At 45.1% G+C, this 60948-nt stretch overlaps 3 protein-coding genes and 1 pseudogene across 7 annotated transcripts; 2 read left to right on the top strand and 2 right to left on the bottom strand.

Annotated features, from left to right (window-relative positions):
- Positions 1 to 2637: 2637 nt before the first annotated feature.
- NDRG2 (NDRG family member 2) lies at positions 2638 to 11516 on the top strand. Of its 3 annotated transcripts, none has more exons than XM_010600994.3 (16): positions 2638 to 2659; positions 4226 to 4281; positions 4925 to 5005; positions 6121 to 6226; positions 6466 to 6586; positions 6771 to 6833; positions 7725 to 7785; positions 7976 to 8062; positions 8300 to 8356; positions 8532 to 8635; positions 9095 to 9139; positions 9436 to 9487; positions 9747 to 9794; positions 10040 to 10075; positions 10256 to 10307; positions 10550 to 11516. In XM_010600994.3, exons 3-16 carry the CDS (start codon positions 4931 to 4933, stop codon positions 10714 to 10716), a joined length of 1074 nt encoding a protein of 357 aa, XP_010599296.1. In that variant the 5' UTR covers positions 2638 to 2659; positions 4226 to 4281; positions 4925 to 4930; the 3' UTR covers positions 10717 to 11516. The 3 variants fall into 3 exon arrangements, with proteins under 3 accessions (XP_010599296.1, XP_023396415.1, XP_003421688.1); XM_023540647.2 differs by lacking the exon at positions 2638 to 2659 and adding an exon at positions 2786 to 2937; XM_003421640.3 differs by lacking the exon at positions 2638 to 2659 and adding an exon at positions 3227 to 3292.
- A 9442-nt stretch (positions 11517 to 20958) lies between these two features.
- SLC39A2 (solute carrier family 39 member 2) lies at positions 20959 to 25165 on the bottom strand. 3 transcript variants are annotated; one of them, XM_003421641.4, is made up of 4 exons: positions 23957 to 25165; positions 23653 to 23783; positions 23359 to 23409; positions 20959 to 22916 (listed from the first exon to the last, which is right to left on the bottom strand). In XM_003421641.4, the coding sequence occupies exons 1-4, from the start codon at positions 24069 to 24071 to the stop codon at positions 22284 to 22286; spliced, it is 930 nt and encodes a 309-aa protein (XP_003421689.1). In that variant the 5' UTR covers positions 24072 to 25165; the 3' UTR covers positions 20959 to 22283. The 3 variants fall into 3 exon arrangements, with proteins under 3 accessions (XP_003421689.1, XP_023396416.1, XP_023396417.1); XM_023540648.2 differs by having other exon boundaries at positions 24885 to 25165; XM_023540649.2 differs by having other exon boundaries at positions 24891 to 25165.
- Positions 25166 to 25292: 127 nt separating this feature from the next.
- METTL17 (methyltransferase like 17) lies at positions 25293 to 31374 on the bottom strand. Its single transcript, XM_010600995.3, has 14 exons — positions 31257 to 31374; positions 30960 to 31113; positions 30740 to 30874; positions 29452 to 29533; positions 29108 to 29189; positions 28699 to 28772; positions 28160 to 28254; positions 27715 to 27785; positions 27393 to 27500; positions 27066 to 27134; positions 26341 to 26391; positions 26017 to 26112; positions 25614 to 25798; positions 25293 to 25539 (listed from the first exon to the last, which is right to left on the bottom strand). The coding sequence occupies exons 1-14, from the start codon at positions 31335 to 31337 to the stop codon at positions 25434 to 25436; spliced, it is 1389 nt and encodes a 462-aa protein (XP_010599297.1). The 5' UTR covers positions 31338 to 31374; the 3' UTR covers positions 25293 to 25433.
- A 9595-nt stretch (positions 31375 to 40969) lies between these two features.
- On the top strand, positions 40970 to 42839 carry LOC100672385 (large ribosomal subunit protein uL18-like; annotated as a pseudogene).
- The last annotated feature ends 18109 nt before the right edge of the window (positions 42840 to 60948 follow it).

Below are 60948 nucleotides of genomic sequence, written 5' to 3'. Positions count from 1 at the left end.
AAAACTGTTTTTTTCTACGCATTACTCCTGCTTGGGAATGTTCTATGGCTCTTCATTGCCAAACCTTTTTGCCTGGCATTCAAGGACCTACACAATTTAGCCCAAATCTACCTTACCAAATATCACCCACCTCTCACCAAAGTATTCTTCAGCTCTCCGTGGGCCATAATGGCATAATCATCATACTCTTGAGAGGCTACCTGCTAGTGGAAAGAGCATAGTTCTTGGAGTGGAATGGATCTGGGTGGGGATTTGAATCTTTTGTCATTTGCTAGCTGAGTGGTCTTGGGAAAGTCACTAAATATCTCGGAGCTTCAGTTTCCTCATCCGTACAACAGGGACAATACTTTTACAGAATTGGGGGATGATACACGGGAAGCATTTTACACATAGTAGTATTTTTTTTTTTTTTAGTATTTTTTTTTAGCTAGTATTCAGTTCTTCACAGTAATTTGTGTATTTGTGTATTTCTACCTTCAAACTTTCCCTCATGCTCTCTCTCAGCCTGGATAGAAAGCCCCTTCCTCTACTCAAATATTCCATGGGTGCACTCCTCATAGGGTGATTCACTCTATGAACAGAGCCCTTTCCTCCTCTGAATTATAGTCAGATAATGGTTCCCAACCTGTGGTCTGAGGCCTCCTAGGGGAAGGTTTCTGAATTATTGATGGGGTCCTGGAATCCATATGTACACGGAGCATTAATCATCAACTGAGTAAAGAACATGTCTTGCACAAGTAGCTCTTACTATATATACAGTTGTGATTCTCAGAGTACTGTACAAACTTGTTTCAAAGTATGGCTGAATTCATCATTTGTCTTTAGGTGTTTTCTCAGTCAGGAAATACTAATGCCATCACATAGGCAGAGAAATCACTGATCTCCCACTTGAAAAGGGTGAGAAACTACTGCTATAGTAAGACTTATTGTCTAAACGATTGATCTTTTATATATATATATATATACACATAATTTTTCTTGATTTTCTCTGTGTTTATACCTCCCCTCAACAGTGTGATTCATAATTTCCAGAGAGGGTATAGCTAGACTTTAACACTTCCTTAAATTCCTCATATCATCTACACAGTGACTTGCACACAGCAGGTACTTAACAGTGCTGCTTAATTGAAGGTATAGTTTGACTCTGCTTCTGGCCCATGGGAAGTTGGGCCATTTACACCAGGGCCAGGACCAGGAGCTCCCCTGAGAAGGAGGAACCATATCTTAGACAGAATCAGCCTCACTTCTGCCTGCAGAGGCCCGGGGCCCTTAGGCCTAGGAAGCAAACAGATCCCAGTGGAAATTTCCCACCTCCTCCCTGCCCCAGGCCCCTGCTCAGGCCCCTTATCAGGTTCCCCCTGAGTCATCCTGACCCAGAGACTAATTTAGATGCTGGAACCTCCAGGTCTCCCTCCCTCCACCACTCCAAGTAAGACTACTTTAGACACTTCAGAGAAAGTTGCAGGCAAAAGTTCTCTAGACTCTCTTTCTTCCCCAGTTCTACTAGAGCTTTTGAAATCTCTCTCTTTTTCTGTGGATCTGTACTACGTTCCTAATGCCAGCAGGCTTTTCCCTGTCCAGGAGAGTGTTAAACAGGGATCCAGAGGCATGAAGGAGCTAGAGGAGCCAAGACGCCCGCTTCTGTGCCAGTTTATAAGGGAAATAGTTATGGAGGAAGTGGGGGAAAGCAATAGAGGAAAATTGAGGAATGTAAGAGGCCCTTCAGATTTGGGGGAGTTGAAGGCTGAGTTTGATCTGACCAGTTCTCCTACTCTGGGTCACCGCCTCCCTCTTGGCCCCTCCTTCTTTCCAATAGACTCTGCCAAGTGGGGATGAAAGGGGCATTGATGTTCCTTGGACGGGGGGAGTGTTGCGGGTGGCGGTTCCCAGGCAGGGGGGGAGGGCAATTTGGGGGTCTTGGGGGGGCAGTCTGTGCAGGCGTTGCAGTTGGCAGCCCCAGTTCCATTGGCCATTGTTCCGAACTGGCTAGATGCCCAGCCCCCAAAATGGCAACTTAGGAACCAGGCTGAAGAGGGACGGGGGGGGGGGAGGGGGGCTGGGATCCTGTCGGGGGCGGGAGCGCGGAGGCAGAAGGGGGCAGGTGGGAAGGAATTCAATCTGATTTCGTTTTGCCTAAGACAACTTTGAATGCCCGTAGTCACCTCAGCCATCCCATTCCAGGTGGTCTTTCTCTGAGGGGCACAGGGCCAGTGAGGAGACTGGGATGGCAAACCACCCAGGCAGGCACGGAGAGACACGGCGGTCCCTAAGGCACGATCGTCTGGGCATTGCAATTCAGCCAGGCCAAGCTGGTCTCGCCCTCCTTCTCTGCGCCGGATTGGGAGGGGTTAGCGCCAAAGCCACAGGGTCTCTTGGGTCCCAGCCCGGGACACTGCGTCCTCCCCAAACCCCCACTCCACCCCCTCATGGCTAACCCCGCCCCTGCGCCTGTTTACCCAGGAGTCAGAGTCCTTGGGGGTCCCCGGCCCCTCCTCCACCCCCCCTTGGGGCCTTGACCCGGGAGTCCCCGTTGGCCATCCTCCCCCCCCCACCCCGCCTGAGATCTCCCTCTATTTATAGCGGCCCCCCGCGCTCCTCGCCCCCCCGCCTTGTTTTCCAACTTCTCTCGGAGCAGGCGTCGAGACGCAGCAGAGAGGAGGTACCAGGACCCTGGGCGCCCCGGAGTCGGAGCACCCGCGTCGTCGACGCCCCTGCACCCGCCGCTGGCACACCTGCCCCTCCCAGCGGGCGAGACCCCCGCCTCCTCTGCCGAGATTCCCGTCCACCTCCTCTTTCCTTAACCAAGTTCTCTGTTTCCGGGCGGGCGGAGTCGAAATCTTTGGGTGTTAGCACCCTGGGTTTGTCTGCCCACCTCTCCGCCTCTACCCCTGAGTCTGGGGGCGAGGGAAAGAGCCAGAGTGCGACAGGCAGATCCAGGTCACGGCTGGGGGCTGTGTTGAGGGGTGGGCGTGGGGGGATTCTCCGCAGGGCTGAGGGATTCCTCCACAGCGCCCACCGTCCCCTTGGGGCGGATGTTGTGGGGAAGCGCGAGCGCAGGCTGCAAGCTTTCCTGAGTTCCCTCGCGCCCCAGCACCGCCCCACCCGGAGCCGCAGGCCGCCCGAGGCGGAGTAAAGGGGGGCGTGTTTACAGGGGTCCGGGGCGGGTCTGCCGGGAGCTGTGGGCGGGTGGGCGGGCCGGGGCGGGCCGGGGGCGGGTCTATGGGGAGTCCGAGCCGGGGCGGGCCGGAGAGTCAAAGGCAAGTGAAGGTGGAAGCGGCCGCGGCGGCAGCAGGTAGGGGGAGGGGCAGCGAGGGGCCGTGGGGCCTGCGCGGCGCAGGCCCGGCCCGGGGGCCCTTTGATCCTGATAGCCCGGGCTGACGGCTCGGGGGCAGGGGCCAGCAGGGAGCCTGCGCTCGGCCGCTGCGCACAAAGGCGGAGGCTCGGCGAGCCGTGGAGCGTGTTTGGGGCGGGCGCGAGGCTGGGTCGAGCGTCCAGGTCACTCGGCGCCAGGCGCGCGAGGCTGTCGGCCGGTCCCCACGCAGACTGGCAGCGTGTGCAGATTCATACCGGCCCGTTTGGTCCCATCCCTTCCACCCATCCCTTCCCAGCTGGCGCTCGGCCACCGCGGGCCGTCGGGGGAGGTTGGAAGGAGCTTGTGGGACTGTTCTCCCCCTTCCCGTCCCCGTTTCTCCACTTGCAGAACCTACACGGAGACTAGATTAGGTGGAGGACTGAAGCGACACGAGGCTTTTTTGTTTGTTATTAAATGGTGGAGGGAAACAGCCATGCTTTGCTACCTCATCTCACCCGAGAACTGTCAAAAATCCTGGGGATCTCCTCGCCCCCCCTTCTAGTTTGCAGATAGGAAACTGAGGCAAGAGTCGTTACTGACTGGGCCAAGGTCACACTGGTGGCGACAGAGTTGGGAATCCAGAGGTTCTGACAAGCCACGCTCTTCCCTCCACATCAGCACTTCCTTCTCTCCACCCCCAGCCGGGACTGATAAACCTGCTCTCTGCCTGCAGGCCCCTCTGGCCTGTATTGATTCTCGTTGAAGCTTAGGGATGAGTGTTCTCTGGACCCCTGTGGCAGAGATTGGGGAGGGTTAGTGACCCGGGGGAGGGTTAGTGACCCCGGGAGTCTGGGTTAGGGCTGAGGCGCTCTGTCCCTAAAAGACCCAGGCTCTGGCTTCCATGTCGTTTACCTTATTGCTGTGTTTTCACAGACCCCAGAGCCAGAAGAACCCTGACCCCTAACCGCACTGCATCCAGCCAATAGGAGGTCAGTAAGTGACCCCACCCCTGGGCTTCTGTCTTCTCCCTCTGAGGGTCTGCACAGGTGTTCTGCTCCTCACCAGCCCCACTAATGTGGAATGTCTGCTTGTTTATTCACAGTTAGGGGGGAGTGCCTTGAGAGGAAGAGAGACAGGGTAGGCTGGACAGAGATGCCTCCCACCCTTGGTCATATATTCTGGCCTTTTTTGGCCCCTTCCCCTTTGAGCTGCTGACCCTGGGGCTTTAGCTGAAGGTGACAGTCAATACCCTGTCCTTTGGTATCTTTGGAATACTCAGTCCCTGAGCCATGAGTTTTACCCCCTATCTAACTGGTAGTGTGGGGTGGCCCCTAAATATAGCCTGGGAAACCTGAGCTGTGTGGTTGCCCCACCCTGGTATTTCTATGCAGGATGAGGGTGTTGAGGGGGCAGCAGTGGGGGTGGCCAGTCTGGAGAGAAGTGGTGTCCAGACTCCTTTTCCACAGCCCCTCTTCCACTTGGCCTGGAAATGGAGCTGGAGGCAGGAATGTTTGCGTGTGTGCAGTAGGGTGCCTCCTGGGCCCCTCTGCACCCTGCATTGTGCTGAGAGGCGTGAGGGTGGTGGGGGTGAAGGCAGCCTTCGCCAGTCTTCTTGTTGTCTCAACCTGCCAGGCCACCATGGCGGAGCTGCAGGAGGTGCAGATCACAGAGGAGAAGCCGCTATTGCCAGGACAGGTGCCCAAGGCTGCCAAGGTTAGTAGAGACCCTTCGACTCCTCATGCTTAATTCCAGACCGCCAAGCATCTCCTTTATCTCCTGCCTTCCCACGTCCACTGACCTCATTCTAACCCACTCCGCTACTTTCTCCAGCTCTACCTATGTCTCTCTCCCCATCCACTGCAATTGGGAGTCCAGGCCCTTTCCTGTCACTACACTAACCTTCATCCTTTCCATGTCTCTTTTTGTCAATCTCTTTCTGTCTTTGGCCTCTCTTTGTCTGTCTCTCCATCTGTGACTCTCTGTGGTTGTGTGTTTCTGCGTGTGTCTATCTGTGTGTGTCTCTCCAGGAGGCTGAGTTAGCTGCCCGAATCCTCCTGGACCAGGGACAGGTAACAGCTTGGAGTGGTCCCAGGGTGGGAAGAGGGGCTCTCTCCTCTCCCCCAGTCCAGAGAGGGCCCCTACGTGTCTCTTTCTCTTCTCTTTGCTTCCTTTCCTTCTATTCCAGTCCTTTCCCTTCCCCATCTCTCCCCTCTTGTTCCTTTCTTTTCCTTTTCAGAGTTCCCTGGTTCTCTCCACTCTTTCATTACTGTTTTGCACCCACAAACTCATTCCATGGTCATATTTTGCTAAACTAAATTCTTGATGACCCTATTTTTAACTGTTTCCTTTCCTCTTTCTCTCCCCCAAGCCCCCGAACTCCATGACTTTTGCAGGGCTCTGAACCTGGTTGGGTCCTGTTTGTATCCCTGTTGAGAATTTGCGTTTTTAACAAGTATTCCCAGGAAGTTATACATAAGAATCAGCGGCTGAACCAAAAAAATCCATTGCTGTCGAGGCTATTCCGACTCAGAGCGACCCTATAGGACAGAGTAGAACTGCCCCATATGGTTTCCAAGGAGCACCTTATGGATTCAAACTGCTGACCTTTTGGTTAGCAGCTGTAGCTCTTAACCACTACACCACCAAGAATCAGCTGGGGGTCTTGTTAAACCCTAGATTCTGATTCAGGATATCTGGGGTAGAAATGCAAATTTTCTGCAGGGAACTTGTTAGAAGTGCAAATTCTCAGGAGGGAGTTAGCAGCCAAGCTCTTAACCACTGCACTACCAGGCTTTCCTCCTACCTGATGGTGACCTGTTTTCCTGCAGACTCACTCAGTGGAGACCCCTTACGGCTCCGTCACTTTTACTGTCTACGGCACCCCCAAACCCAAGCGTCCAGCGATACTCACCTACCATGATGTGGGACTCAACTGTAAGGACCTTCACTCCCCCTCCCACTCCTTTCTCTGAAGAGGCTGGGGGGAAGGGGAAGGGTAAGAACCCAGTGTGAGGGTGAGGGGTCAGTGTGGGCAGGAAGGCAGCCATTTGGCTTAGCAAGGAGAAGCTCTCTCCTTGCCTGACTGCGGCGTGACAGAAAAAGGGTAGGTTCTGACCCAGGGGACACTTTTCCCTGTCTGACTCTCCTGTTGGGGTGATGTGGGTTCTCTTTAGATAAGACCTGCTTCCAGCCCCTGTTTCAGTTTGGGGATATGCAGGAAATCATTCAGAACTTTGTGCGGGTTCATGTGGATGCCCCTGGAATGGAAGAAGGGGCTCCGGTGTTCCCTTTGGGGTAAGAATTAGGTCCTTATCCTGTGACCAGCCTGGGGCACAGGGCCGGTGTGGGGAAGGTTGAGCCGGGAAAGAAGGGAAGCATGGAGGGCAGTGGTGACTGGGGAGAAGATGAGTGGGGTGTTTTGAGGTGGGGGGAAGTGGGGACAGGTTGGTATCTTTCTTAACATTCTCATCTTCCCCAGATATCAGTACCCGTCCCTGGATCAGCTTGCAGACATGATCCCTTGTATCCTGCAGTACTTAAAGTGAGAAGCCTGGGGACCCCTCCAAACCAGACTTCCCCTTTCCCACACAAGGAGACCCTTGGAACTCCTGAACCCACCATAGTTCCTGGGCTAGTTCTCGTCTCTGGCCTAGATATAGCCTTCCTCCTCTCTGCTCCCACCTTGAATGCTGCTGAGAGGAGGGGGAGTAGGTTTAGAAAATTGGCTGGAGTCAGCAGAGTAGCCTTAGTGCTTGGCCTTGCTTCAGGCTAAGGAGGGGCTTCTCTGATCAGGAAGCAAAGGAGGAAGAGGATGGGGTAATACAATCCCTGAGGAACCAGGTAGACCTGTCTCATCCTTCCCCTTTCCCCCACACACCTGGGGGAACTGGGAGCCCGGTGTGTGTGTGTGTGTGTTAGTGACTCTTGGGTCCTACTTTTGACTTGGCTTTTTTCCTAGGAACCACAGCCCTGTGCCGTTCTGGTTCACCTCTTTGCCATTTCTCCCATTCTCCCTGTTGTTCACTAAAGCTGTGTCCTCTTTCACGTCTTGCTTAAAGTTCCCTTTTTCCCATTCCTCTAGAGGAACCAGGAACTAAAACAAAACAAGTTGAACTAGCTCCTGAAAAATGAGAATGGCAAAGAGCTATGTAGGAAAACAGTGTGCCTTGTGTTGGGTGGGTGGATGGGTGTTTCTTTTCCAGATACTAGCTCTCAAAGAGGGAGCTGAGGATAGACTCCAGGGATCTACATTGATTACCAATGCCAGTCTTTAGCTCCTTGGAATCTTCCTTTTTCACCATTCCCCAAAGGAAGGTCACTTTCTATCCTTTGTGCCCACAGCCTTGGGAAGGAGGGTGAGAAGTTTGGTGAGGCTGGACTGTAGCGGGTCTTGGACATCAGGGCCCATTAGGCATGCATTTCCCTCTCACAGTTTCTCTACCATAATTGGAATTGGTGTTGGAGCTGGAGCCTACGTCCTGTCGCGATATGCTGTAAGAAATAAAAACTCCCAGAAGAGGGAAAGGAGGGTTCAGGGCCTGTGGCAGACTGATAAGGACAGTATCGTTTACTACTGTGTGTTTGGGGAGGGGAAGCAAGTGTGAGGGAGGGGAGGTAGGCCCTAGGGGAGTCCAAGACGGAGTGGAGCTCATGCCCTGTCTCTGTTTCCCCTCCTGCCCGCAGCTTAACCACCCAGACACAGTTGAGGGCCTTGTCCTCATCAACATTGATCCCAATGCCAAGGGTTGGATGGACTGGGCAGCCCACAAGGTTTGGAGGGACTTGTGTGCTGAGATCCAGGGTGGGGATTCCCCTTGTATGGGTCCACCTAAGCTTCATCAACATACCTGAATAGCCTCTGAACTTAAAGGAAGAAAAGGAGGTGGTGATGGGGCAGAGAAGTGAGGCTGTGTCATTGGACCCACCAAGACGAGGCTGGTCACTCTGCCTGGGTTTCTTCTTCCCATAATGCCCTGAGTCATATCTCATCTGCCCCTTTCCTCACAGCTAACTGGCCTCACCTCTTCCATTCCGGAGATGATCCTTGGACATCTCTTCAGCCAGGTAAGTAGTTGTGGAAGCTGGAGGGAGTAGAGGGGACCAGGAGGGACTTGAATGCTTGGAGTGACTGCCCTAGGTGGGACAGGATCTGAACAAGGAAGAAGGCTTGCCTCCTCTCATCTGGTATCTCTGGGTTTCTCTTCCGATCCCTAATTTTCCTCCCTCTTCTCTGCTTCAGGAAGATCTGTCTGGAAATTCTGAGTTGGTACAAAAGTATAGAAATATTGTTACGCATGCACCCAACCTGGAGAACATTGAACTGTACTGGAACAGCTACAACAAGTGAGTGGGCAGTGTGTGTGGGCGCACATGATAGTGCTGTAGAACCGGTGACTGGGGCCACAGGGAGGCACAGAGGAAGAGAGGAAAACCTGGGAAGCACGCGATGTACAAGGAGGGTAGAATTTAGTGTGCAGCTGGGGCAGCTCCAGGGTAGACCTCATTTACCTCCTTTAGACTTTTGGATTCTCAGAAGTAAGATGATCTCCTGTCTTTCTACTCCTCCAGCCCCTTCACTGCCCTTTGATCAGGATCTGGGGCACTACCCAGGTCGTGCTTGGGGCCTGCTTGCCACCTTCCCCTTTGGTTCCCACTTTTTTTTTTTTTTGGTTCCCACTTTTAATCACTAATATTGGACCACTATTTTTGGGAGGAAGAGACTTTCATGGGGAAGATAGTTTGCATCTCGATGGGTAGCATTGCCTGCCTAAAATTTCCACTCCTCTTTTAACCCCTCTCTAGCCGCCGAGATCTGAACTTTGAGCGTGGAAGTGATATCACCCTCAAGTAAGACTTTAAGAGATAAAACTATGCCCCATTCCCTGAATCTTCCCTAGGTATTTATACCCTTACAAGAAAGAGGGTCTCTTGCCAGGGAATTTCCTTGTCATCTCCCACCCAATCCTATTTAGCATATCATCACCCCTAGGCCTCCCCCCTTTAAATCTTCTTGGTGAGGTCAGTAGGATTCAGAAGACTGTTTCCTCTTTGGAGCCAGACATTTTTCCAGCTGCTGTTTTGGGAAGAGGTAGGTGAGTGAGTGCCAGGGGTTCACCACCTCCTCCCCGACACTGTGCCCTCAGGTGCCCTGTGATGCTGGTGGTAGGAGACCAAGCACCTCATGAAGATGCAGTGGTCAGTAGGGAAGTTTGGGGTGGGTGAGGGAGGGCTGGAATCCCTAGTGTGGTGGTCAGAGGGGTATCTTGCCAGGGGCCAAGCTCCGTTTGGAACAAGAAGAGTAACTTTGGGTAATGAAGAGTTTGATTACTGGCGGGGGGAGGGGGGTGCAGAGCAGTGGGGAGCAGGGAATGGTAGGGGGCTGGTAGGAAAGGGACTGGAGGGGAGGGGCCAGAGGGAGTATGACCTCATTCATTCAGCTCCCTACTTACTCTAGGTGGAATGTAACTCAAAACTGGACCCCACCCAGACCTCTTTCCTCAAGGTCAGTAATCCTACTCAGTGCCCAGCTTGACTCCTGCCCCAGGTCCTCACCCTTATATTCTTTCTACATTCAGCTTCTAGGCTTCTAGGGCCCTGCATGGGAACAAATGGGATAAAAAAAAAAATAAATAAAAAACCAAGGGGCTGGAGTGAGGAAGCTAGGGAAGAGAGACCTTGTCCTACCCTGTGTGTGGTTCATTTCTTTACATGTGTGTCATTCTTTCTGGGTGTCTCTCTTCTGAACAGATGGCTGACTCCGGAGGTCAGCCCCAGTTGACTCAGGTGAGTATCCCTGCCTTCCATGGGATTGGGGGGGGGGGCAGTGGGGAGGTGGGATAGGATATTAGTGGCACTGAACTCTTCCCTTTGCCTTATACCTCATGCCCACATGTGCCATGACCTTGGGCTCCAGCTTAGCTTCTAACCTCACCCCACTGAATCCCTCTCATCATATTTCCACAGCCAGGCAAGCTGACTGAAGCCTTCAAGTACTTCCTGCAAGGCATGGGCTACAGTGAGTATGGGGTCAGAGGCCATCATGAGGACAAGGGATTGCTGCACAGGAGGAGGGATGGGAACCAAGGGGTTGGACCATTTTAGACTGATTCCTGGACTCATCACCATCTGCCAAGTCAAGCTCATTGTCCCCCTGGCCCTAGTCAGAACCCTCATCTCTACCCATGCACCCTACTCTGAGTTGCCAGCCTCCTTCCCCATCTCCTTTCTGACTGCCTGGTTATCCTTCTTTCTCCACAGTGGCCTCTTCCTGTATGACTCGCCTCTCCCGGTCTCGCACTGCCTCCCTGACCAGTGCAGCATCCACTGATGGCAACCGCTCCCGTTCTCGAACCCTGTCCCAGAGCAGCGAGTCTGGGACTCTCCCTTCAGGGCTTCCGGGCCACACCATGGAGGTCTCCTGTTGAATGGCTCTTGCTGCCCTGGTGTGGGACCCAGCCCTCACCTCCCTTAGCGCTAACCTGGGAGGTGCATCAGGGCACTGGGCCAGAGTGAGCAAGGGAAGATGGGCAGATCACATGTGGAGACAACCTTGATCTTTGATTGCTACCCTAACCTTGACCTCTAACCTGTGATTCCCTCCAGGTCCTGGGAGAGATGCCCTAATATCTGTTACAGACCCGGACCCCTAAATTACTCTACCTCCCCCCATTTTGGTATAGGGTGGAGAGGGCACTCATCCCCGCTCCCTGTTCTAGGTGTCCTTAGGTGAGGGATAAGAGGCTGTTATTGTCCATGGTGCCTCCATCAGACTCTTCCTACTTATCTCATATTTGCAAGGGGGAGGGAGCTTAGGTCTGAGGCTCTATTCACCAAAGCTGTTACGGCTTCTCATTATGGGCCCAAATGAATGTGTCTCAGGGGGAGGCTTGCTGGTGGATTAGTGGCCCTCAGGATGTGATAGGAACATCCAGTGTATGAAAAGGAAGTTGGAATAGGAGGTGGTGGGTAAAGAATGAGTATGGGGAAGGACTGGAGCTAGGGCAATACAAGGGGGCCTGGGGCCATTTGGCTGCACTAACTTTGGTAGCTGTCAGTGTACATCTAGCATGGGATGGGGGAAGGAGTCAAGCTTGGGCCGGCCTGCTTGGGGCTTGGCATAGGGGTGGGAAGGGTTGCCCTGGGGCTCTGACCACACGGAAATGTGTGGAGGGTGCCCTCCTGTCTCCCACAACTCCCGCTGTAACAATAAACTAGAGGAATCTGAGCACCGTTATTCTTTGTCTGGGTATGCCTGCATCATGCCTCTTTCCCTCTCTGCCCACTTCTCCCACTCGCTTCTCAAAATGACATAAGCCACGAGAGAAGGCTGATGTAGCATAGACACGTTGTAAAATGTGACCATGTAAGTCACTGACCCCTGTTCCAATAGAAAGGTATTGTTCTTGGGTCTGATAGCCAACATTTTCAAGCTCAGGAGAGAGGGGCCACTTAGATGAGTTCCTTATTGGTTATGGATCTCTGAGAAATGCCACAGGATTTCAGAGATGCCACCAACATCATGATTTTAGAGAAGGAAATATAGACAAGCAACTAAAGTGCCAAACAACATCTTGCGGCCCACCTTGCAGGATCCTTCCTAGGGGTCACCTAAACTCTGTTTAGATAGATTCAGCATAATCCATGGATCAGGGCTCATGCAGTTACTATAGGGTTGGGCTGCTCCTAGTTCACTCCATGCTAAAGACTTTCAGGAGGGAGGGTCACAGCAAAAAGGATTTCCTCTTGGGAATTCCTGCTCCCCCAGGGGATCCAAGAGATCTGGAGCACATTAGACTTTGTGGTTCTCTTGAGAAGTTTTTAAAAAAATATGAACAATTACCATCCAGAGGACTTCAGGTATGTTGCAACTTTGCAGGCTGATCCTTGGGCTCTTGAAGCCCAACAGTAAAAATGAGAAGGCACTTCGTAGCATCATTGGCAAGGGTACTGTGGATGGAATATTACTAAGGTCATTTGCCAGATTGCTTTATAGAAACCCCACAGGCAGCTTGATGTCTAGAGCTGACACACTGACTGGTACAGAAGTGGGGCATGGAATACATTCTTGAGTCTTGAGCATTTCACCACTCTATCCCATAGGACCAAGACTATTTTAAATGTAATAGGCCAGGAAGCCTAGTGGCGCAGTGGTTAAACATTCAGCTGCTAACCAAAAAGGTCACCAATTGAAAGCTGCTCCTTGGAAACCCTTTGAGGCAGTTGTACTCTGTCCTATAGGGTCACTAAGAGTCGGAATCGACTCCAAGGCAGTGGGTTTTGTTTTTGTTTTTTTTTTTTAGGCTGGAGTCATAATGGGTGCAGGGTGATGGGTGACCACAGGGTTGTGGAGCTATTGGATGGTTGCCTAAACCAGAGTGGCCACATACAGGGCACACAGCAAAGAGTGCTTAAATACCACAGTAAGGAAAACAAGGCGTAATTGGAATCATTGGGGTCAACTAGCCCCTAGGAAAAACAGAAAAGGCAAAGAGCTACAATATTTACAGGCAATAACAGCTGTTGTGCATTATGAGAGGGAAGGCACGTCTTGTCTGCACATTTGCCTAAAGAGAGAGCAAGGTAATCTTCAGAAATGGGAGCGCATTACATATGTGCGTGTGGTGTTAGTATCTATCTCCCCTATAGATTTCTCTGCATAAGAAAGCCAAGACAGAGAGAGAGCGATGCCCTCTGCTGGGAAGAAGGGTGAGGGGGCTTACTGTCCTTGACTGACCTCCCTTTGTTGGTCCTAGACACTCTAGCCCATGGGGACACAGTGCCTCCCTGTGGTTGCCATGGAGGAACTTTCTCCAGTTCCTAATTCCCTGTTTGTCCTGTTCTACAGCCTGTTTTTTGTGGTTCTGTGCAGTAGCTGTATGGCGAAGTCACAATGTCATGGCCAGCAGCCCCTTCCCTTTCTCAGGATCAGAGCTCAGAGGCTCCGAGGAGGGAGTTTGTGGTTGACTTTATAGAAGCTGAACCACAAACTATTTTTTGTCTCTGCTTAAGACTTAGGACTCCTGTTTCTCTCTTCTCCTCATTCTTAAGGAATGTAGGTGCTTCCCAGACTTTAGGGACAAAAGTCCTAAAGAGGACTAAATGGGTTGGAGAATTAAACTAGAAGAATGCAGTGAGAAGAATCTGTGGTTCAGCTCAAAAACTCTAGATTGGTGAAGAGATTTTAAAGGGCGATTCTCTGAAGGTACATGCAAAAAAGTGGAACTGCAGCAGGAGGGATCGATGTTAAACATTAGAGAGGACTCCTCTCATGGTTAGGAGTCCCTGGGTGGTGCACATGGTTAACATGCTTGCCTACTAACAGGAAGGTTGGAGATTCGAGTCTATCCAGAGGTACCGCAGAAGAAAGGCCATCGGAAACCCTAGGGTGCACAGTTGTACTCTGACATGCACGAGGTTGCCGGGAATTGGAATTGATTCCACGGCAATTGGTTTATTTCTAATGGTTAGGGGAAGTGCAGGAGTGGGAGACACCACCTTTCTAGAGCTATCTTAGAACTAACTGGGAAGTGAGTCAATTCTGACAAGAGGCCTGGTGTCCAAACCAAAAAAAAACCTGTTGCTGTCAAGTCAATTCCAATTCATGGTGACCCTATAGGACGGAATAGAACTGCCCCGTAGAGTTTCCAAGGAACAGTTGGCGGATTCGAACTGTCAACCTTTTGGTTAGCAGCTGTAACTCTCTATGTAATTTGTTTGCAGCCTCTCTCCTCACTAACGTCAGAATTTTCTCAAAATTGCATATGTAGTAAAAGTAGAATGCATTCTGTATTTAACATTCAACAAATCTAAAGCTAGTAACTGAGAACAAACTTAAAATAAAAAAAAATTCTACACCTGGCATGTTTAAGCATCTGTACACCTGGGCCTGGGGGTATGTCTTAGTCATCTAGCGCTGCTATAACAGAAATATCACAAGTGCATGGCCTTAATGAAGAGAAATTTATTCTCTCACAGCCTAGCAGGTTACAAGTCCAAATTCAGGGTGTCATCTCCAGGGGAAGGCTTTCTCTGTCTGTCGGCTCTGGAGGAAGGTCCTTGTCCTCAGTATTCCCCTGCTCGAGTTGCTCCTCAGGCACAGGGACCCTGGCTCCAAAGGATGTGCTCTGCTCCCAGAGCTGCTTTTTTGGTGTTATGAGGTCCCCAACTTTCTGCTGGCGTCCCTTTCCTTTTTACCTCTGAAAGATAAAAGGTGGTGTAGGCCACACCCCAGGGAAACTCCCTTTACAGTGGATCAAGAATGTGCTTGGGTAAGGTTGTTACAATCCCACCCTAATTCTCTTTAACATAAAGTTACAATCACAAAGTGGAGGACAATGGCACAATACTGGAAATCATGGCCCACCAAATTGATATACACATTTTTTGGGGGACGTAATTCAATTCATGACAGGGCACATTACCTGTCTGTACGCTTTTTGCTTCAGCTTTGCTAATGGCAACGGGTGCCTGACCCAGACAGGGGGGGAATGAGCTCGTGTCTGGCTGGTTGTCACACTCACACATACGTGCCCACTCAAATTCTGGCAGCCTTTCCTTGTACTCTATCAGACCTCAGCCAGGAGCAAGGGACTTTTTCCTTCAGTGAGGGCGGCAAGACACTCCAAAATTTCCCTTTAGGAGATGGGCGAAGTGGCAGGAATTCTCTCACAAGAGTTAGTCTGGAGCACCTTGATTTTCTTCCTGCCTCTATCTTGTCCTCAGGTGTTGCTCTCTGGCTCATTTCCCACCGTGCTCTGGGATATTCCCTAAACTCTGGTTTGTCTTTGATTCTATCCTCCACCATTCCATCCCATTTCTTCACGAATTGTCATCCTACCACTGCAATATCCAGATCAAACCCTCAGCTTGTAAGCAAAGGAAAGGTGGAGGGATTCCCAAAGGTTTACTTTAGAGAAAAATTTCTTTTTTTGATTATTGTACTTTAGATGAAGGTTTACAGAACTAGCTTCTCATTAAATGATTAGTACACACGTTGTTTTGTAACATTGGTTAACAGCCCCATGACATGTCAACATTGTCCCTTCTTGACCTTGGGTTCCCTATTACCAGCTTTCCTGTCCCCTCCTGCCTTCTAGTTCTTGCCCCTGGAATGATGTGCCCCTTTAGTCTTGTTTTGTTTTATGGGCCTATCTAATCTTTGGCTGAAGGGTGAACCTCAGGAGCGACTTCATTACTGAGCTAAAATGGTATCTGGGGCCATACTCTTGGGGTTTCTTCAGTCTCTGTCAGGCCAGTAAGTCTGGTCTTTTTTTTTTTTAAATAAGAATTTTGTTCTACATTTTTCTCCAGCTCTATCCAAGACCCTCTATTGTGATCCCTGTCAGAGCAGTCAGTGGCAACCGGGCACCATCTAGTTGTGCTGGACTCATTCTGGTGAAGGCTGTGATAGTTGTGGTCCATTATCCTTTTGGACTAATCTTGGTCTTGTGTCTTTGGTTTTCTTCATTCTCCCTTGCTCCCAATGGGTTGAGACCAGTGGAATATCTTAGTTGTGTGCTCATAAGCTTTTAAGACTCAGACGCTACTCACCAAAGTAGAATGCAGAACATTTGCTTTATAAACTGTTATGCCAATTAAGCTAGATGTTCCCTGAGACCATGGTCCCCACAGCCCTCAGCCCAGTAACTTGGTTCCTCAATTTGGGTGTGTCTATGGAGCTTCCATGACCTTGCCTCGGACAAATTGTGCTCGCTTCCCCAGTATTGTGTACTGTCTTACTCTTCACCAAAGATGTCACTTATCTGTTGTCTATTTAGTATTTTTCCATCCCTACCCCTCACCTCCCTAGTAACCATCAAAGATTGTTTCTTTTTGTGTGTAAACATTTTCATGAATTTTTATAGTAGTGGTCTCATACAACATTTGTCCTTTTGTGATTGCCTTATTTCACTCAGCATAATGCCCTCCAGATTCATCCATGTTGTGAGATGCTTCACAGATTCATTATTGTTCTTTATCATCGTGTAGTACTCCATTGTGTGTATCTACCATAGTTTGTTTATCCATTCATCTGTTGATGGGTATCTAAGTTGTTTCCAACTTTTTGCTATTGTGAACAATGCTGCAGGGAACATGGGTGTGCATATGTCTATTTATGTGGCGGTTCTTATTTTTCTAGGATATATTCCTAGGAGTGGGATTGCTGGATCATACAGTATTTCTACATCTAGCTTTCCAAGGAAGTGTCATATTGTTTTCCAAAATGGTTGTATCATTTTGCATTCCCATCAGCAGAACATAAGAGTTCCAATCTCCCCACAGCTTCTCCAACATTTGTTATTTTCTAATTTTTTTGATTTGTGCCAATAATGCTGGGGTGAGGTGGTATCTCATTGTGGTTTTGATTTGCATTTCCCTAATGGCTAGTGATCATGAGCATTTCCTCATGCGTCTGTTAGCTACTTCAATGTCTTCTTTGGTGAAGTGTCTGTTCATTTCCTTGGCCCATTTTTTAATTGTTTTTTTTTTTTTTTTTTTTGTAGAGCTGTTGGATTTTCCTGTAGATTTTAGAGATTAGACCTTTGTCAGATTTGTCATAGCCAAAAAATTTTCTTCCAGTCTGTAGGTTCTCTTTTCACTGTTTTGGTGAAGTCTTTTGATGAGCGTGTTTAATTTTTAAAAGATCCCAGTTATCTAGCTTATCTTCTGGAGTTTGTGTGTTGTTAGTTATGATTTGTATCCTGTTAATGCCGTGTATTAGGGCCTCTAGCATTGATTCTATTTTTTCTTCTATGATCTTTATAGTTTTTGGTTTTATATTTAGATCTTTGATCCATTTTGAATTAGTTTTTGTGTATGGTGTGAAGTATCGTTCCTTTTTTTTTTTTGCAGATGGACATCCAGTTTTGCCAGCACCGTTTATTAAAAAGACTGTCTTTTTCTCATTCGATGGACTTTGGGCCTGAAGGAACAATTTCTAGGTGGCCCAAATGGAAAGCTGGCACTGGGGAGGAGGGCAGCTGGAGGTCTTAGTCTGATTTTTTTCCTGTTTCAGTATATAAAAAGTGTTTGTGCGGGAGAGGAGAATGAGGGATGGGAAAGGGGGACTGGGATTAAGGAGACTTGAAAATTGTTCCACATAAATTCTCTCGTATTTCAACTAGCTTCCCTTTCTATCCTTTCTCCCATTCTGCATATCCTCTGTCCTATTTTTTCTTTCTCAGCTTTCATCAAACTGCCTTCTTTTACAACTTATCTCTCCCTGAGTCCAGGCTCACTCCTGAGTTGGCTTCTAATCACCACACCCAACTATCTCAGCTCTCCCTTCAACCTTTGGTTTTTGTGCCAGTTCTTATTTCAGCCTTCCTTGTTTCAATCCCCTTCAGAAATCACATTCATCCTCTGCTCCCTTATAGCCTTCTCTGTGTCCTTGCTGTGGTGTCACATCTTTTGAAAATGATCAGAAAATCGTTTCCTTTTCCTGATTCTGAGTTTCTCTGCATTTTTATTATCTCCACAAAGCCATTCTCTAGCCTACTCCAGCTTTTGGTACAATATGGTTCAAACTAAAGGTCGTTCTGGTCCTGGTTGGTAAGAATCCTGGGAAGGCAAAAGGAAATGATACTGGGAAGGAAAGTACTTACGGTTGAAAGAAGAGAAGGCTAAAAGCAAATGCAAGGGCTCCTGGGCCAGAAGAAGGCAAAAAGTGCATGACTCATCCATGTTTGAAATATCCCAACCTCCACGTCATTTACCTCCAATGCTGACACAATCAGTGACCCAGAATCATAGTGAAGAGCCCTGACAGTCTCATGTATTCTTTCTTAAGTCTCCTTTTAACAGTCATACAAATGCTTTGTACTAGATAAGCTCTCCAGCTTCCATATAATCATGTCCTTTCCAATTCATCCCTTCCAAAGTCCCAGCAAGAAGATCACTTAAGTTGAAAGCAGCAGAGGATGGACTGTGTCTTGTTTGCCTCTCTACAACTCTCTGTTCTGCCCTGTGCCCCGTGAGGCTGACCTGTCTGCAGTGTAAAAAAAACCCAGTGTCGTCGAGTACCAGCAGACATTTTTGTTCTCTGGCTTCTGTTCAGGTTTGGCCAATAAGAGACATTGGCAGTAGATCCATGAGTAGGAGAGTGAGGTTATTTTCCTGGGTCCTCCTTGTCAGGTTCCTGCAGATTGGTTGCTTCCCTCTACCAAAGGCCAGTTTTTATTTTTAAATAGAAGTTTTATTGAGATGTAATTTACATAGCATACAATTCACCCATTTAAATTGTTCAATTCAATGTTTTTTTATACATGGATATGTGAAACTATCACAATTTTAGAACATTTTTATCACTTCATAAATAAAACCTGTACCCATTAGCTATCGCCCCAGATATTCCCCCAACCTTAAGCAACCACTAACCCACTGTCTCTATAGATTTGCCTATTCTGTACATTTCATGGAGCCCAGGTGGCGCAGTGGTTAAGAGCTTGGTGGCTAACCAAAAGGTCGACAGTTTGAATCTACCAGCAGCTCCTTGGAAACACTATGGGTCAATTCTACTCTGTCCTGTGGGGACAGAATGCTATGAGTCAGAATTGACTCATTGGCAGAGGGTTTGGTTTTGTATATTCCATATACATGCAATCATATACTATGTGGTCTTTTGTAATTAGCTTTTCACTTAGCATAATGTTTTCAAGGTTGATCTACGTTGTAACATGTATCAGTACTTCATTTCTGTATATGGTGGAATAGAATTCCATTATATGGATATACCACATTTTGTTTATCCATTCACCAGTTGATGGATAGTTGGGTTGTTTACACCTTTTGGCTAGTATGTATAGCACTGCTATGAGCATTTGTGTACAAGTATTTGCATGTGTTTGAATACCTGTTTTAAATTTTTATTGTGCTTTAAAAAAACCAGTGCTTTAGGTGAAGGTTTACAGAGCAAATTAGTTTCCCATTCAATAGTTTATAAACAAATTGTTCCGTGACACTGGTTGCAATCCCTGAAATGTGCCAGTAATCTCCCCATTACCACCCTGAGTTCCGCATTACTATTTGTCTGGTTTTCCTGCCCCTTCCTACCTTCTCATCTTTGCTTTTGGGCAGATGTTGCCCTTTTGGTCTCATATAGAAGACTGTTCTAAGGGGCACTTTCCTCACCAGTATTGTTTATTTTATAGGCCCATTTAAAATTTGGCTGAAAGGTGATCTCTGGGAATGGCTTCAGTTCCGTGTTAGAGGTATATCTAAGGGCCATAGTCTTGGGGGTTCCTCCCGTCTCTCTCGGACCAGTAAATCTGGTCGTTTTTATGAGTCTGAATTTTGTTCTACGTTTTCCCACTTGAACTGGGACCTTCTATTGTGATACTGGTCAGAGTGGTCAGTAGTGGTAGCCGGGCACCATCTCATTCTTCTGATCTCAGGCTAGTGGAGGTCCTGTGGTTCATTAGTCCTTTGAACTAATTGTTTCCTTGAGTCTTTGGTTTTCTTCACTCTCCTTCGCTCAGGATGGAAAGAGACCGATAATTGGACCTTAGATGGCCATTTGCAAGCTTTTAAGACACCAGTGGTGGGACGTAGAATATTGTCTTTATGAACTATGTTATGCCAATTGACTTAGATGTCCCCCGAGACTATGGTACCTAGCCTTCAATCCTAGTAACACATTCTCTCTAGGTGTGTGGTTATGTCTAGGATGTTTCTATGACTGTAACCCTTGTGTACTCCATTATATACATGAATATACATGCAGCACAAATATGTATGTAGAAATACCTACAGCCAAACTTATATATGTATGCGGGTATATGCCCATAGGCCCTCCCACACCTATTCAGCATACATATCTACGTATGTATTCACTCAATTACTGTTTGTTATAGGATTGCATATGTTATAATACTTGCCATTGTTACATTTCGTTCTTACATACCTCTCAGTGTCTTCCCTTCCCTTGATCATGCTGTGCTGACCTCCCCCTTATCGTGTACTGCATTTCCCTTCACCAAAGCTAACACGTGTCTACTCTCTAGTGCTTTTCCCTCCCTGCCCCTCCCGCCCCTAGTAATCATCAAAAGATGTTTCTGTGTGTAAACTTTTTCCCAAAGGCCACAGCTCTTATCCATCCATATCCTTATCTAGTTTCTGGTAACTGCTCCCTTCTCTTCAGCCTAGGGATGGTAACAGCATTTTTATTATCCAGTCTCAGAGTATTGCACCATCATTTGTTGCTTTCTCCAAACCCTGCCCACAACTTACTCAACACTCCCTTTATTGAATGTCCCTCAATTATCTGCTATCTGCTTCCTACTAGGACCCTAACATATAAAATGGGAAAATGGGAGGGATGGTAAGGCAAAGGTAAGGAAGAAGAGAATGTATATAACCAGTTTGTCTTACAATCAGAGAAATGTGGGTTTGAAGCCAAGCTAGCTATATGATCAAGTTATTTAACATTTCTGAATGCCAATTTCCCCAGACTTACTATGGGGATAATATCTACCTAGTGGAGTTGTGAAGGTGAGATAATGTATGTGAAAGCAATAGCACAGTGCCTGGCACAGCAGGTATTCAATGTGGAAATGATATTATTACTACATACTAGGCACTGTTCTGAGTGTATTACATGTCACTACATTTAATGGTGACGGGAAAACAGAATAGATGGTCCTTCAAGGGAATTATTTCCTGGTTAGACACTTCTCTTTTTTTTTTTTTTTGGCCTGAAACTTACCTTCTCACTCATCCCTGGCTGTGTAGGCTGGGCTTGTGAGGAGACCTTTATCTCTTACATAGTGGGGAGGGGAACAGGATGGAAGGGAGATGTAGGCTGAGACAAGAATGAAGCTCGGGAGACCTTGTCCACGCTAAGGAATCTTGGGCTTCCACACTGACAATATTAGAAGGGGCAAACTGGTGAGGGTGAATGAGTTCACAGGGCACAATTTCTCCTTCTCCTGTCTCCCCACCAAGTCTGAGATACTGCTCCATCTCATGGGTCAGAGGCTAGGCAACGGTCATCCTACTCCTCAATTCTAGATAATCTGCTGTCATATTTACCCTTAACAGTTCTTAAGAGAACCAACACATTTTAAGGGTTACTCACATTGAAAGACAAGTGCTGCAGTGGGGAGAGGCCAGAGGCACAGTGGCAGGGTTGGGGCAGGGCGGGTAGAAAGTTGTGATTGAGGCAACTAATCACCCTTGGCATTTATTTATCTGGCGCCTCTCTCCCTCTCCAAACACACTGCTTCTTAATCCCCCAGCACGAGGCAGCTGGAAAGAGACAGAGGCTCAGAGAAGAGCACTAATGTCCCTGAGGCCACAAAGGGCTCAGTGTGAAAAATAGGAACCAGATGGAAATAGCCTCCATTTAGCCTGATCTTGAGATTCTGTTGGGCCTTTGGGAGTGTGTTGGGGTGTGACAATAGGTACTGACAGTGCAGTGGGCATAGTTAGTGTAGGAAAAAGATTTAAATCTCATGCTTCCTATTTTTAAAATCTACTTTCACTCTAAGTGCTGGGAACTCTGACTTGGTTTCTCAACACCTGTGACTAAGGTGGGAGGGTTGTTGGAATTTCAACAATGCACGGCCTGTAGCTATGGTAGAATGGCTAGGGGTCCTGATTCCAGAAGAAAATACCACACCCAATACTTGCCCTTCCCACACCCCACTCTGGACCTGGCAGCTTGTAGGCAACCAGGAGAAGTGAAGTACAGCATGGCTGAAGGGGAAGGGTAAAATGGACCTTTTATTACCACAGTGGCATAAATGGGACAAGAGTCAAATCTGGAGTGACAGACTTTATATATTATATTCTCTGACTTATAGGCACTCAACCTAAACATCCCTTTCTCAATCCTGGGTGAGAAATGGGATCTCATGTAAGGAAAAGCTGGGATGTAGTCTATTAGGATGATGCCTAGTGAATGCCACTTAGTCTCACTGGAGAAATAGCTGAGGGCCAAAGCCATTCAGGAGGTATCATCCTAGATAAGTCCATCAGGAAAGTCAGGAATCTCTCATGCCCACAAGGCAATAAAGGCCATGAAGGCGAAGCCAGCAGCTACACAGCCCCACTTGGCCAGAGGGGCCTCAGGAGCAGCTAATTCCCGGGGCAGAATTTCTAGGAAGGTGACATACAGGAAGGTGCCAGCTGCTACTCCCTCTAACACTGCCTGGGCTAAGCCCCACCCCTTTTCAGGGTCCCCTCCAGCCACAGCCAGCCCTAGAGTGAGGCCCAGGGGGGACATGAGAGCTAATGCCATTATGGAGAACATGGTCCATCGTGGTCCAGTGCCTACCTGTACCAGCCGCAGTCCGACACCAAACACTATGAGCCCCTTGTGAGCCAGGACAGCAAGACAGAGCTGCAGGGTAGCTGCCACTGTTGGCTGGAGTCCCACAGCTAGACCCTCAAACACAGAGTGAAAAGACAGTGACAGCAAGAGGATGAGGGCTCGAAGAGGACCCCGTGAGGGTGAGGGTAGATGTCCATGGCTGTGGAGTTCAAGGCCATGAGCCCCACGCCATTCCTCCTTCTGCATTGCTGATTGTCCAGTAGCCCCAGGGCAGCACTGCAATGCCAGCGACTCCAGAAGGAAGACCAGGAAGAAGCCCAGGGAGATGATGAGCTCTCCGTAGGGATACTCCTCCTAGGGACAGAAAGAGAGGCTATGAGATGGGAGAGGACAGGGAAGACAGTGCCCTGGAGGGACATGCGATCGGGAGATTGAAGAGGATTGGAAAATGTGGTAACAAGACATAAAAAAGCATAAGGAAATGAAGCCAGGAGTAGATATGGACATACAACAAAAAGAATGCCAAAGAGCCTAAGGGATACAATAACCACAGGGTTAGAAATACGGAAAATGAGATGAAGCATGTCAAAGGATCCATGAAAAGAATGAAAGAGTAGAGCAAAGTTCATAAACCCAAAAGGATTGGGGTGGCTCCTTCTCCCTGCTAGAATGTCTGAGCTGGGGAACAGAACAGATTCCTGGTATTCCTCACATACGCCCCTCAGAAGGGTCTGGGCATGAAAGGAGTGGCTGGTTCACTTCACTCTTCAGGAAGGGGCCGTTGGGGAATGCTCACCTGAGCTGAATCAGCAGCATTAGAAGAACTTCCCCCATTTTCTGTTCTGTTCTAGGGAGAAAAAAACATATTAGATGGATGGAGCAGCTCAGCTTTCTGCTCTCTCCCTTCAACCCTGCTGCCTCCCTTAAAGCCCAAACTGATTTCCCTTGTCATTCCCCACAACACAAAAGCTGTCACCTGCCCGGCAGTTCCACCTATGCCTTTGGCTCCATCACCTCCCTGCTTTCTTCTCTTGGTTCCATTCATCACTCTGGCCTCACAGCCCTGCAGCTCAGCATCTCTGTTGCTCACCTGTACCATGAACCTCTGGAGCTCTGATTCAATTCCCTCCAGGGCTTCAGCGGTCATGTGCATGAGCCCAGCTCCCAGAAAAACACCCGCAGAAGTACAGCCCAGGAAGCTGAGGACCCGGCGGTGACGACCTAATAAAAAGCAGAAGTTACAATCCAATTGGCAATGAGACAAAGGTGGTCGAGGAGGAACAGGAACACTGCAGATTCCAAGCATGGGGATGGTGAGAGAATCAGAGCAGGGCATCAGGATAGGGTTGAGGCCAGACTTAGGTTATGGATACAAAGATGCGGCGGGGCTATACCTGTGGCTGCATGAATCTGGAACCATTTGAAGCAGATGGGAATAAGGCCACAGACCAGGGTGAGCAACAGCAGGGAAAACAGACAGCCTATTTTCACTCCTAGTAGCAGCTCCATCCCTGGGATGCAGGACAAGCAGAGGTCCCAGGATGACAGATGGAGTTATAGTCTTTGGAGCAGGAGTGCTATCTCAGGTGGTTAAGGCTGGAGTCCACTCAGCCCTGAGCTTCAGGAGACTCTCGGTATTCTTTCTGTTTGGCTGGCCTGTTTACGCAGTGTTGACAGCTGACTAGGGCCCTGCTCCGGCTTCCTGCCCTCCCCTCCTTGGAGGCCCCTCCCCTGTCTCACGCCTTCCTGAGCTTCAAAACCAGAAACTCCAGACGCCCTGCCAGGCACAACGCAGTGCTGTGTACTTTCTCCTCTGTTTCAATGCTGTGACTAATCCAAGGGCTCGAACAGTCTTAGTTCATGCCTGGGGCTGGTCTAGCCCAAAATGGGAGTCTAGGCTGTTTTGTGTTGGGGACAATCCAGTCTTGCTTCGCTCAGGACATTTGATCTAAGCCTCCCATACCCTCTCCACCCCATCCCAAACCTTATAGGTGGCCATGCTGATACTTGAACTGTACCCTTTCAGAGGGGATTTGGGGCCACCTAGGGGTAATGAGGAGGTGGGGCTGAGGTGGCACAGGCACTACTCTGTGCTGACTAGGTGAGGGAATTCCACTTTCCTGTAACCCCAGAAAAACAGCTCCAGGCATGGAAATGTTTAATGGAAAGTGAAGATTTCTAGTATTAGAACACTGATGCTATCACAACTTCCCACTGTGCCCTAGTATCCTGGACTGCAGGAGAGGGACTGAGAGCTGTGAGACAGGGGAAGCTGCTCTAGCCCTGAAGCTGCAAAGCCTATGGGGAAACTGAGAAACGTACGCATACAAGTGTGGAGACGGGATATTCGGTCCTGACGGGATCAACTTGAGGCAAACGTATGTGGTAAACTCCAGGGTAGCCGCGGGGCCCTGGGGAAGACGGAAGGGGAATTAGAAAAAAATCGAGCCTGTGCAGCTGCTGGTTCTCCTGTTCAGGTGGCCTGCGTAACAACCCTAAGACCTGCTGAGCCAGTTCTCAGGGAGCTGGGGGTGGCTATCCCCACTATCCCAGGTGGCCTTCCCTGGGAAGTCCTGGTCCCTGACAGAAGCAGCAGACTTCTTACAGGAGAGGACGAGCTTAAAATTTGCGTGGGAGCCTAGCACTGCAAACCTCAGGATTCTCCTCAGTAAGGGCGGGCCAGGTTAACGGACTCCTATACCCGTTAGGGAATCACAAGATTCATTTCCATTCTTCAAAGAAAAATTATTTTTATTATTAAAACCTCAGACGAATACAGACATATGGTAGTAGCAGCACTACCATCCTGGATACCAGGAAGCTTCAGCCTTGGCAGGCTTGATAGAAGAAAATACTTGTTACATATCCTTGTCAGCCCTCAGGGGGGTCTTGAGCAGGGGATGGAGGAAGCTCAGACGGAGTGATCACCGGTAAAAGATCTCCCCAGGAGCTGACCCGGGCACAGCGATACAAATCCCTGTGGAAAAGAAATGTCAACATGGGCCGCATGTTCCTGCCATCTCCCACTCATTTTGATCATACCTCCCATACCTGCCATGCCGGTGGGCAGTGATCACAGCATGCTGCATCTGCCCATCTGGACAGCACAGGTGACAATGCACGTGACGTGGCCGTTTAAGGACAGGCTGAGTGATACGGGGCCATCGATGAGACTCCTCTGGAGAGCCCCGGGCAAGGATCACCAGAGAGAACTTTTCCTCCTTTGGCTTCTTGTTCTAAGATAAGGATATAGAGACTAGAGGAAAAAGCCATGGGAAAAAACTTCCTTACCCTTATCCCTGCAGTCTTTTTTCTCATTCTATGACTCATACACATGTGGGTCCTAAAATCTCCAGGCTATTCTCTAAATTCTCCAACTCCTCCCATCTGATTCTTTTTCTTCCTGCTTTCCCAGGCTATTCTCTCCCTGCCCCAATATTCCCAGTATACGTACCACCCAGTTGAAGGGGATGGGATGGTAAGCCTGGGAAAAGCTGCACGCCAGGGGCTTAGAGGCTGTCAATTGAGGACAAGGAAGTTCATGGGGACACTGTAAACACACAAAGATAAGTAGTAAAACAAAAGATCCATAAAAAACCCAAAGGACCATAAAATTGCTAATCTAGGAGTTATAGAGTTAAGGAGAAGAGGGTAGGAGAGCTAGGGGAACCCGGGAGGAAATTGGATAAAGTCACAAAATAGTGGAAGAGTGGCTCAGTTTTACTCTCTCACTTCCTGAGTTCACATCTTTGCATGCTAGGACAGGTAGAATACTCACTGGGGCAAAGACAAAACCAGGTCGAGTGTCCAGAGGTGACTTCTCTTTGCCCTGAAATCAAAGAAACAAACAAAGCTGGGCCTGAGCGGGGCGATTGTCATAATTCAATCTCTGCACTCACTTAATTGAGGACTTCATTAACATTCAATTCTGAACATTATCAACCATGTCCTGAGAATTAAGCTGGCTGCTACTCTAACACTCCAAACAAAGAACTGTCTCTTTGTAGCAGGAGAAAGGCAGGGACTTGGCACACAGTATGGTACCCTCCCTTGTCAGCAACCTCCTCTCTCAAAACAATCCTACTCTGGGACAACTGAAAATTTATGATTATACACTGGCTCATACTCTCCCACAGAAACAAGGTTCTTGGTTTAGCAATGCCATAGATCAAGTGTTGGCAAACTTTTTAAAAGGGCCACACAGTATATACCTTGGGCTCTGTGGGCTACAAGGTAAAATCTCTGTCCCAACTACACAACTCTGCTGTTTGTGGTACAAAAACATTCACAGATAACAGAGAAATGGAAGAACACAGCCCATATAAAGACAGGTGGTGGGCCAGATTTGACCTGCAGGCTCTAGTTTGTCAACCACTGCCCTACATCATAATGATGCCAAGTTTCCTGAGTCACCCTTACCAATACAAGGCAGCACTTCTTCAGTTTTCAGGGGAATGCCAGTAAACGGTGACTAATGGGTTGAGGATGAAGAAGGGAACTTACCTTAAGGACCAGGTCTCTGGCATCCATGAGAAGGCGGTGCCCTGCTTTGGTTCCATTCTCTATCAGTATCTGTTCAGGAATGGGGAAAATAAGCAGAAGCCCTGAATTACATGAAAGCATCAATGCCAGCAGCTCTGAATGAGCATTCACGAATGGAGTGAGCGCCCTAAATGGGAATGGGCACTACATGTGAGACGCAAATGGAGTCCCTGAGAGAAGGATAAAAAAACGGTCAAGAATGATGATTAGCTCCCGTGGGAAGAAGGAAAGGCATGAAATTTATGAAGCTGCTTTGAGAACTGAAGAGAAAAAAGGACCTCAACTCACCAGAAAATGACTAGTCTTGCGCCACAAGGTTTGAACTACTTCAGTGCGGTCAGCCTTGCTGGGCAGCTCACTTAGGGAAAAGGCTGACACCACCACATCGAACTGTACCTGAGGACCAAGACAAAAAGCATGACAGACCCAGAGGTCTCCCCATCGATGAGCACAACAAAAGTCTGTCCCCTAAATTTCTTCTACTTCTTTATTTTCGAACACTCAATGCTGGGTCAGTCAGAAAGCGGAAGCCACAGTTCTCCACCCACCACATTCCACACTTACAACCCACTTACAACACACTTAGGATACCCTAAACACTGCCACTTACCTTGGGTGAGACAGGTAGAAACTGTCTAAAAAAGACACCTGGAACATAAGGCTCCCCAGATTCTGAACCGCCTGAGGAAGAAAGGAGAGAAGGCAACTATGAGTGTATAAAAGTTACTGGCCATAGGTATAAGCTAAGAGTATCCAGATAACATGGCCCTGAGGATAAGTAAAAACGTTAGGTGAGAGATACAACAGGGTAAGCAAATATTAAAAAGGGCAGGCAGAATCTTGGGTTTCCCATACTGTTAATCTCATCCAACCTATTCACAGTACCACAAAGGCCTCTACCACCCTCTGCTTGACAGTAACACTGGAAGGAAACCAAACTCAACTTAACCTTTTGCCCTCTCCTCTACTCCCCAAGAAAACACCCTTTCTAGTATGCCTTTGCTATCTTAACTACCTCAACTTTGGAAGAGCCCTTCCTTATACTTTTTCCTCACCTTTCAGTAGTCTTTCTGCCAAATCCAACATGGCAGCTGAGCTGTCCACACACATATATTCACGTAGACTCTGGCCCCAAGTGTTATGAGCAGCCCTAAGATGGCAAAATATAAACCACCAATTCTCAGGACAAAGTGTCATCCCTACAAGAAACTAAAATAGTTGCAAAGACTAACAATATTATTTTCTTTCTTTTAGAACTCCTTAAACAAAGGGGGGAGGGCAGATTAAAAAAACTCTTTGTAAGCAAAGATTTTTTGACTGAAATGTAAAACCTATACTGTTTATTAATCTCCTTTCCTTTTTTACCTTTCTAAACGTGGGCCTTTTTCTACTTGACTCTTCTTTAAATTCTGGCCCCAACCAATATACCTTCTTCTGCAATGCCTAATCTGATGGAAGAAACATTCTAATTCCCAACTTTCCTAGTTTCTCTCTGACTATCCAGTCACTTCATGTTGGGGTGGTACAGTACTATTCTCTAGAGCTAGAACTGACAGGGAAGTAGGAACTGACAGAGCTGAAGAAGGTTACTCACCAGGTGACAGAACCAGTACCCGAGCCAAAGTCCATCAAGGTTCGTGGCTGGAACTCTGGAATTCGAGCCCGGATCTGATGAAATATACAATGCCCCACAGGTGGGCAAGTATATACTTATTTAGGGCCTTATGGATATAAATTAGGGGATCACAACAGAAAAGGTGAGAGTGAATATGTTTTGAGATTCAGCAGAAATTCTTTGTAGAATAGGAAGCTCCTAAACAGTGGTTCCGAACCTCTCTTGAATCACAGAATCCTTTCAGAGGATAAAGACCACCTCTTTTAAAAAAAAAAAAAAAGGCACATGCAAAGCCCCAAGAATCCTTAGCCCAAATAATAAACAAGCTGATAATAAATTAAGGAAATGATGGTAAAAGGGTTCAGGTTGGAAGTTAAGGGACTTTTACCTCATGGAATGCCCTAGAGACTGCTGCAAAGCCACCATCCAGTCTTGCTGCCATATACACCAGACTCAATTTCTCATTGTATCTGCCAGACAAATCAGAGTCACATTCACTGGGAAAATAACCTCTATCCTACAGTTACTTTCGAGATTTTTCATGAAATGAGATCTTTGGAAAGGTCTCTTCCGGTTCAACCCTTTCATTCCCTGATAGAGACAGGTTTTGGGGAACCTTACAGTCCAGGTAGCTTTTTTCAAATACTAAATTGATTGTGTAATTATACTTCCTCAACTTTCCTTCTAAAGTCAATCTGTTCTTTCTTCTGCAGCCCTTCCAGTCCCCCTTACCTCAGTTCTTGCCAATGGTAGGTAGTTCTGCGCAGGGCACTGAGCACAGCTCCATGAAGTTTCTCCTCTGTCTGAGTTGGGTCTGGGGTGAGAACAAGGACTGGAGGTGAGAACCTAGAGAGAACAGGGCTCAGATCCAATACTTGAATATACTGCCTGCCTATACCCACCTCCAACCCACCCCTTACACACGGCCAAGGCTCAAGGGAGAAGTCAAACCTAGAGAAAACCCTTAAGTAAGAACAACTGTAGTGTATTGGATAATATTCTGTCTCTAACAGTAGTTTATCCAACTTAACCAACCCTATCCCACAGGTTTTGTTCTATATTAAAGCAAGTGTGGTAAAGATTTAAGAAATAGGATGTGGATAATGTTTTGTGGATTTTCTCACTTCCCTGAAATTTAAGATATGGGCATCTCCAGTGTTCCTATATGGAGGAAAGGGGCTGGGAAATCGTTTTAGGATCATGCTTAGCTCAGTTCTATTAAGCAAATATCTGAGCGCCCACTCTAAGTCAGGCACTGTGGGAAACGCAGGGAATAAAGATTAAGAAAAGGTAGGCCTGTAATACAAAGGAACTCTCAATCATGAAAATAACTTGATGAATTACACTTATTCTCCTATCTCTGGAGAGTGTTTCAATACCAGACAAGGGGCCACAAACCAAAAAAGCCCAAAACTGTTGCCACTGAGTCGATTCCAACTCATAACCACCCTACAGGACAGAGGAGAATGGCCCCATATGGTTTCCAAGAAGGGACTGGCGGATTTTAGCAGCTGTAGCAGGAAACCCTGGTGGTGTAGTGGTTAAGTGCTACAGCTGCTAACCAAGAGGTCAGAAGTTCAAATGCCCCAGGCGCTCCTTAGAAACTCTATGGGGCAGTTCTATTCTGTCCTATAGGGTTGCTATGAGTTGGAATCGACTCGACAGCAGTGGGTTTGGTTTTGGTTTGAGCTCCCCGCAGCTCTTAACCACTGTGCCCTATTTCATTTGAATAAAAACTTAGAAGGTCTTAATCTGGTGAACTTGCAGGGAAAAAAAAAAAAAAAAGATCTAGATTTTGACTGGACACTGAAGCACCCTCCGCCCCTTACCCAAGCCCCCAAAGCAATCTCTTGTATAATTTAGCTTCTCTTAGTAAGGCATCAATGTAATAACTGCTGTGGTCAGAAAGTCAAATAAGAAACTGCAGTACTTATTTGAGAAACGGTAAAATTATTTCTTGCTCCTCACCTCCCACGGGTATTCCAATTTGGCCTACTCTTTAACCACTCTTATGCCCTACCTGGGCTTTCCAGGAATTTTTTCTCAAGAAGCACTGCTCGTCTTTGCAAGTCCTCGGGCTCTACGGGTAAATGTCGGCTCCACAGGTAATTGGTCAGTGCTTGCACCTGCTTCTCCACATGGGACACCGAGCTCTCTATGAGCCAAAGACGAAAAGCGGAATCACTTGCAGGCAGGGCCTGTCCCCGTTTCTTTTCCGGACTCCCTTTCCCGTTACTTACCCAGCAGCAGTAACTGCGCGGCATTAGCCAGTGCCTGGGGCAGCCGCACGTGCTGTAGCTGCAGGATGCCGGGGTGCTGGCGATGGGGCTTCTTCCCCAGAAAATCGGACTTGTTATCCACCTGGGACGCGCCGGGCACGAGGACGGCGAGTGCCTGCAGGCCGGGAAAGAAGAGCTGATGGCGGGGAGGAAGGGAAGGTTGCGGGCGCTTGCTACGGGAGAACGCTCCTCCTCGGAGGAGATCCGTTCTCTAAAGGTCCTAGGGCTTCTCCGGGAGCAGGGAACCTAGACGCTCACCCGGGACTGGGGAGCTACCCCCCCGCCGCAGCGCCATCTGCCTAATCTCAGCAGGTACCGCTGCCCACTCATAGTCGCCATAGATCCGGACACGAACCGGAAACGGAAATGCAGGTGTCTGTGACCCTTAGTCCGAGAACGCTGCGGCGGGCGGAATTTTGGCCCAAGACAGTATCAGCCAATGAGAAGAGTGAGTGCTTGCTGGTAGCCAATAAACGATCGACATGTAAATCATCTTGGGGCGGAAACATTGCGTGGACAGGACTTAGGAGGCGGGTCAGACGAAAGTAGCAGAAAACGTAGCGGACTGCAGGCTGCGTGGGGACTTGTTCGGGCGGGGGCTGGGCATTTTGGGGCCAGAAACCTGCTGTTTGGAAAGAATTTTCCTGGGTCTCTTGACTACCTGTGTTCCTTTCTTTTTTCTCTGGAGAACGCTCTGAGTCTTGGTTTTTTTCCCTGTGTGAAAAAGTGAGAATACATTAACAGAAAGATGAGAAAAGAAAAACTAAATACCAGTCACCAAAGATAACAAATTGTTAATAGATTTCATGTTCATTACTTTTGTTAGCTTCTCTTCAAATTCAATCAATCCTGTTAGCTACATAGCTAACGCTTACTGAGACCATTTATGTGCCAGATATTTTGACAAGCACTTATGTATTATTATCTCATTTAGTCCCTGTGAGGTAGGTTCTGTTGTTAGCCCCATTTTAACACTTGAAGAAGGTAGGCTTATGCCAAAGGTCACAAAGCTTGCTGGATGACAGCTAGATTTAAATTTGTTGTTGTTGTTAGGTGCCGTCGAGTCGGTTCCAACTCATAGCGACCCTATGCACAACAGAACAAAACACTGCCTGGTCCTGAGCCATCCTTACAATCGATTTAAATTTAGGGAGTCTAATACAGCACTGGGGTAATACAGCACATTGCTGGTACTTGAAATGCAGTGCTAACATGTAATATTAAGAAGAACTCACTGCTGTGGACCCTTGATTCCTATAGTAAACACAGTAGTCAACTCAAGTACATCCATAATCTTTTGGGTTAGAAATCTGGTGACAGAGTGGGTAGAAGCATCGCCTTCTCAAAAACTGCAAGAATTCATATGTAATAATTACGGGATAAAATGTGAGAAATTATATCAGTTGAAGAGTTAAATGTCTGGCTTGCGTTTAGGTCTTTAAGTTTTGATTCTAATAAAGGAGGCCTTTTCTTTATAATCTGAATGCTCTGGAAGGAGATACCCCAGTACACATAACCAGTAAAAAAAAAAAAAAAATTAAAGGGCTGCTTAATGCAGCTGGACAAATGCCCCACTTACTGTTCTCCTCCCTTCCTTTCCTTTTGGTATTTTTCCCCCTTGCGCCATTTTGATTTCCATTGCCACACTTAGCCTCATCTCTTGAGGTACTTGGCTTTTACTTCAAATTGCTGGCTTAAGCATGGGCAAAATAAAATCCTTGTCACTAGAGGTCAGCTATAGTATGAGACTGACTATGTTATTTTCATCTTAGGGAGGTGGCAGGACATCGTGATAAAGTGCTTGGCTTCTGAAGTCTGGCAGTCTGAATTTGAATTTTAGAGCAGTGAGATAATAATACTTGCTACCTCACAGGGCTGTTGACGTGAGGATTAAATGAGGTAATGTCTGGTCTAAAGCAAATGATCAGTAAGTTTATGCTATTATTGTTATCCCACCACCCTTCTGCCACTTTGTCATACTGTGATGACTCGTGTACTGCTGTGATGCTGGAAGCTATGCCGCTGGTATTTCAAATACCAGCAGGGTCACCCATGGTGGACAGATTTCAGCAGAGCTGCCAGACTAAGACAGACTAAGAAGAAAGACCTGGTGATCTACTTCAGAAAATTAGCCAATGGAAAAAACCTTATGGATCACAACAGAACATTGACCAACTTGCTTGCTTGGGGCACATCATCAGGAGGGACCAATTGCTAGAGGAGGACATCACATTTGATGAAGGAGAGGACCAAGAAGGATGAGGGAGACCCTCAGTGAGATAGATTGGCCATAATAGCTGCGATGATGGATTTGAACATGTTGGTGATCATGAGGATGACACAGGACAGGGCAACATCTCATTCTTTTGTACATAAGTTGGCCATGAGTCACAGTTGACTCTCTAGCAACTATCTATGAATCTATTATTGTTATATATTTTTAGGAATTTGAAGAGACATATCATGGTATTATTTTTATTATAAGTTTGTGTCTTATTAACAAGGCAGACTTGAAACAGGGTAATTTAGGGCCAAGTAGGACTGAGCACTGGACAGAAATAAACAGGAGATCCTGGTAGTGCCTATAAATGTCCCTCATAATTTTCTTGCCAAACTGCCAACATAGATGTGGCTTCCTTTATTCCAACAATGGCCTAAAGTAGGAGGAAGGGGTTGAGATTATTCCCTTCTTTCGGTAATGCAACATCTCAAAAGCTGACTTAGACCTAAATTTATGTGTCCTTGTTCTTAATTCGAAGTATTGTTCACAAAAACAAAACAAAAACCCCACACCACACTCTCACAGATCAAAGATGTCCTTAAGGTAGCTAAAGTAGTGTGCACAATTCTTTGTACAATGAAAATGTTTGGTCAATATGTGTTGACGATGTTGATAAAGTGACCATTCTTTGTTTCCATGCTTGGAAAAGTTCAGCAAAATAGCAAGATTGAAGACCTGTGTCTAATCATTACACAGAGCAGCTGGGTAATCCTTTTTACATAAATGAAGTCATGTCACCACTCCACCTAAAAAACCTTTCAATAGCTTTACCTGGGGTGAAGTCTAAAGTCTTTATAGTGGTCTCCAAGGCCATATATGATCTAGTCCTTTTGACATTATTTATCATCCCTTTAGGTGTTCCTGAGTGGTACAGTTTGCGCTGGACTACTAACCTAAAGGTTAGCAGTTCAAACTCACCCAGTGGTGCTGTGGAAGAAAAACTGGTGATTTGCTTCTGTAAAGATACAGCTGAGAAAGCCCTATGGAGCAGTTCTACTCTGTAACACATGGGGTCTCCATGAGTCAGAATTAACTGGATGGCAATCCTTTTTCTCTGGGTCCTCACAGCTCCAGGCATATTGGCTTCTTTCCTGTTCCTCAGAAACATTACAATTACGTTCCCACTTTAGGCCTTTGTGCTTGCTCTTCTCTTTGCCTAGAATGCTTCTCTCACTCACGTATTCAAGGTGACCTCTTCAAATGACACCTTATAAAAGAGGCCTTCCCTGGCTATCCTCACTCCTAATCCCTGAATTCCTTTCCATGATGTCCTTGCTTTACTATTCTCAAGAGCCCACGTCACCATGTGATATATGTATTTTGCTATTATACATTTTTTGTTTTGTCTTTCTCTTCTTACCAGATGTATTTTCCATAAGGGATATATACTTTTTTTTTCCTTTTTCTGTTTTGTGCTCAACTTTTAAAACAGGGCCATGCATATTGTAGGCACTCAACGTTCCTTGAATGAGGGAATGAACAAGCCTTTACCATAGCACTTTTAGAGAAGATGCCTAAAACACCACTACACTAGGTTCAGTTCCTCTATCTTCCCAAGTACCTGGAACTTTCCATTTTATTATATGGGTATAAAAAAGTCCAAACCAAACCCGTTGCCATCAGTTGATTCCAACTCAAAGTGACTGTATAGGATAGAAGAGAATTTCCGCATAGGGTTTCCAAGGAGTGGGTGGAGGATTTGAAAAGCCAACCTTTTGATTAACAGCTGCACCACCAGGGCTTATGGATAGTACACGTGAACTTCATTACATAAAGTTGGGTGTGCTAAGGTATGAGAAGCAACTCCACTCATCGGAGTTCTGACAACAATGGTTACCACTGAGATGTCTATTGTTCAAGGTTTCCATGACACTTTTGAGGCATTGGAATTTCTTGTAATCCCAGGCACCAGGAAAGGAATTTTCTTGTAGGCAACTTCTGCTGTTCATGTGCAACCACTCTGAGGAAAGGAAACAAAGAATCTGCTACTTGATTGAAGGAGAGGAAACAAAGGAAGGAAGGAAGGAAAGAAGGAAGGAAGGGAGGGAGGAAGGGAGGAAGGAAGGAAGGAAGGAAGGAAGGAAGGAAGGAAGGAAGGAAGGAAGGAAGGAAGAAAAAGGTGGGGGGAGGGGGGATAGAGGAGAACATAAAATCTTGAAAAATAATCTTGCCATGTGTCATGGATTGAATTGTGTCCCACCAAAATATCTGTCAACTTGGCTAGGTCATGATTCCCTTGTGTGATTGTCTACCATTTTATCTTCTGAAGTGATTTCCCTATGTGTTGTAAATCCTATCACTATGATGTAATAAGATGGATTAGCAGCAGTTATATTGATGAGGTCTACAAGGTTAGATAGTGTTTTTTGCGATATAAAAGAGAGAAGCGAGCAGAAAGACATGGAGACCTTATACCACCAAGAAAGCAGCGCTAGGAGCAGATCCCGTCCTTTGGACCTGAGGTTCCTGTGCTGAAATGCTCCCAGACCAAGGGAAGATGGATGACAAGGACCTTGCTCCAGAGTTGACACAGAGGGAAAGCCTTCCCCTGGAGCCAGTGCCCTGAATTCGGACTTCTAGCCTACTGCATTGTGAGAGAATAAACTTCTCTCTGTTAAAGCCATACACTTGTGGTACTTCTGTTATAGCAGCGCTAGATGAATAAAACACTGTGTATACGGCCAACTTGAAATTACTTGTTCAATGTCTCTCTTTTTCATTAGACTATAAGCTCCATGGAGGTAGGGGCCATTTCTCTCTTACTGATCACTGTTGGCAAGTAGGCCTGCCTCTAATATTTTGAGGCTCAAGGAAAGAGTTTAAATGGATGTCCTTATACCATATTTCTGGCTTTATTTATTTTCTTGCTTTCATTTCAGCAAAATCGTTATGTTGTGACAGCCTAGATTTTCATATAATTTATGTTCTTTTAATAGTAATAAATGCCAAATTAGGCAACTTTTCTTGAATCATTGTAGTTACTAGTTTTCTGTATTAATTCTAATTTGCATAAATTTGGCTCTGCTGGTGGCACAGTGGCTAAGCGGTCGGCTGCTAACCAAAAGGTTGGCAGTGCTAATCCACCAGCCACTGCTTGGAAACCCTATGGGGCAGTTCTACTCTGTCCTATAGGGGTGCTCTGAGTCAGAATTGACTTGATGGCAACCAGTTTGTTTTTTTTTCAAGGCCATAGCAATGGATAGTGTCAATAAAATTCTTAAACCGACACTTAGATTTGAAAATGAATAATGAATTTTACTATCATATTCTAACATTTTCATTGGGTCACACGTGGTACATTAACATGACCACAATAAATATTATGGGTTCTTTTGATTTTATCATATAAAAGGCTATAACTGCAATTTTTACCACTTTTTAAAGTAATTTCTTGATACATAACCAACCAATGAGTTGCCATCAAGTCGATTCTGACTCATGATAACCCCATGTGTGTCAGAGTAGAATTATGCTCCATAGGGTTTTTAAAAGTAATATTTTATTATGCTTTAGGTGAAAGTCTACACAGTGTCTTGGTTATTGCCTTAGTTATCTATTGTTGCTAGAACAGAAATACCACAAGTGGATGGCTTTAACAAAGAGAAATGTATTTCCTCACAGTAAAGTAGGCTAAAAGTCTAAATTCAGGGTGTCAGGTCCAGGGGAAGTCTTTCTCTCTCTGTTGGCTCTGGAGGAAGGTCCTTGTCATCAATCTTTCCCTTGACTAGGAGCTTCTCTGTGCATGAACCTCTGGTCCAAAGGGCAAACAGAGTGCTCTGCTCCTGGCACCGCTTTCTTGGTGGTATGAGGTCCCCCTATGTCTCTACTTGCCTCTTTTTTTATATCCCAAAAGAAATTGGCTCAAGACAAAATCCAATCCAGTAGATTGAGTCCTGCCACATCAACACAACTGCCATCCATCCCCCCTCATTAGCATCATAGAGGCAGGATTTACAACACATAGGAAAATCACATCAGATGACAAAATGGTGGACAATCACACAATACTGGGAATCATGGGCCAGCCAGATTGATACACACATTTTCTGGGGGACACAATTCAATCCATGATAGTTATCTAGTGCTGCTATAACAGAAATATCGCAAGTGGATGGCTTTAACAAACGGAGATTTATTCTCTCATAATCCAGGAAGCTAAAAGTCTGAATTCGGTGCCAGCTCCAAGGGAAGGCTTTCTCTCTATGTCAGCCCTGGGGGAAGGCCTTTGTCATCAGTCTTCCCCTGATCTCGGAACTTCTCAGCACAGGAACCCCAGATCCAAAGAATGCACTCACTCCCGGCTCTTATTTCTTGGTGGTACAAGGTCCCCCGTCTCTCTACTCGCCTCTCTCTTTTATATCTTAAAAGAGATTGACTCAAGATGCAACCTCATTTTGTAAATTGAGTCCTGCCTCATTAATGTAACTGCCTCTAATCCTGCCTCATTAACATCATTGAGGTAGGGTTTACAACACGTAGGAAAATCATATCAGATGACAAAATGGGGGACAATCATACAATACTGGGAATCATGGCCTAGCCATGTTGACGCACATTTTTGGAGGACACAATTCCATCCATAACACACAGCAAATTAGATTCCCCTTTAATACGTTTTGGAAACCCTGGTGGTATAGTGGTTAAGTGCTATGGCTGCTAACCAAAAGGTCAGCAGTTTGAATCCACCAGGTGCTTCTCGGAAACTCTATGGAGCAGTTCTACTTTGTCCTCTAGGGTCGTTATAAGTCAGAATCAACTTGATGGCAATGGGTTTGGTTTTAACAATTTTTATACACATTGTTCCATGCCATTGGTTATGGTTTTTACATTCTCATTATTTTCATTCTGTTTGTTCTGTTTCCATTGATCTAGCTTCCCTTCCCCTCCTTGCCTTCTCATCTTTGCTTTTGGGTAAATATTGACTCTTTGGTCTCATATAGTTAATTGTTTATGGGAATACACTACTGACAGGTGATAATGTTTATTTTATAAGCCAATCTATTATTTGGTTGAAAGGAAATAGCTTCAGCTCCAAGTTAAAGGGTGTCTTAGGGCGATAGTCTTGGGTGTTCCTCTAGTCTCTATTGGTCCAGTAGGCCTGGCCTTTTTTTAGGAATTTGAGTTTTGTACTACATTTCTCTCCTGTTCTATCCAGAATCTTCTGTCATGTCCCTGGTCAGGTAATGATTGATAGTGGTAGACTGGCCTTATTTAACTTTTTAAAACTTCTCCTGTTCGGGCATGTATCAAAATGACAGCTGGCTCCATAGTGTTTTGAATAGCTGGGTTCTCAGTAGTAGATTGTTAGGACTTTCTTCTGAGGTGTCTCCGGGTGGACTTGAATTACCAACCTTCCTGTTAGCAGGAGAGTGCATTACCTGCATCACCAAGGTAGGTGCTATATAGAATAATATGAAGAATTAGTATCAAATTCAAGCATATTATCTAGACCTACATATATTTATACAAGTTTGAGAGTAAGGAAATTCTTTAATATTGCAAAAATATACCTCAGGTGCCATGTACAACAGTTGGGAATACTGTGTGAATTTATGAGTACCTTTGGACTGTGAGGAAACCCTGGTGTCATAGTGGTTAAGTGCTACGGCTGGTAACCAAAAAGTTGGCAGTTCGAATCCGCCAGGCGCTCCTTGGAAACTCTATGGGGCAGTTCTACTCTGTCCTATAGGGTCGCTGTGAGTCCGAATCGACTCGACGGCACTGGGTTTGGTTTGGTTTGGACTGTGCATTGGAACAGGAAGAGAAGCAAGAAAAATAGATGTTTGACATCAATGATACGTCATAATACAAAAATCTGTCGCAGTCATACTATCTGATAGGAAAAATTTGACAAGTTAGTCTTTTCTTTTACTCAAATGCTTCTGCTTTTCAAATTCTTCCGGTACTTGGAAGCAGTGTCTGTCTCCTGCATTGGTAGAGACAAAACCTACAAGCTGTCATGTTACTCAGATGCTTTTTGATGACCTAAAGCAAGAGATATGGAGTAGTGCTTCCTTGGGACCTGAGCCATGCTAGTCATGAAAGCAATAGTTTAGAATTATGGGTTGTACTGGATTCCAAATGACAGAGGCCCCTCTGCATTCTTTAATGAGTTTATTATTTTGCATTTCTGTTAGTTGCTTATGAGACTGTTATAGATTGAATTGTGTTTCCCCAAAATATGTGTTGGAATCCTAACCCCTGCACCTATGGATCTAAGTCCCTGGGTGGCACAAATGGCTTAAGTTCTCAACTGCTAGCCTACAGGTTGGCAGTTGGAGCCCACTGAAACTGCTTCACAAGACAAGCCTGGTGATCTGCTTCTGAAAGTTCACGCCCTAGAAAACCCTGTGAAGCAGTTCTACTCTGCATACATGGGGTTCCTATAAGTTGGAATAGACTCCAGGGCAACTGACAACAATCTTGGAAACCTGGTGGCCTAGTGGTTAAGAGCTACGGCTGCTAACCAAAAGGTTGGCAGTTTGAATCCATCAGGTACTCCTCGGAAACTCTATGGGGCAGTTCTACCCTGTCCTATTGGGTTGCTATGAGTCGGACTCAATGCCAGCGGCTTTTTTTGGATGTAATTCTGTTTGAAAAAGAAGTTTTCTTTGTTATGCTAATAAGGCAATAGCAGTGTAGACTGTGAAACATAATCACTTTGTGTGTGTGTGTGTAGAAATTCTTTTCTTTGTGTGCTGTAGGTACAAGTTTACAAATCAAGTCAGTCTCTCATATAAAAATTTATATACATCTTGCCATGTACTCCTAGTTACTCTCCCCCTAATGAGACAGCACACTGCTCTCCACCTGTATTTCCTGTGTCCATTCAGCCGGCTCCTGTCCCCTTCTGCCTTCTCATCTCACCTCCAGACAGGAGCTGCCCACATAGTCTCATGTGTCTATCTGAGCCAGGAAGCTCACTCCTTACCAATATCATTTTCTGCCTTACAGTCCAGTCTAATCCCTGTCTGAAGAGTTGGCTTTGGGGATGGTACCAGTCTTGGGCTAACAGAAGCTCTGGGGACCATTACCTCTGGGGTCCTTCTAGCCTCAGTCAGACCATTAAGTCTGGTCTTTTTATGAGAATTTGAGGTCTGCATCTCACTGTTCTCCTGCTCTGTCGTGGATTCTCTGTTGTGTTCCCTGTCAGGGCAGACATCGGTTGTAGCCAGGTACCGTCTGGTTCTTCTGGTCTTAGGCCAATGTAGTCTCTGATTTATGTGGCCCTTTCTGTCTCTTGGGCTCATAACTGCCTTGTGTCTTTGGTGTTCTTCATTCTCCTTTGCTCCAGGTGGGTTGAGACCAATTGATGCATCTTAGATGGCCACTTGCTAGCGTTTAAGACCCCAGACACCACTCACCAATGTGGGATGTAGAATTTGAAACCTAATCACTTTTGAGGCATAAGGAGCAGCATAGACACAGAGACAAGGAAGCATAAACGAGGGAAGATAGATGCCACATGAAGATGGACAAGGAACTGAGGAATGGTGGGGCTACAGAAGCTAAAAGAGACTAGGATCTTCCCTCAGAGCTGGCAGAGAGAGACTTCCCCTATAGCTGGCACCCTAAATTTGGACTTCTAGCCTCCTGAAGTGTGACAAAATCAGTTTCGGTTATTTAAAGCCATCCACTAGTGGTATTTCTGTTACAGCAGTACTAGGAAACTAAAAAAAAAAAAAAAAAAAAAAAAAGGCAGAGATCTTTTAAAATGTGGAAAATCTTAACTGCCTTAGGCCCTATAGTAAACTTAGGTTGTAAACTTTCTTCACTGTTACGGATCTGCATAGTTTAGGAAAAAAGTCCTATATGCACAGGCTGGGCCTGTGGCTCCTTGCTTAGGGTGGGAAAGAAATCTGGCTGTAAGCTTCGCGAGGTGTGAGAAAATAATTAGTAAGACAATTCACAGTGGAAGATTATAATTAGTGAAATGAACTTTTGGAAAACTATTCAACTTAACTAGTAAAGAAATACACGTTATAACATCAGGATACAGCTTCTCTCCCCCGTAGAGCTGCTGGGCCTGTGGTGAACCATGAAGGCCTGTCCTTGTTCCAAAGGATGGGGTTTGATAAAGTTGTCAAGAACAAGGGCTACTTCAAGAGATACCAAGCTAAATTCAGAACAAGGTGAGAGGGTAAAACTGCCTACTATGCTTGGAAATGCTTGGTAGTTCAGGATAAAAATAAGCACAATACAACCTGAGATCCCAGCCTCTGGGCACCATTACCAACTCCCAACTTGTGAGTAGAGTAGTGTGAGCCACCTCCCCTTCTAACTGGTTTCTCCAGATGTTTTTAAGGCTATCAGCCAACTTCCTGCCCAAGATAAAAAAGGTAAAAGACTGGGGTCTGCAGACCAAGAATAAGTTAAGACCAAATTTGGCCCGCCTGACATTCATAGAACCATCAGCCCTGTCCTCTGGGTGACCCCAGAACTTTTCTCTCACTGGAGGAAACCAAACTTTAGCAGCCCAAGACTGGGGGAAAACTTTCAGAGCAAGGGGTCAGAACCTAAGATCTGGTTTGAGAGACCCCCGAATTCCCATTTTGGACTGAGCAAGCACACATGAGGGAACCGCCCCAGAAATGTCTTTTTCTGGCCAGACCAATCAACGACCTTCCTCCTTTCCACCAGGACCCTTTCCCTAATAAATACTGTTTCGGTCATTGTTCAGGGAGCCATCTTGGCGACACAAGTCCCGGTGTGCTCCTTTGCTTGGCCAACAAAATAAAGCTTCTTGTTTTGCTTTCACCCATTTCATGTCTCTATGGCCTCACCAAGCAGACCAGGAACAGTCCAGTTACACCCCAATACAGGATGATGCTTCGTGTAACCAACAGAGACATCATTTGCCAGATTGTGCTTATGCCTGTATTGAAGGGAATACGATAGCCTGCGGAGTTTATGCTCACAAACTTCCAAAGCATGGTGTGAAGGTTGGCCTGACAAATTATGCTGCAACATATTGTATCGGCCTGCTGCTGGCACTCAGGCTTCTCCATAGGTTTGGCATGGACAAGATCTATGAAGGCCAAGCGCAGGTGTCTGGAGATGAATACAATGTGGAAAGCATTGATGGTCAACCTGGTGTCTTCACCAGCTATTTGGATGTAGACCTTGCCAGAACTACCACTGGAAATAAAGTTTTTTGGGCACTGAAGGAAGCATGGATGGAGGCTTGTCTATTCTTCACAGTGCCAAACTATTCCCTAGTTATTTAGAAAGCAAGGAATTCAGTGCAGAAGTACATTGGAAACACATCATGGATCAGAACATTGCAGATTATATGCATTACCTAATGGAAGAAGGTGAAGATGCTTACAAGGGTTCTGCCAATACATAACGAATAATTTAACTCCAGACATGATGGAGAAGATGTACAAGAAAGCACATGCTGCTGTATGAGAGAATCCAGTTTATGAGAAGAAGCCTAAGAAAGATATTAAAAAGAAGGGCTGGAATTGTCCCAAAATGTCTCTTGCCCAGAAGAAAGATCAGGCAGCTCAGAAAAAGGCAAGTATCCCAGAGCTCAGGAGCAGACTGCTGAGAGCTAAACCAAACCACAATTTTCAACGAAGATTTTTCAGATAAAGACAATAAACTTAATGACCAAGCAGCTAAAAAAAAAAAAAAAAAATTAGGACACTATTTCTCCTAATAAAGTAGCAAGGTTGCGGTGAGACTTATACTCTATGCAAAGCAGATGGCATTGTAAAGTGGTGCCAATGTTTTAGAGGGCAGTTCATGCCCTTTGCTCCATTGATTCCAATTTTGTTGTTTTATGAACGTCAGTAGAGTCTCTTCCACAGATAACATTCTAGACAGAGACAACACATATGGATACTGGAGATACTGCACTCGAGGGACTGACAATCTACTGGAGTGAAACATACTTATAATCAGATAATTACAATACAAAGGGAAGATGGGGCCTAATTGCAGATCTGGGGTGTGGATAGCAAAGGACAGGTGTTTCCTGCAGGATATGAAAGAGCCCTGGTGGCACAGTGGTTAAAGTGGTTGGCTGCTAACTGAAGGGTCTGCAATTCGAACCACCAGCTGCTCCTCGGAAGAAAGATGTGGCAGTCTCCTTCCGTAAAGGTTTACAGCCTTGGAAACCTCACAGTACAGGTCTACTTTGTCCTACAGGGTTGCTATGAGTCGGAATTGACTCAGTGGCAACGGTTTGGTTTTGGTTTGTTATGACACCAAACCAAAGCTGGAAGGATAAATAAAGAAGTTTCCTAGAAGATCAAATGGGGAAGTATGCTGCAAGCAGGGTCAGGACAAGGCCTAGAGGTGGCTGTCCATAGTTCAGTATGGCTAGAGGGTAGTTCTGGGAGGGATTTCAGTAAGTTATTCAGCCGTTCTCCAGAAGCTAACTTTAGAGAATAGTTTTCACACATTCAGTTTCTTTCCCTTGACTCTGGTTTTCCTTTTCTGCCTAGAGGTACATACTCATCCTTTTGAGGAACGGAATTTTTAATTCTCGTTGAATTCAGATTTTCTGAATTCATTTAAGTGGACAAATGACCCTCCCAAACTACCACCCTGAGATAATCTTTGAACCTTAAACTTGGAGCCAAAACTGGTCTTCTGAAAGTCATCTTTAAGTCAAACAATAAAAAACATAAAAACCAAAACCATTGCCATTGAGTTCATTCCGACTCATAGGGATCCTATATGTGCAATCAATTTCCACAACAGAAATGCCAAAGGTCAGGCAGGACCTCAGTCCCACCCCGCCCAGCCCCTCCCTACAACTGGGCACTAGAACAACACAGAAGGGCTGGGAGGAGAGACCAGACACCTCTCCAGCTGCAGAATTCCCTACTGTAACTCTGCAGGATCCTGACTCAGGTAAAGGGGGGAGTATGGGATCAAGTCTGTGTGTGTGAGGGCCCTCACTGGAGGGGTGGAGGTAGCTGTGGTGATCCTTCTGTGGTCCTGGGAAGAAGAGCTGAAAGGTCGGAGTGAGCAAAGGCTGAGTGGGGTGATTACAGATTAGGTGGAGTGGGTGGGAGAAGAAGAGAGGCGAGATGCTTTCTTACTCTGCAGCCTAAAGCAGGTCCTCATGGTATGTGTGTTGCGGGGGCCCTTTATTTTTACGGGCAATTTGGAGGGGTCACATTATTCTGTGCTGCTTCTCACTTGTTAGTTGTCTGACTTTGGAACTTCCTGAGAGTCAGCTGGGATTATAAAATGGGATTGCAAAAATGCCCTCAATACTTTCAAGATTGTAATGAGAATCAGGAAAAAAAAAAAGCTTTATAATTCCTAAAGCGCATTATAAACGTATGTTACGGCAACTACCGAGGAGCAGTTAGAGGAGGATCACAGGTCCCTTGGGATAAGAAGGAGTCTCTTATACCATGTCTAAAAGGAGGTGGGTGTGGCCCTTCCCCTGAGTGACTCTCCCTCCACCTCAGTTCCTTTTCCTTTTACACATCTGTTATAGTTAGGTGCCCACGAGTCGATTCCAACTCCTAGTGACCCCATGTGACAGAATAGAACTGCCTCAGAGGGTTTTCTAGGCTGTAATTCTTACAGATGCAGATCACCAAATCTTTCTCTTGGGGGTTCAAACTGCCAACCTTTTGATTTAGCAGCTGAGTGCTTAACCACTGAGTCACCAGGGCTCCTTTTAGCAAATCTAGACCCAAGAAAAATGATTAAGAATGTGCTGGGCCAGAGCAGAGGGAGGAGAGTAAAGGAAGGAGAAGTCATAGAGAAGAAAAGGAAGGGGGTGGGCCAGGCAGAAGAGGGTGTGACCAAGGGAATTTCAGGGATGGTGTAAGAAGAAGGTGAGTGGAGAGTGGAGAGAAATTGCACCTCTACCTTTCTGAAGTAGGAAGGGAGGGAGACATTGTGTCTGAGGGGAAGGGACTGATCCCCACAAGATTCTGACTTGGACCCTCCTGCTGCTTCTGCTGTCAGATCAGGATCAGACTGTTTTCTTCCAGCCACAGAACTTCTACAGATGTCATCTTGATTACCCCAAGTCCAGAATGCCCAATGGTCCCACCAGTACCGCAACATGACAATATCAGTGTCTGCCAGCCCATCGACATCTTCGCTCCTGAGAGCACCAACAGAATAAATGCTGTATGCAACACTGTACCTATGAGATGTCAAGATCTTGCTATGAACGACTGTCAACTTAGCCTTCTTGTTGTTAGGGAAAGTGTGTAGGTTTGTGAAACAACTGATTTGGTTGAAATCAGAACTCTGTAACTTACTAACATGGAAATTCAGACAAGGGACCATACCTCTTGGAGGAACCAGCAGTACGTATGTTTAGCAAATACCAGAGACAGAGAAACAATACACATGATGGCTAGTCACCCTGAATCCCGAGCACGTGGGAGGTCTTATGTCATTCCTGTGAGCACAGGCATTATAGTACTTATGAGCCTGCATAGCTGTGAAGCTTAAATTAAAAAAGAAAAAAGCCTGATACGATATAAGTGTTTAAAATTGTTAGTGGTTTCCTTCTTTATTTCTGTGCCTTCTTGGAAAACCATAGGTCAGATAAATGGAGAATGACTGTGAGGAGGTTCAGCATTGCTCACCTATTATGTCTTCTTAAGAGTTAAAGAGATTTGCCCCCTTGCTTTCTATTAGGCTAGAGGCAGTTGACAGCAGGAAGAAAAAGCCTTTCTTCTCTACAGATATCTGAGGAGTGAAACTATTAAATTAATGCTTGCTGACAGACTGATCTCTCCAGGCTATTAACGAGTCCTCTAACCTGGATGGTCTCAGAAGCTCTTATTACTCCTGAAAGTACCCCTCAATCCTTTTTTTTTTTTTTAAGTGACTCCCACCTTCTGTTGTTAGATGTCATCAAGTCAATTCTAATTCATGGTGACCCTATGAGTGCAGAGTAGATCTGCTCCACAGGGTTTACAAGGCTGTGACCCTTTTGGAAGCAGGTTGCCAGGCCTTTCTTTGGAGAAGCCTCTGGGTGGGTTCAAACCAGCAACCTTTCGGCTAGGGCTAGTAGTTGAGTGCTTAACCATTTGCACCACATGGGGGCCCCACCCCTCAATCTTTTGTGCTAATCATTTATCTTGCCCAAATGCGAAGATAGTCCTGAAGATTAGGGTGCAATAGTGCTTGCTCTCTCTTCCTCTCTCCCTCTTTATATATTTAAGTTTCGTATGTGGACACAAATTAATAATGCCCAAAACCTGTTGCCAGTTGAGTCGATTTCAACTCATATCAACCCTATAGGACAGAATAGAACTGCCCCATAGAGTTTCCAAGGAGCCCCTGGTGGATTCGAGCTGCCAACCTCTTGGTTAGCAGCTATAGCACTTGACCACTACGCCACCAGCGTTTCCAATAATGCACTATGCATATGAAGTTATTTTATTTCATTTAATCATAAATGTTGTTATGGATTGAAAATAGGTGATGTAAATCCTAACCTCTATGCCTGTGGTTATAAGTCTGTTTGGGAATGGGTTGTCTTTGTTAACAAGGCAGGATTAGTGTAGGATGTATCTTGCATCACTCTCTTTGAGATATAAAAGAGATTAAACAAGTGAGCAGAGAGAGATGGGGTAAGATAGATGCCTAGACACATGGAGATCTTCAAGGAACCAGGAAGTAAAGGCTGAAGAGACAAGGACCTTCCTCCAGAGCCTACAAAGAGAGAAAGACTTCCCCTCGAGTTGGTGCTCTGAATTCAGACTTCTAGCCTCCTAAACTGTGAGCAAATAAACTTCTGTTTATTAAAGTTATCCACTTGTGGTATTTCTGTTATAGAAGCACTAGATAACTAAGATAAATGTGAAGCAAATTTACACACACACACACACACAAAACCACTCCTCAGAGAGAATGGTGGGGTGTTTAAGTCAGAAGGTCATTTAGTTGAAGTCATGAATTTTGCAGATGAAGAGAGGAATGTTCGGATGGTCTGCCAAGATTCCTCAGCCAGCTGTTGAATATCTGGACTAAATCCCAAAGCTCCTTATCTCGAGAACTCTATTCATACAGCTGAAATCATGTCATGGCCCCAAATACCACAATCCAAATTAAGGGCATGCACTCTGTTTTGTGAAAGGATTGCTGGTAAACAATTTGACCAAGGAAATCATCAGATCTCATGAACTTTCATCATGGCTGACCATCCACAGGCCTATGTGGGGACTTTGCACAATGTCTGTGCTCTGGAATAGGAAAGGCAGAGAATAGACTCTGTTTTGAGTGTCCATAAGTGGGGAAATGATCTGTCTGGAATCCTATCATTCTTAGGTCCGCTGCAGGAGTTGGAGCCATCTTGACTTTATCTCTGTATTCCTAGGGCCTCGCTCCACTGTTGGGCTGGAGTAGGTGCTGAGAGTTTGCTGAAGTGACCATGTCTGGTCTATGGCTGTCTGGGAGACTCAACGTACATTCCCTTTCTTCCATTTGGGCCACTAGGAGGACAGCTGGTGTAGAAGGTTTCCCTTTTTCTTCTTGGTTTCATGTCTCTTACTGCTTTCTTTTCTTTTTTCTTTCTTTTTACAATGCAAGATACTTTCTAATATAAATTTTATAAATAATTTTTGAAAGAAGACTGAGAAGCAAATCAGACAGAATCAACCACATTTATTTTCTCCTTATTCCCTGGGGGCCCACTTACATTTTAGGTGGGTAAGAGTCAGATACTAGGTGAGAAGCCTCAGTTTCTTGGCCTAAGGCAGGGAGAGAGGCTCAAGTCAGTGCTATATCATGATACATAGAAGTCTTGGTCATGAAGAAGCCCAAGGATTGTCACGTGGTCCTCTAGCACAACAGGTCTCCTTATTTTGTGATCTGACCAGTTAATTTATACCCAAGGCCAGTACTGCTACTGCTGCTGCTATTGTAACCAAGCCAATTACAAAGCATCTTACTACAGGGCAGAGATTTACTTATTGGATCTGGTCTCCTTTGGCAAAACCTATGTTGAAGAGAGCAAGTTGGCTGTGGAAAGGTCACAGATTTTTTAAAACTCTGGATGGGGCAGGACCATTCAGAGCTTTCCACAGATATTAGACAGGGTAGAGCCAGAGACCTCCAGTCCACATAACACCACAGAGCAGGTATGAATGTTGGCATGGGATGGTCATGTTCACATAGGAGCATCTTTAGAGGTGAGGCACAGTGTGGACTCACACGCATAGACAATGTCTTAGAAGATCAGGCAAGGATTGGATACACATATCTTTCCTGAGGGTCCAGGACATTGACATGGGGACAAGAATGGGGACTCCCTGAAAAGAAAAGTCTTTAAATTGTCCCTTTATAGTGGTTCTGGGTCAGGGGCCTCCACATCTGACAAGTAGTTCTGTGGCTTCCAGTCCAGACTCAGGAGAGCTGTAGAAAATCCAAGAAAAAACTCATGTTCATCATCAACTTCTCCATGACTTACAGAAACACCATTTCTAATGTATTGCACCAGGGACTGATTCAAGAAAGAACTTTCTGGAAGGATCTGCCCATGTTTTTAAGGATCACTGGGAATGGTAGCACAACTACTGCCTAGGATATTGTCTGGAAAGCAAAGAAGAATTGTGAGGAGAAAAGGATAGAGAAAGAGACAGAAAAGAGAGAGGACAGAAAGGCTTATAATGGGAATTAACAAGACATTTATCTATGATATGGAAATACTTTTCATTCCTGAATTAGTGGAATTCTTTATTTAATTCATGTATTAGATGTGCTCAGCTCTGTGGTAATGGCTGAAACCAGGAGACAAATGAAATGTGTTGTGGGAGGCAGCATCTTCTTTTTCTTGTACAAATATTATTCTGAATTTAAATTTTGAACTCAGCAGAGATGGCTGTATCCAAACTCTGAAGGTACTATGAGCATCAGACATAATAAAACCCCCTGGGGGGAGGGAGGGAGGGAGGGAGAGGGTTTTTTATTGATCAATCAGTAGATAAGAACTGCTTTGGGCGAAGGGAAAGACAACACTCAGTACAAGGAAGGTCAGCCTAATTGGACTGAACTAAAAGCAAAGAGGTTTCCGGGATAAAATGAAAGCTTCAAAGGTCAGAGGAGCAGGGGCTGGGGTCTGGGGAACATGGTTTGAGGGGACTTCTAAGTCAATGGGCAAAATAATTCTATTATGAAAACATTCTGCATCCCACTTTGAATTGTGGCGTCTGGGGTCCTAAATGCCAACAAGCGGCTATCTAAGATACATCAATTGGTCTCAACCCACCTGGAGCAAAGGCAAAGGAAGAACACCAAGGTCACACGACAACTAAGAACCCAAGAGACAGAAAGGGCCACATGAACCAGAGACCTACATTATCCTGAGACCAGAAGAACTAGTTGGTGCCCGGCCACAATCGATGTCTGCCCTGTCAGGGAGCACAACAGACAACTCCTGAGGCAGCAGGAGACCAATGGGATACAGACCCCAAATTCTCATAAAAAGACCATACCTAATGGTATGACTGCGACTAGAGGAATCCCAGAGACAATGCTCCCCAGAACTTCTGATGGCACAGGACAGGAACCATCCCCGAAGACAACTCATCAGGCATGAAAAGGACTGGTCAGCGGGGGGGAGAGAGATGCTGATAAAGAGTGAGCTAATTAAATCAGGTGGACACTGGAGAGTGTGTTGGCAACTCTTGACTGGAGGGGGGTTGGGAAGATAGAGAGAGAGGGAAGATGGCAAAATTGTCACGAAACGAGAGACTGAAAGGGCTAACTCAATAGGGGGAGAGCAAGTGGGAGAAGGGAGTAAGATGTATGTAAACTTACATGTGACAGACTGATTGGAATGGTAAATGTTCACTTGAAGCTTAATAAAAATTAATTAAAAAAAAAAAACAAAAACCCTAAGGTTCCACAGGCCAGCTCAGTCCTCCCCTCCCTTCTAAAATTCTTTTTAATCCTACTCAGCACGGTAAAGGGCCATGTTACACAAAGGGAGGCCCAATACTGTGAACAAAGCAAGGGCTGTTTACAGAGGAGGAACCCAGCTTCTCTTTTGTTTTTAGTAATATCCCTGGTTCCCTCCACACACAAACATTCTCCATCTCAACTCCCTGTGTGGGAAACACAAGTTTCTGAACTTCTTGCTGTTCAAAATCCTACAGAGAGTTAAAGCAGTTTGTTAAATTCCTCTTGAGTTTTTCCTCTCATATTGGATTTGTCTAGTTTTTAGTCATGGTTTGATTATTGCTTCTACTCCATGTCAACTAATACAACCTGAAAAAGGACTTTCTGTAAAATCCGTAAAAGAATGGATATTTGGTGTCGGGTAAAGGACTCCAGCCTAGGTTTCCAGAATCTTGTATTCTTTTACATCTGTGCAGCTATCTATAGAACTGTCATCTACATTCCCAGTTCTTACATTTCATTATGTAAACTGATTTTTATCTTTATTTATACAACAGACATTTATGGACTGGGCACTCTATTCCTGAAACAGTTAGTCACAGGGTATATTAAGAATCATGAAACATAGTCTTGGCCCCAAAGTTGTTTTGGAGAAGCAAAGAAGCTAAAGCTTTGATGGAAATAACACTTTTATGAACATAGTTTTATGGAAGCATAGAGGATGGAGTACGTTACTTCCCCGAAGGGTCAAGGAAGGCTTCCAGGGGGAGGCACCACTGGAGCAGAGCCATGAAGGATGAGCAGGGGTATCTTGGTCATCTAGTGCTGCTATAACAGAAATACCAGAAGTGGATGGCTTTAACAAAGAGAAATTAATTTTCTCACAGTCTAGTAGGTTAAAAGCCCAAATTGATGGTGTCAGCTCCAGGGGAAGTCCTTCTCTCTCCGTCGGCTCTGGAGGAATGTCTTTGTCCTCCATCTTCCCCTGGTTGAGGAGCTTCTCAGGCGCAGGGACCCTGTGTCCGAAGGATGCACTGTGCTCCTGGTGTTCCTTTCTTGGTGGTATGAGGGCCCCAACTCTCTGCTTGCTTTCCTTTCCTTTTATCTCTTGAGAAATAAAAGGTGGTGTAGGCCACACCCCAGAGAAACTCCCTTTACCTTGGATCAAGGAAGTGACCTGAGTGAGGGTGGTGTTACATTCCCACCCTAATCCTCTCACCATAAAATTACAATCACAAAATGGAGGTCAACCACACAATACTGAGAATCATGGTCTAACCAAGTTGACATATATTTTTTGAGGGACACAATTCAATCCATGACAAGGGGTTTGCTGGGGCATTAGGGAAGAGGGGAGCCCTGGTGGCACAGTGGTTAAGAGCTCAGCTGCTAACCAAAAAGTCAGCAGTTCAAATCCACCAGCTGCTTCTTGGAAAACCTTTGGGGCAATTCTACTCTGTCCTATAGGGTCGTTATGAGTCAGAATCTACTCAACAGCAAAGGGTACATGGATGTGGGGCATTGTAGGCAAAGGGATTGGAGTGGGAAAATGCACAGAGGAGGGGAAGGCCCATGAGTTGTTGTCGTTGTTAGGTGCTGTTGAGTCGTTTCTGATTCATAGTGACCTGTTGTGGCAGAGTAGAACTGCCCCATAGGGTTTTCTTTGCTGTAATCTTTATGGGAGCAGATAGCCAGGTTTTTCTCCCACCAAGACACTGAGTGGAGTCGAACTGCCAACCTTTTGATTAGCAGTCTGGCACTTAATCATTTGTGTCACTAAGAGATCTTAAAATCACAGGCCCAACTTCTAGGTAGGAAACTGGAATTAGACCCTTAAACTGGCGTCATACCACTTTCCAACCAAATTAATCTACATTTTTTTTTTTTTTTTTTTACTGTATTTCTATATTCCTGTCATCAGAAAATTGCAATAATTTACTGTTGATGTCCTAATGTAAAAACCATGGATGTTGACCTGGATAGGACTGAATGCAGAACAAATAATGCTCTGCTTTGTCATCAGTCATCTCACTCTGCGGGATTTGTTAATTCCTTCAACTAATAAGCAAGTTGTTTTTTTTTTTCCATGTATATTATGTGGAAAGCATTTTTCACATGATGAGGTTTTAAAGGTGAATTAGATATAGTGTAGCCCCGTCTGATACTTACAGCCTCACTGGTAGAAGATCTATCCTCAAGTGTCTATAACGTGAGCCAAAAACACATGTTGTAGTCACAACAGGTGTATCTGGATCAGGATCTGTTCTGTCTTATTCAGTTTTTTGGTTTTTATTTCTTGAAATTTTATTTCTTTTGTTGTTGTTGAGAATATACACAGCAAAACATATACCAGTTCAACAGTTTAAAATAAAAAAATATATAAGTACAGTTTAGTGACATTGATTACAGTCTTCGAATTAGGCAACCATTCTCACCCTCCTTTCTGAGTTGTTCCTTCCTCGTTACCATATACTCACTGCCCCCTAAGGTTCTTACCCAACCATTCTAGTTGCTGTTGTCAATTTGATCCCATATAGATAGTCCATAAAGGAGGATAATGCTCATGGCAGACTGTCCTAGTTATATAGTGCTGCTGTAACAGAAATACCACAAGTGGATGGCTTTAACAAAGAGAAATTTTTTTTCTCACGGTAAAGTAAGCTAAAGGTCCAAATTCAGGGTGTCACCTTTAGGGGAAGCGTTTTTCTTTCTGTCGTTCTTCTCATCAATCTTCCCCTAGACTAGGAGCTTCTCTGCGCAGGGATCCCAGGTCAAACGACAGGCTCTGCTCCCGGCACTGCTCTCTTGGTGGTATGAGGTCCCCTGTCTGTCTGCTTGCTTCTTTCTTTTATATCTAAAGAGATTGCCTCAAGACACAAGCCAATCTTGTAGATTGAATCCTGCCTCATTAACATAACTGCTGCCCTTCCTCCCTCATTAACATCATAGAGGCAGGATTTACAACATACAGGAAAATCACACAATACCAGGAATCATGGCCAAGCCAAACTGATACACACATTTTTTGGGGGACATAATTCAATCCATGACACAGGCCTTTTTTACTAGTTAAGCTAAACTCTTGTTTGGTTTTAATAAGACTTCAGGGAATATTTTTGGTTCAAGTTTCAAGGATTACCTTAGGACAATAGTTTCAGGGATTCATCCACCCTCCAGATCTCTGGAAAGTCTAAGAGTCCATGAGAATTTGAAATCCTGTTTTGCATTTCCCCCCTTTTGATCAGGATTCTTCTATAGAATCTTTGATTAAAATGTTCAGTAATAGTAGCTAGGCACCATCCAGTTGTACTGGTCTCATGGCAAAGGAGGCAATTGTTCATGGAGGCAACTAGCCATACATTGCACATCCTCCTCCTATTCCTGCCTCTCCTACTTCCTCTCTTGTTCCCAGATTTTAAGACCCCAGGCACTACAAAACGACCTAGGAGGTAGAATAGAAGCACTAAATACATTTTAGGTCAATTACCTGGATTGTCCCATGAAATCATGGCCCTAAACCTCCAAGCCAAGGAGCCAAGGAACCAAATATCTCCCAGGTTTGGTTGTACATAAGCAGTTTCAGCAGCTACTGTTTTTTTTTTTTTTTGTCATTGTTGTAAATATATCTATCACACAACTTTTGCCAGTTCAACTCTTTACAGTTGCACAACTTATTGACAGCAATTGCAATAATTGGCTGTGCAACCCTACTCTTAATGTAATTTTTCCATCACTGTGAACACTTTTTCCCCCTCCCTCTTGCCCCTGGTAACCACTAATAAACTTTGGTCTCTATACATTTGTCTTTTTGTGTAAGTGAGGTCATGCAATATTTGTCATTTTGTGGATTGGCTTATTTTGTTCAGCATAAAGTCTTCAAGCTCCATCCATACCGTAACATGTATCAAGACTTCATTTCTCCTACTGGCTGAGTAGCATTCCATTGTATGTATGTACATTTTGTTTATCCATTCATCTGCTTATGGACATTTACGTTGTTTCCACCTTTTGGCTATTGTGAATAGTGCTGCAATGAACACTGGTATGCAAGTCTCTTTTTGAGTCTTTGCTTTCAAGTCTTTTGGATATATATATACCTAGGAGTAGAATTACTGTGTCATATGGTAGTTCTATTTTTATTTTTTTGAGGAATGGCCGTACTGTTTTCCACAGCAGCTGTACCATTTTGCTTTCCCATTAGCAATGAGCAATGAATAAGTGTTCCAATTTCTTCACATTCTCACCAACGTTTGTTATTTCCTGTTCTTTTTTTTTTTTTTTTTAAATCTTAGCCATCCTAGTAGGAGTGTAATGCTATCTCATTGTGGTTTTGATTTGTATCTCTCTGATGGCTAATGATGCTGGGCATTTTTTCATGTGTTTGGTGGCCATTTGAATGTCCTTTTTGGCAAAATACCTATTCAAGTCCTTTGCTCATTTTATGATTGGGTTATTTGTCTTTTTATTGTTAGGTTGTTGGAGTTTCATATGTATTTTGATTATTAGATTCTTGTTGGGTACATGATTTCTGAAGATATTCTCCTAGTCAGTAGCTTGTCTTTTCACTTCTTTGGTAAAGTCATTTGATGGACAAAAGTTTTTAGTTTTTATGAGGTCCCATTTATTTATTTTTTCTTTTGCCATTTGTTCTTTTGTTATTATACTAGATAATCCATCATTGAAAGCTAGGCCTAACAGCATTGCCCCTTCTTGTTCTTCTGAGAAATTTTGGTTTTAGTTTGCACATTTAAGTCCTTAATCCATTTGGAATTTGTTTTTGTATATGGTGTGAGGCTAGGATCCTGTTTCATTTTTCTGCATGTGGAAATCCAATTTTCCCAGCACCATTTATTGAAGAGACTCTTCTTTCCCCATCGAATGGACTTAGCACCCTTGTCAAAAATCAGTTGACCATAGATATGTGGGTTTATTTCTGGACTCTTAATTCTATTTCATTGGTCTACATGTCTATTGTTATACCAATACCAGACTTGATTGTTGTAGCTGTATGGTGTGTTTTAAAATCAGGAAATGTGAGTCCTCCTTTGTTCTTCTCTTTCGGCATTGTTTTAACTACTCAGGGCCTTTCGCCTTTCCATATAAAGCTGAAGATTTGTTTTTCTATTATTGTAAAGAAGACAGTTGGAATTTTCAATGGGATTGCATTGACTCTAAAGATTGCTTTGGGTAGTATTGACTTCTAAACAATATTAAGTTTTCCAATCCATGAACATGGAACATCTTTCCATTCTATAAATAGAGATAATTTTAGTTCTTCTTTTCCAATCTGAATACCTTTCATTTTTTTTTTTTTTTCTTGTCTTATTGCTCTGGTTAGGACTTCTAATACAGTGTTGAATAGAAGTGGTGAGAGTGGGCAACATTGTCTTGTTTCCAATTTCAAGGGGAAAACTCTCAGTCTTTCCCCATTAAGTATAATGTTGGCTGTTGGCTTTTCATATATGCCCTGAATTGTATTGAGGAATTTCCCTTCTATTCTGATCTTCTTTAGGGTTTTCATCAAGAAAGGGTGTTGGATTTTATCAAATGCTTTTTTTTTTAATCCATAGAGATGATCGTGTGGTCCTTTTCCTTTGTTATATTGATGTGTGTCTTATGTTGATTGATTTTCCAAAGTTGAACAGTTCCTGCATTTCTGGAATAAATCCCGCTTGGTCAAGGTATATGACTCTTTTAATATGCTGTTGGATTCTGCTTACTAGTATTTTGTCGAGGATTTTTGCATCTATATTCATAAGAGATATTGGTCTGTAGTTTTCTTTTTTGTGGTGACTTTGTCTTGTTTGAGTATCAACGTTTTGTTGCTTCATAGAATGAATTAGGGAATATTTCTTCCTTCTCTATCTTTTGGAAGAGTTTGAACAGTATCGGCATCATTTCTTCTCTAAATGTTTGGTAGAATTCTCCAGTAAAGCCATCTGGTCCAGGACTTTTTTTTTGTTGTTGTTTTGGGAGGTTTTTGAGCACTGATTTGATCTCTTCACTTGTTATAGGTCTGTTGAAACTTTTTATTTCCTCTTGAGTCAGTCTGGGTAGGTTATGTGCTTCTAAGAATTTGTCCATTTCGTCTAGGTTATCTATTTGTCATATGCTTGTTCGTAATATTCTATCACAATGTTTTGTTTTCTAAACAATTTTCATACTTGTTGGTAACCTTTCCAAATGGGGATTTTCATAGAAAATTTGAATTTATGGCTAGCCTTATAATAGCCAAAGATAAGGCCATAGTAGGCCACCATTATTTCAGTATAACAATCAGCTAGAGCTCAGTAGCAGCCAGCTTTTTTAAAGGTGGTAATAGCTGAAAAGGTCTTCACTGTCCCCACTCCTTTCTACTGACTCACATCCTGTCTGCTAACTCAGTGGTAATACTTGCCAAGCTCCTGTAGACGTTTGTGTTTATGACCCATCAGACCTGTTAGGTGTCCAGAGAGGTATCTAGACAATACCTTGCCTCCCTTAAATTATGTTTAGAAGACACCTCCAAAGAAATTTTTCTGATGGGTCTTCTATAGGTCCCCTCTGCACATTTGCAACTGCTCTCCATTGCCTTCAAAATAAATCAAAATGGCTTAGTTGACAAGAAAGATCTGTTCACTTGAAGAGGACAGAGAAACTGTTTACTTGAAGCAGGAATCAACTTCCATGTTAATCAAAGTACCCTGGAATGTCAGCATGATTTTATCTTTAGTATCAAATGACTGCTAGTGGTGGGCTGGTTCTATTGTTTCATTTGCCTAAGTACTACATCAATGTCATGGCAACCAGATATGACATGCTGCAAAGAATAACCAGTAGTCACCACTGAATTATTGGCTAGTGTTATGTCACAAGAGAAAGATTTATAGCCTTGGAAACCCTGTGGGGGCAGTTCTACTCTGTCCCGTATAGTCGCTACGAGTCAGAATCAACCCTACGACAATGGGTTTAATGTTTTTTGGTTATTATGTCATTATTTGTAATCAAAGGACATTGTAAAATATAGTCTTAGGAAAAGGTCTTCTTCACTGCGGTTCAAAATGGCTGTTGAGGATATTGGCCACAGGATTGCTTAAAGCCACCTTGATGCCCATCACTTGCAATTTCTTCAGCCCTGAGTACCCTGGCAATGTCTGCTTTTAAACTGGAGATAGGAAGTTGCCAACCATCAATACCTTCCTGAACATAGCTTTCCCTAATGTTGCCTCTGTCTATGGGAATGACAATACACAGTACCTGGAAGTAGGTACCATGTGAAAGATTGTTATAATAACATGGTACGGGTTAATTTATTTTCAGCGAATGAGGGAGATTTTTGGATACCCTGGTGGTGTAGTGGTTAAGAGCTATGGCTGCTAACCAAAAGGTTGGCAGTTTGAATTCACCAGGTGCTCCTTGGAAACTCTGTGGGGCAGTTCTACTTTGTCCTATAGGGTCCCTAGGAGTCAGAATCGACTTGACCGCAGTGGGTTTGTGTTTGGAGGGAGATTTAACTCATCTAATCTCAAAAGGGAAACCCTGGTGGCGTAGTGGCTAAGCGCTATGGCTGCTAACCAGAGGGTCAGGAGTTCGAATCTGCCAGGTGCTCCTTGGAAACTCTATGGGGCAGTTCTACTCTGTCCTATAGGGTTGTTATGAGTCAGAATTGACTCAACGGCAGTGGGTTTTGGAATCTCAAAAGATCCACCACCGGACTGTCAGTTTGTCATACAGTGGTGGCTTGTGTGTTGCTGTGATGCTGGAAACTATGCCACCAGTATTTCAAATACCAGCAGGGTCACCTGTGATAGGTTTCAGCAAAGCTTCCAGACCAAGGCAGACTAGGAAGAAAGGCTTGATGATCTATTTCTAGAAATTAGCCAGTAAAAATCTTATATATATATCACAGTAGAACACTGTCTGAATTGTTTGCCTTGGACACATCATCAGGAGGGATCAACTGCTAGAGGAAGGCATCATGTTGGGTGAAGCAGAGGACCAATGAGAACTTGGAGGTGCTTAGTGAGATGGATTGGCACAACAAGCTGAACAATGGGCTTGAACATGCTGGGGATTGTGAAGATGACACAGGGCTGGGCAATGTTTCATTTTGTTGTACATAAGATCGCATGAGTCAGAGTTGACTCAATGACAGCTAACCACAACAACAATAATCTCAAAAGATGCTTTGTGTGCTGGGCTGCCCCGGGCTCTTGGGCTCAGCAAGCTGGCTTCAGCCTTCCTTCTCCTTCCTTGAGGCCTCCTACATATCTCCTTCAAAGACCATTTCTCCATTATCATCCCTGGTTCTGCTGTTTTTCTCCTGAGGAGATCCAGACTCATTCAGAGAAAAATCTGTCTAATAAATCTCTGATGTTGTGATAAGTGTCCTGATGCAGAAATCGCCAGTTCTGACTTGTAGGGTTTACTATGATATTATATAAAGTTTGTAGCTTTGGAAAGGTCATGGCCATACCCTGGCAGAAAAGGGCAGGGCACAACAGGTGACTGAAGAGGTCAGGACGGGTAGTCAATCAGCTTCAGGGAACAGAGACCAGCCTTGGGGTACCAAGGCCCTGGAAGAGCAACAGAGGAAATTGGATATGATTTACAAGCCTGTGTGCCATGACGATTAGGAAGGGCCAAGAGCAAGCTGTGTGGCTTAGCCAAGGCAGGTTTAATGTCCAAGGATGCAGCTGAGTAAAACCAGGAGGTAAGTGTAAAATAGCAACTTTATTGGGTATAGAGAAACCTGGATACAGAAGATGTAGGCTAGTCATTATGGGGTGGGAAACGAGTGAATAGCCTGACTAAAATCCTCATTTCATATGTTTTATTATCTCATGGACAAATTAAGGGAGTGAGAGGATATAGCAGACAAGGGAAGAGCTGTAGGCTCCCTTCCCCTCTTTCAAAAATATTTCAAGAACTCGAGGCATCATTGGGTAAAGAATTCCTCTTTACCTTGTAAAATCAAGCATGTAAGCGCTATCCTGTTCAAATCTTAGTGTGAACGTCCATAAACAGATATAGAGATCAGTGGCTAAACAGTGTCATCAGGGTAGGAAGGATATTGTAGAGGGCTAGTTTGGATGGTGTGCAGGACTTCACACATAAAGAGACCATCAAGATTGGGGAACTAGGTGTCTAAAGAGATGGGAGGAAGAATTACAAGTGCATGACACCTCGGGGAATTACAGTGGCATTCCATCACCTTTCCCAGGACATGAACTTTATATGATATTATAGCAAGCTCTACTAGTCAGAACTGGGGATTTCTGCATCAGGACAATTATCACAACATCAGAGATTTATTCTCAACCATGCTTATTAGAAAAACTTCCTTCTCAGTGAGTCCAGATTCCGTCAGGAGAAAAATAGCCAAACCAGAGATGATAATGGGGAAGAGCTTCAATCTGGTAATTGACAAGCAAGAGCAGGTTCCAGGAAAAACTTGAACTCCTTTGACTGCTAGCAGTGACTTCAAAGGCAAAAGAACTTAGAGTCATCCTTGCACTTCAACACATTGCCCTGAACCAAGCTGCCATGGACATGATGCATCTGACATCCTTTTGAGCAAAGCAGGATCTGGATATTGGGCAAAGAGGAAAGGAAAACCCTGACTTCTTCCCACTTCCTTCTGGCCATCAGCATTGTCGGCTTCCTGCTGCCCACTCACAGGCAAACTCCCTGACTTTACTCCTGCCAAATGACGGTTTGCCCCAATCCAGTGTCAATTCAACTCTAAACCACTATGCACTGACATGGACTTGCATTTTGGAGATGAGGCATTAATGTCATTGGCACCACCTTTTACCCATCATAGAGCAAAATCTTGAAGCTTTGTTAAAATTGAAAGCAAAGAGTTTTGTTGAGGGAATAGGGACAGCTGCAGCACAAAAGAGCATTGCAATGGGGAAACGTGAAGTACCAGTAGACAGAACACGCCAATCCGAAGGGGAGGAACTGGGGCTGGAGTAATAGGGCTGGATGAGAAAGTACAAAACACAATATTCTGACTGATTTACAGTGATTGAGGTCAGTCAAAGGTGAGACAAAGTAAAGCATAATCTTTGACATTATTGGTTACATGAATACATCAATTGGCTAAAAGACATAACTGAAAGACATGGGGTCAAAGTGGGAGTCGCTGTGTGTTGGCTAAAAAGCAATGACATGACGGAAATTTTCAGGAGTGGGTCTGTTAAAAGTCACCTCGTTCAACGCATTAATCTCTGGAGGAGATTGGGAACAAAGAGATTTCATTTAGGAAACAAATGAGTTTCCTTGAGGTACTCACATTCTTTAGATGACAGCAAAGAAACCTATTTCCTTAACAACAATAGGGGCTGGTTTCTTGGCAGCAAAGGTAGAATCTGGGGGAAAAGTTACATTGAGCTCTAAGAGTTAGTTCAGTTATTTTGAAATATGTCAGATGCCTCTGTTTTGATTTTATCCCTTATCATGCTGAAAAACACAGACGTTCTGTTTGTATCTGAGCCAGTTCTTTTTTTTCCATCTTAGAGGTTACAGAGAAAGACTGCGGTAAGGCATTTGAGGTCAACACTTACTGAGGAACGCTCCAAGGAGGCCACCCTGCCCTTAGTACAGACACAGAAGACTGAGGGCCTGTGGTTGGCCTCACTGTGGAAGGCTGGTGCACAGGAGGCCTCGTTAATGAGATTCTGGAGACCACTTGTTCCTGTTTTACGTCATTTAAGAGGGAATGCAGAGGAACTAACTTCACTGTGTTACAGGGACTTTCTGTCTGTGTTATCTCAGTTTGGTCTCACCGATTCTATGAAGCTGACTTGTCACTGTGTATCATAACTGTATGCGAATGTCCAGTCT

The sequence above is a fragment of the Loxodonta africana genome, chromosome 10, assembly GCF_030014295.1.
Source record: "Loxodonta africana isolate mLoxAfr1 chromosome 10, mLoxAfr1.hap2, whole genome shotgun sequence".
In the NCBI taxonomy this organism is placed as follows: Eukaryota; Metazoa; Chordata; class Mammalia; order Proboscidea; family Elephantidae; genus Loxodonta; species Loxodonta africana.
This window is presented reverse-complemented; position numbering and strand designations above follow the sequence as displayed.

Bases quoted from the DNA above. Each gene is read 5' to 3' on its own strand.
- METTL17 (XM_010600995.3), bottom strand. From the start codon at position 31,337: ATGGCGACTATGAGTGGGCAGCGGTACCTGCTGAGATTAGGCAGATGG. The intron at 29,190-29,451 runs GTAAGGGGGACT...TTTGTCTGGCAG, and splicing joins TACCATTGGCAAGAACTGAG to ATACAATGAGAAATTGAGTC. The intron at 25,540-25,613 runs GTATGGGAGGTA...TCTTTTCCACAG, and splicing joins ACTGCCCACCGGCATGGCAG to GGATTTGTATCGCTGTGCCC.
- NDRG2 (XM_010600994.3), top strand. From the start codon at position 4,931: ATGGCGGAGCTGCAGGAGGTGCAGATCACAGAGGAGAAGCCGCTATTG. The intron at 8,357-8,531 runs GTAAGTAGTTGT...TCTCTGCTTCAG, and splicing joins TTGGACATCTCTTCAGCCAG to GAAGATCTGTCTGGAAATTC. The intron at 9,140-9,435 runs GTAAGACTTTAA...CTGTGCCCTCAG, and splicing joins GGAAGTGATATCACCCTCAA to GTGCCCTGTGATGCTGGTGG.
- SLC39A2 (XM_003421641.4), bottom strand. From the start codon at position 24,071: ATGGAGCTGCTACTAGGAGTGAAAATAGGCTGTCTGTTTTCCCTGCTG. The intron at 23,784-23,956 runs GTATAGCCCCGC...GCTTTTTATTAG, and splicing joins CCAGATTCATGCAGCCACAG to GTCGTCACCGCCGGGTCCTC. The intron at 23,410-23,652 runs GTGAGCAACAGA...TTTTCTCCCTAG, and splicing joins TCCAGAGGTTCATGGTACAG to AACAGAACAGAAAATGGGGG.